Below are 72089 nucleotides of genomic sequence, written 5' to 3'. Positions count from 1 at the left end.
CAGAAGTGGATCTCCTACTATCCACATGCCCTGCATAGTCTGAATCTGTGTACCCAAGTACATGCATGTCTCCTTTACCAAAGCAGATGCACATCTCCTTGGTACCCTTCATGTACCTCATGATGCATTTAACTACCTCCCAATGTCTCTTTCCTGGATTTGCCATATACCGGTTAACAACTCCCACTGCAAATGCAATGTCTAGTCTAGTAACTATCATAGCATCCATAAGACTCCTAACTGCTGATGCATAAGGAACCTTGGCCATCATGGCCCTTTCCTCATCTGATTTGGGACTATTTGTATGACTCAGTTTCACATATGGAGGCAATGGAGTACTCACTGCCTTCCCCCCCTCCATATTGAAATACTACAATACTTTTGTAACATACTCTTTTTGTGAAAGCCAAAGGAGTTTCCTACTCCGATCACGCGTGATGCACATACCAAAAATATGACCTGCAAGTCCCAAATACTTCATATCAAAGGCCTCATGCAACTTGGCCTTTAATGCATCTAGCTCATAAGTATTCTTGCTAGCCAATAGCATATCATCCACATATAGTGCCAGGATTATCAGGCTATTATTATTAGCCCTTTTAGTATAGAGGCAATGATCAATTTCACTCCTTCTAAAACCCTGGGACTAAATAAAAGCATCAAACTTCTGATACCATTCTCTAGGCGCTTGCTTAAGACCATAAGGACTCTTCTTTAACTTGCAAACTAAATGCTCTTTGCCCTTTTCTTTAAAACCTTCTGGCTACACCATGTAAATTTCCTCATGTAGATCCCCATGCAAGAAAGCTGTCTTGACATCCATCTACATAAGCTCCATATCTTCTGCTGCCACTAGTCCAAGCATGCATCTAAGTGTGGTCATCTTCACAACTGGAGAGAATATCTCATCAAAGTCCACACCCTTCTCTTGCTTGAACCCTTTAGTGACCAAACGGGCCTTGTACCTAGGCACATCATCACCTGTGACCTTCATCTTGTAGACCCATTTACATGGCAATGCTTTCGTTCCATGTGGCAAAGAAACCAAGTCCCAAGTCTTATTCTTCATAAGTGAACTCATCTCTAATTGCATAGCATACTCCCACTTGCGTTGATCCTCGCGCATCATAGCCTCTCTGTAGCATGAAGGCTCCCCACAATCAGTAAGCATCACATAGTCTACCCCTCGAACAAACCTATCAAGCGGTCTAGACACTCTAGATGATCTTCTCAAGGGCATTTTAGCTTGCTGTCCCACCTGCATATCAGCCACATTTGGCTCATCATTTCCACCAATAGATGATCCATCATCTACCCTTGATTGTATACCTGTGGGAGTATTTGGTGGTACCATTTCTTGCACATTTGGTGTATGGACAGCTTGCTGTCGATCAACATATGCAGGTGGATTCACGTCCTGGAAAGTGATTCTCCTCATTTCCACATCCCTCATGGGTGCCTTATGCATCTTCTTCTCATTGAAGACTACATCATGGCTGCATATGATCTTCTTTGCTTCTGGATCCCAAAGACGATAGCACATCTCTCCACTTTTACCATAACCCAGAAAGATGCATTTTCTAGACTTAGAATCTAGCTTTTTTCGAAGCTCTTTTGGCACATGTGCATATGCCTCACACCCAAATATACACAAATGAGAGTAAGAGGGCTTCTTGCCACTCCATGCCTCTTCAGGAATACCACCATCCAAACTCTTACTAGGTGATCTATTGATCACATGCATTGTAGTCTTCATTGCCTCAGCCCAAAAACCACCAGAAAGACTTGCATTGGAAAGCATGCATTGCAACCTTTCTTGAATGGTACAGTTCATCTTTTTTGCAACTGGATTTTGCTCTGGAGTACGAGGGGATGTGAGCTCCCTCTTAATCCCACATGTATCACAGAAATGCTAAAAGTCATGAGAGAGATACTCTCCACCATTGTCAGTCCGTAGGCATTTAAGCGTTCTACCTGACTGATTCTCATCCAAGGCTAGTCATTTCTGAAATACCTAGAACACATCACTCTTCCGGGCTATAGCATAAGCCCACACTTTCCTAGGTGCATCATCAATGAATGTCACATAGTATTTAGCCCCACCTAATGACCGTGTAGGCATGGGACCACATACGTCTGAATGCACTAAATCAAGCTTTTCAAACTCTTTCTTTTCCCTTCTTTTATAAGCTAATTTAGTCTGCTTCCCATAGAGATAGTGCTTACAAAATTCAAAATCAGAGAAACTCAAATGCGGTACATAACCCAAATGGCATAAGAGTTTCATTCCATTCTGGCTCATGTGCCCCAACCTGCAATGCCACAAAGAAGTGCTTGGCTGCTTCGTTATTGCAACAACATGATCAAATATCCCTGATACATGTAAGGGATACAAAGTCCCACACTTGGCACCCCTGGCCAAAAGCATAGAGCCCTTCTAGATTTTCCCACTCTGAAAGCCAAAAGTGGTGTGAAAACCAGCATCATCTAGCTAACCCACTGAAATAAGACTCTTGGTCAAATTAGGCACATGTCTCACATGTTTCAAAATAAATGCAGACCCATTTGCAAAAGAAAACTTTATGTCACCTACTCCCACTATGTCACATGCATAGTCATTTCCAAGATGCACACAACCTGTCTTTCCATTATCATAAGTGGAGAACCATTCCCTATGAGGAGTAACATGGAATGAAGCACCAGAATCTAAAATCCAATCCTGGGAATATGCATCATGTGAAGTGGTAAGCAACTCTGCAGATAAACTAGACATGAAGAGAACGTCATTGTCACTATTATGTGTGACTGCATTGATCTCCTTGATCTTCACTTTTCCTTTGTCCTCCCCATGACTCTCTTCCTTCTTATTTGCACCCCAATTTGCATTCTTTTTCTTATCCTTTTGCTCTCTTTTCAGCTTGTAGCAATCCTTTTTCATATGGCCCTTCTTGCCACAGTGGTAACACTCAATGTTCCGTGCCCTAGATTTGCTACGAGACTTCCCTCTTTCTTGGGACTTCCCCCTGAACTGTGATCTGCCCCTTGCACATTTAAGGCTGCATCCTACTTGTTGCCGTCCATAGACTTCCATCTAATCTCCTTGGCCAACAAGCTACCCACAACATCATTAAATTTCAGTACTCCACCAGGTGCAGAGTTACTGATAGCTGTACGGAAGGTATCCCATGAGGATGGCAATGAACATAAGAGGAATATTGCCTTAGTCTTTGCATCAAAATTCATCTTCTGAGCCTCAAGGTGGCTTAAAATAATATCGAATTCATTCAAGTGAGAAGCAATGGAGACCCTTTCCTTCATCTGTAGCTCAAACAACCTCTTCATGAGGTAAACTTTATTAGAGGCAGTTTCCTTTTCATAAGTGGCACAGAGTTTCTTCCACAAATCTTCCGTAGTCTGCTCATTTACTACTATGAAATAAACTGACTCTGCAAGATGAAGTCTAATAGTAGACTTTGCTAATGCATCCAACTCATTCCAATCATCCTCAGACATATTTGCAGGCTTAGCTTCAATCCCTGCCAAGGGTTTAATCTACTTCTTTTGAATAAGCACATCCCTTATCTGTTCTTTCCACAAAGAAAAGTTTGTCCCATCAAACTTTTTAATGTTGAAAAATTCCTTTTCAGACATGGAAGAGGATGCCATGATGCAAATGAAGCGAAAAATCCCAAAAGCTAGTGCCTACAAGAGAGAATCACACCAAATACCAGGTGCACCCAAATGTGTATGCCACAATAGAGTGAAATATCACCAAAACTCAAAGCTCAAAGCATCAAAAGATGCATCTAACTCATGTGCATATACTATGCATCCATATGAGCAAATCTGGCCCAAAAGAAAATGCCAACTGCAATGGCAATCCAAAATGCCAATAAGTGCCCAATGACTTAAGCATAAACACTGTCCACTGGCATATGCATCAATAATATCTCATCCAAGAGAGCATAGCACTATCAGTGCATCACCTGCATTGTGTCAAAGCTATCCCTCAGCATAAAATAGCATGAAAATAGCATCCCACAAGGCAATCTGGGCCTATCAGTGGATCCAATAAGGATCGCAATGCATCCAGATGGCCTATAAATCATCCACTGCAACCCAATGCACACCATGAATGAGCGCACATGGCTCAAATTGCAACCAGAGTGATCTGCATAAGGTATGCTCAAGAAATCATGGTCCCACGAAAAAGACCGCTATTGAAAATAGAAGGTGAGATGCCTCAAAACATGGGTGCCATTGCATAATCAGAATCAGTAAAAAAATTTGCAAATATCTCTCTTAGGTAGGGGTTTTTGGGCATCTGGAATGCAATGGGACAGACGGTTTTGGAAACCGTGGTCTCAATCACTGGGTCCAACACACAGACTGAAAAAAGTTTTTAGAAATAGAGCTGTTTGTAAACTCCACTGGAGTGCAAATGATGAGCAACATAGAAGTTTTAGGACCTCCTGAGTCCACTGGAACTGACAGATCTGCAAATGGTTGCTCCAAACTTGAGTTCCAACACCCGGGAAGAAAAACGCAAAAACTGACACAGTGAGTCAGAAATCTAATGAAATGATCCCAGATTCAAGAATGAAGGTGTTTCCAAGCTCCTGAAGTGAAGTGGATACCAAAAGCAAGCAATAGTTGCCTTTATAAGTCAATACGAAGTCTCTGTCATCGAACGGAACAGGAAAAAGCTCAAAAAACGACTTTTTCTTTGAAAACACTTAACAAGCTCTCAAAACCACTTCGCAAAGCCAAAGTGACTTTCCAAAGGCTCCTTCAAGGTCTCTACATACTCGGATGCAAGTAAAGTCATCCACAAAGCTTTCCACAGAGCTTCTCCTTCCTCCCACAGAGTTGCTGAGCTTCCAGGCATTCACGTACACTCAGCTAGATGATACTAGTTGAGAGTGCTCTCAACGGAAGCAAGAACGGAAGAGGGAGAGAGAGAGACAGAGAGCCACACAAGTTTTAGTGGGTGCAGAACCACCCTAATCTTCAATTTCATTCATTTATATATGCATTTGAGTATTATACATAACCGGGGTAAAGGCACAGTGACCTTTAACCCCCACAAATTTTGGATGTTCCTTAGGGCCTTCTTGTGGGGGTTAAAGGTCACTGTGCCTTTACCCCGGTTATGTACAATACACTCAAACACATATATAAATGAATGAAAAAGAAGATTAGGATGGTTCTGCACCCACCAAAACTTATGTGGCTCTCTATTTCTCTCTCTCCTTCTTCCGTTCTTGCTTCCGTTGAGAGCACTCTCAACTGGTATCAGATCTAGCTGAGTGTGCATGAATGCTTGAAGCTCAGCAGCTCTGTGGGAGGAAGGAGAAGCTTTGTGGGTGACTTTACTTGCATCCGAGTGTGGAGAGACCTTGAAGGAACCTTTGGAAAAGTCACTTTGGTTTTGCGAAGTGGTTTTGAAAGCCTATTAAGTGTTTTCAAAGAAAAAGTCGTTTTTTGAGCTTTTCCCTATTCCGTTCGATGACAGAGACTCCGTATTGACTTGTAGAGGCAACTATTGCTTGCTTTTGGTGTCCACTTCACTTCAAGAGCTTGGAAACACCTTCATTCTTGAATCTTGGATCATTTCATTGGATTTCTAACTCACTGTGTCAGTTTTTGCGTTTTTCTGCCCGAGTGTTGGAACTCAAGTTTGGAGCAACCATTTGCATATCTGTCAGTTCCGATGAGCTCAAGAGGCCCTAAAACTTCTATGTTACTCATCATTCCCACTCCGGTGGAGTTTACAAACAGCTCTGTTTCCATAAACGTTTTACAGTCCGTGTGTTGGACCCAGTGATTGAGACCACGGTTTCCAAAACCGTCTATCCCATTGCGTTTCGGATGCCCAAAAACCCCTAGCTATCAGTTCTTGCGTGACTCGGTGGAGGATTTTCAGAGTTATAGATCTCTGTGTATTCGATTTTGTCTCTTTGTTATGCATTTTTCATTCTAAGGTTTTGAAACCTTAGATTTATGCCACATGGCAGTGGATAAGTGTTGACTCCCATTTCTCACTCATCAGTTGGGATTTTGGAGTTCTGGCAGAAGAGAGATATTTGTAGATTTTCTTGCTGAGTCCGATTATGCAATGGCACCCATGTTTTGAGGCATCTCAGGTTCTATTTTCAGTAGCGGTCATTACCGTGGGACTATGATTTCTTGAGCATATCTTATGCAGATCACTCTGGTTGCAGTTTGAGCAGTGTGCGCTCATTCGTGGTGTGCATTGGGTTGCAATGGATGATTTATAGGCCATTTGGATGCATTGCGGTCCTTATTGGATGCGCTGATAGGCCCAAATTGCCTTGTGGGATGCTATTTTTTATGGACGCTTTGCACATGGATGCTATTTTATGCTGAGGGACAGCTTTGACACATTGCAGGTGATGCACTGATAGTGTTATGCTCTCTTGGATGAGATATTATTAATGCATATGCCAGTGGATGGTGTTTATTCTTGAGTCATTTGGCACTTATTGGCATTTTGGATTGCCATTGTAGTTGGCATTTTCTTTTGGGCCAGATTTGCTCATATGGATGCATAGTATATGCACATGAGGCAGATGCATCTTTTGATGCTTTGAGCTTTGAGTTTTGGTGATATTTCACTCTATTGTGGCATACACATTTGGGTGCACCTAGTATTTGGTGTGATTCTCTCTTGCAGGTACTAGCATTTGGGATTTTGTTTCATTTGCATCATGGCATCCTCTTCCATGTCTGAAAAGGAGTTTTTCAGCATTAAAAAGTTTGATGGGACAAACTTTTCTTTGTGGAAAGAACAAATAAGGGATGTGCTTATTCAAAAGAAGCAGATTAAACCCTTGGCAAGGATTGAAGCTAAGCCTGCAAATATGTCTGAGGATGATTGGAATGAGTTGGATGCATTAGCAAAGTCTACTATTAGACTTCATCTTACAAAGTCAGTTTATTTCACAGTAGTAAATGAGTAGACTATGGAATATTTGTGGAAGAAACTCTGTGCCACTTATGAAAAGGAAACTGCCTCTAATCAAGTTTACCTCATGAAGAGGTTGTTTGTGCTATAGATGAAGGAAGGAGTCTCCATTGCTTCTCACTTGAATGAATTCAATATTATTATCAGCCAGCTTCAAGCTCAGAAGATGAATTTCGATGTGGAGACTAAGGCAATATTTCTCTTAAGTTCATTGCCATCCTCATGGGATACCTTCCGTACAGCTGTTAGTAACTCTATACCTGGTGGAGTACTAAAATTTGATGATGTTGTGGGTAGCTTGTTGGTTGAGGAGATTAGACGGAAGTCTATGGATGGCAACAAGCAAGATGCATTCTTAAATGTGCAAAGGGGCAGATCACAGTTCAGGGGGAAGTCCTAAGAAAGAGGGAAGTCTCGTAGCAAATCTAGGGCACAGAACATTGAGTGTTACCACTGTGGCAAGAAGGGCCATATGAAAAAGGATTGCTACAAGCTGAAAAGAGAGCAAAAGGATAAGAAAAAGAATGCAAATTGGGGTGCAAATCAAAAGAAAGAGAGTCCAAGGGAGGACAAAGGAAAAGTGAAGATCGAGGAGATCAATGTAGTCACACATGATAGTGACAATGACATTCTCTTCATGTCTAGTTTATCTGTAGAGTTGCTTACCACTTCAGATGATGCATATTCCCAGGATTGGATTTTGGATTCTGGTGCTTCATATTCCACTTCATAGTATGAGTCATGACAATCGTGCAACCCATATCCCAATGCATCCACGTTAATTACTTCAACAATTGCACAATAATAATTTGACATAATACCTCGCATGATATAGCCTTACATTATTTAAACATCTATGTTAGTTACTTCAATTTCACATGTTGTGTTAAGTGTGTGATAATGTCATTGCATTATTTACAATTTCACTTCAAAGTATGACAATTTGACATGAACCGGGCCCCTTCCTAGGTCAATCCTAGTACAGCCTCGTATCCAGATGTAAACAAGCAAGTGTGGTCCCAAGTCCTCACGTCTCCACCTTCTTATAAAGGAGCATATCCAGACCCAACCTTAGAGAAACAATGCTTAATAGGCGCTTAGAACTTGGTATAGGAATGCCAAGAGAAATTTGAGCATAGGTTGTTACTCCCCATAGGGAATGGTTCTCCAATTATGACAGTGGACAGACAGGTTGTGTGCATCTTGGAAATGACTATGCATGTGACATAGTGGGAGTAGGTGACATAAAGTTTTCTTTTGCAAATGGTTCTGCATTTGTTTTGAAACATGTGAGACATGTGCCTAAGCTGACCAAGAGTCTTATTTTAGTGGGTCAGCTAGATGATACTAGTTTTCACACCACTTTTGGCTTTCAGAGTTGGAAAATTTAGAAGGGCTCTATGCTTTTGGCCAGGGGTGCCAAGTGTGGGACTTTGTATCCCTTACATGTATCAGGGGTATTTGATCATGTTGTTGCAATAACCGAGCAGCCAAGCACTTCTTTGTGGCATTGCAGGTTGGGCACATAAGCTAGAATGGAATGAAACTCTTATGCCATTTGGGTTATGTACCGCACTTGAGTTTCTCTGATTTTGAATTCTATGAGCACTGTCTCTATGGGAAGCAGACTAAATCAGCCCATAAAAGAAGAGGAAAGAAAGAGTTTGAAAAGCTTGATTTGGTGCATTCAGACGTATGTGGTCCCATGCCTACACGGTCATTAGGCGGGGCTGAATACTATGTGACATTCATTGATGATGCAACTAGAAAGTGTGGGCTTATGCTATAGCTTGGAAGAGTGATGTATTCCAGGTATTTCAAAAATGGCTGGCCTTGGTTGAGAATCAGTCAGGTAGAATGCTTAAATGCCTACAGATTGACAATGGTGGAGAGTATCTCTCTCATGACTTTCACTATTTCTGTGATACACGTGGGATTAAGAGGGAGCTCACATCCCCTCGTACTTCAAAGCAAAATCTAGTTGCAGAAAAGATGAACCGTACCATTCAAGAAAGGTTGCAATGCATGCTTTCCAATGCAAGTCTTCCTGGTGGTTTTTGGGCTGAGGCAATGAAGACTGCAGTGCATGTGATCAATAGATCACCTAGTAAGAGTTTGGATGGTGGTATTCCTAAAGAGGCATGGAGTGGCAAGAAGCCCTCTTACTCTCATTTGCATACATTTAGGTGTGAGGCATATGAACATGTGCCAAAAGGGCTTCGAAAGAAGCTAGATCCTAAGTCTAGGAAATGCATCTTTCTGGGAAATGGTGAAAGTGGAGAGATGGGCTATCGTCTCTAGGATCCAAAAGCAAAGAAGATCATACACAGCCATGATGTAGTCTTCAATGAGAAGAAGATGCATAAGGCACCCAAGAGGGATGTGGAAATGGGGAGAATCACTTTCCAAGATGTGAATCCACCTACATATGTTGATAGATAGCAAGCTGTCCATGCAACATGTTGAGTCAAGGTACTCTGCCTGGATAGTCCTCCAAAATGAATGAAATAAACTATTGTGTTCTTTGTAAACACCTCTGGTCACCATATGATGTAGGCCATGTGTATGTGTTTTGCTCCATGGTACCTCCTGCAGACATTGTGTGCATGTACATGCAGGGGAGATAACCATTGGGGGTCTTATGTATCCCTTTGTTTACTTCACACCCCTTGCTAGCATGAGATCCTAGCCATAGATTTATCCTTGATCACCATGAGATGGCATGAGAAACTATGAGACTAGATGTATCCTTGACATAGCCTGAGGCATTCCCTTGAGGGGGGGTTTGATGGGATATCTCAAGGTGTATGCCCCAGGCACACCCTAGGTTCTATGTGTGTGTGCTAGAGGCACAGCTAGGTGCCCATAAGCACTATTAGGTGGTGATAGATGCCACATAGGATGATTGAGAGATTCTAGGAGCTAATTGAGAAGATGATTGAGGAGATGATTGTGGAGCTTGGTGGCTCATGTAGAGGTGCCTACATAGGGACCTCACCTTTCTTCATTACATAAGCAAGCATTCTCTTATTTTGTGTTTAGCTTCATGCTTTCCTTTCACTTCTTCAACAATATTCTACTGATGGCAGCACAAGTAGTGTCGGAGGTGATGACGGGGCAGGGAGAGAATCTAAGGACATGGGGAGAAAGATGGAAGAGTATTAATAAGTTGTGGAAGGGGGAGCAGAGGGGAGGGGGCAAAGAACTAGGCAAATGGTTTGAGCAGCTTGGTAATCCTCGAGGGTAGGATTAGCAAGGGAAGGGAAGAAGCTAGGTGTGAGGCGCTCATAAGTTTGTGAATGTTGGGTTAGTTGAAAATGGTGAGAGGCATGAGCAAAGAGACGATGAAGGGAATAGATGTTAGGATGGATCTTAGGGAAGGTTAAGAGGGTGGTAGCAGTAAGAGGAAGTGAGGTTGTAAGGTTGGCATAGAGAGTTGTTAGATATGGGAAGTTGGATGTCAGATAGGCCCTATCATCTTTAGACACTTCTTTTTGCTAGTGCGATGGGATCATCAATTAGCAAGGTTGGGATGTTGGTTATGTCATGACTTGCAAATAATAGTGATGGCCTTTGTAGCAATGGCAACAAACCAACAATAACCCTGAGGGGAGGACTACCCATGAGGCATACATATGCGATGAAAGCATCTGTCTTGAGTGCTATAAACCCGGCATGTATAGACAGGTAGAAGATATTTTTCTCATCTTCAGACAAGTCTTAGCAAATTATGCGCAGAGTTTTGGTCCCTATGGAACATTCCCATTTGATTGTTGGATGAGCGGATATGATCCTTATTTGGAGTTGCTTCCATTGGATAAGCACTCATGCATTGAGGTGATCTTCCACTTGTAGTGGAGCCACAAGCTCTTGGTACACCACTATTGTGCATTGTAGTGGGACTTCGTTAATGTTGTCTTCCATTGCCTCATTGATGTGCACTAGCAATTGGAGTTCAAGCTTGGAGATGATTATCTTTAAGGATCGCATCTCATCCATTTTTTCTTTATATTTATGGTAGATGGATGTATATGCCTCCTTAATCTTTCTCATTTGCAAGGTGACCTTCGCCTATTGAGGAATGTCTTCTAGGCTATTGGACCATTGGTTCAAGACTTATGCTTGTGAAGTGCTAGCCTCTTAAGAGTAGTAGCAAGTTGGTCCTTTAAGATTCTGCATTCCCTTGTAAGCTCTTCAATGCTGAACGTGTGTATTGCCAAAGAGTGTTGCATGTCTTCAAGCTTGTCTTGGCAATCCTAGAGCTCTTCTTCTTTGTGTGTTAGAGTGAGTCGAGCTTGTGCCAGTGCCTTCGTTTGCTGAGCATGTGCGGAGGTCAGTAGGTCTATAGGATTGCGGTTGCTTGTACTAGTGTTGTCAACTGTGCTTGGCTTTGATGGAGGTTGGAGGTCACATCCCTCACTACCTTCTCTTTAGCTTGGAGAGCTTGGTTCATGCGCACTTCTTCTACCTCCTTCTCATCTATTTGCGCCCAAAGTGCATTGACCTCTATGGCGATTGTCTGGAATTGGTCTTCGATTTCTCTTGCAATCTGTCTGTCCAATTCTCTTGCATATTCTTCCTTGGCCAAGCTAGTGAATAGTTCAAACATTTGGATCATTTGGCTAGCTTGATGTTGGAGAATGACAGATGGTGATGAGGGCTGGCGATACTACTGATACATATGGTGCCCATGTAGCCATCCTGATGATTCTGTAGTACTTGTGGGAGGTTGTTGCAATGGTATTTCATTCACTTGGGTACAATAGTCATACTATTGATTTGGCACTAGCTCCCCTTGTGGCTCATGGATCGGCATGGCATCGATGGTGGTGCTGGTGCTGATGTAGCCTCAGGCTCTGGTTCTGATCTTGCCTCAGGTTCTAATGCCGATCTTGCCTTAGGATCTAGTGTCAATCTTGCCTCAGACTCTGGTTGCTACTATTGTTGGAGATATATTGATTGCAATTGTGCACCGAGCTGTAGCACCTCGTGGGGCAATTCCTCAAAGTTTTCTGCATTTGCCAATGTGATAGCAGGAGAAGTTCGTGATGGCTCCCATATTGGTGACAAGGGAATGTCCAACTCCTTAATAGGTTTTGGTGACTGGGGCAGAGTCATTTCTCTTAAGTGTAGCTCTTTTTTGATGATTATAGCCAATAAGTTTGGAATTTTACATTTTTGGCCTGATGAACCATCTACTTTTTTTGTGAAGAAGATGACTAAGTGCTGGATCCAATCTTGCTTTAGTTTCCTACTCAGCAAAACAAATGTGTGGAGTGGAAGGGATCGATTCTTGCTGCACTTAACCCCCAAGATTGTGGATAGGAATTGTGCTGCTTCCTTGAGGCGAGGGTTAAGGATGGTGCGAAGTAATATGCCATCCCTATGGAATATTGTGCCCTTGGTGAGGAGAGTCTGTACTTCAATAAATTTAGCATCAATAGGCCATGTATTGTATTTGGCACCTTGTGTTGGGAGTGAGAAGGCCCTTTGAATGATTGTATTGTCGAGGATAATGTTGAATGGGCTTTGATGTACAGTGATGGTACCGTACTTTTGAGAGTGCTCTCAATGGAAGCAAGAACGGAACAAGGAGAGAGAGAGATAGAGAGCCACACAAGTTTTGGTGGGTGTAGAACCACCCTAATCTTCTTTTTCATTCATTTATATATGTGTTTGAGTATTGTACATAACCAGGGTAAAGGCACAATGACCTTCAACCCCCACAACCTCCCACTTAAAGGACAATGTGCCTTTAAGGGAGAACAACCAGTGAGCATACTATCCAATGCCCATCAATACACGACAATACTCAAACCGCTGACTAGGTAGACTCTTCGTCAGCATATCTGCAGGGTTATCATCTGTATGAACCTTGACAAGCTCTATGCGCTTGTCCTCAAGTACCTCCTTGATGAAATGGTACCTGACCTCAATGTGTTTGGTCTTTGCATGAAAGACCAGATTCCGTGCTAGCTAAATAGCACTCATGGAATCACTATGCAATGTCGGTACACCTGTATGAATCCCCAAATCTCCCACTAGCCGATCAAGCCATATAGCCTCCTTGCAACCCTCTGTGGCCGCAACATACTCAGCCTCTGTGGTAGACAAAGCAACGCACTTCTGTGCGCGAGATCCATGACACTGCACCACCTGCAAAGACGAACACATAACCAGAAGTGGATCTCCTACTATCCACATGCCCTGCATAGTCTGAATTTGTGTACCCAAGTACCCGCATGTCTCCTTTACCAAAGCAAATGCACATCTCCTTGGTACCCTTCATGTATCTCATGATGCACTTAACTGCCTCCCAATGCCTCTTTCCTGGATTAGCCATATACCGGCTAACAACTCCCACTGCAAATGCAATGTCTGGCCTAGTAGCTATCATAGCATACATAAGACTCCCAACTACTGATGCATAAGGAACCTTGGCCATCATGGCCCTCTCCTCATCTGATTTGAGACTATCTGTATGACTCAGTTTCACATATGGAGGCAATGAAGTACTCACTGCCTTCCCCCCCTCCATATTGAAACGCTGCAATACTTTTGTAACATACTCTCTTTATGAAAGCCAAAGGAGTTTCCTACTCCGATTACGCATGATGCGCATACCAAGAATATGACCTGCAAGTCCCAAATCCTTCATATCAAAGGCCTCATGCAACTTGGCCTTTAATGCATCTAGCTCATAAGTATTCTTGCTAGCCAATAGCATATCATCCACATATAGTGCCAAGATTATCAGGCTATTATCCTTAGCCCTTTTAGTGTAGAGGCAGTGATCAATTTCACTCCTCCTAAAATCCTAGGACCGAATGAAAGCATCAAACTTCTGATACCATTCTCTAGGTGCTTGCTTAAGACCATACAGACTCTTCTTTAGCTTGCAAACTAAATGCTCTTTGCCCTTTTCTTCAAAGCCTTCTGGCTGCACCATGTAAATTTCCTCATGCAAATCCCCATGTAAGAAAGCTATCTTGACATCCATTTGCATAAGCTCCATATCCTCTACTGCCACTAGTCCAAGCATGCATCTAAGTGTGGTCATCTTCACAACCGGAGAGAATATCTCATCAAAGTCCACACCCTTCTCTTGCTTGAACCCTTTAGCGACCAAACGGGCCTTGTACCTGATTGGAGCAAGGTGTTTGAATCGCCTCTTGCTTTACAGGCACCTATTAAAGCATATCATCACGTGTGACCTTCATTTTGTAGACCCATTTACATGGCAATGCTTTCTTTCCATGTGGCAAAGAAACCAAGTCCCAAGTCTTACTCTTCATAAGTGAACTCATCTCTGATTGCATAAGCATACTCCCACTTGCGTTGATCCTCACGCATCATAGCCTCTCTGTAGCAAGAAGGCTCCCCGCAATCAGTAAGCATCACATAGTCTACCCCTAGAACAAACCTATCAGGTGGTCTAGACACTCTAGATGATCTTCTCAAGGGCATTTCAGCTTGCTGTCCCATTTGCATATCAGCCACATTTGGCTCATTATTTCCACCAATAGATGATTCATCATCTACCCTTGATTGTATACCTGTGGGAGTACTTGGTGGTACCATTTCTTGTATATTTGGTGCATGGACAGCTTGCTGTCTATCAACATATGCAGGTGGATTCACATCCTGAAAGTGATTCTCCTCATTTCCACATCCCTCATGGGTGCCTTATGCATCTTCTTCTCATTGAAGACCACATCATGGCTGCGTATGATCTTCTTTACTTCTGGATCCCAGAGACAATAGCCCATCTCTCCACTTTCACCATAACCCAGAAAGATGCATTTCCTAGACTTAGGATCTAGCTTCTTTCGAAGCTCTTTTGGCACATGTGCATATGCCTCACACCCAAATATACGCAAATGAGAGTAAGAGGGCTTCTTGCCACTCCATGCCTCTTCAAGAATACCACCATCCAAACTCTTACTAGGTGATCTATTGATCACATGTAGTGCAGTCTTCATTGCCTCAGCCCAGAAACCACCAGAAAGACTTGCATTGGAAAGCATGCATTGCAACCTTGATTGAATGGTACGGTTCATCTTTTCTGCACCTGGATTTTGCTCTGGAGTATGAGGGGATGTGAGCTCCCTCTTAATCCCACGTGTATCATAGAAATGCTGAAAGTCATGAGAGAGATACTCTCCACCATTGTCAGTCCATAGGCATTTAAGTGTTCTACCGACTGATTCTCAACCAAGGCCAGCCATTTCTAAAATACGTGGAACACATCATTCTTCCGAGCTATAGCATAAGCCCACACTTTCCTAGTTGCATCATCAATGAATGTCACATAGTATTCAGCCCCGCCTAATGACCGTGTAGGCATGGGACCACATACGTCTGAATGCACCAAATCAAGCATTTCAAACTCTTTCTTTCCCCTTCTTTTATGGGCTGATTTAGTCTGCTTCCCATAGAGACAATGCTCACAAAATTCAAAATCAAAGAAACTCAAATGCGGTACATAACCCAAACGGCATAAGAGTTTCATTCCATTCTGGCTCATGTGCCCCAACCTGCAATGCCACAAAGAACTGCTTGGCTGCTCTGTGGAGAACCATTCCCTATGGGGAGTAACATGGAATGAAGCACCAGAATCCAAAATCCAATCCTGGGAATATGCATCATCTGAAGTGGTAAGCAATTCTGCAGATAAAGTAGACATGAAGAGAACATCATTGTCACTATCATGTGTGACTGCATTGATCTCCTCGATCTTTACTTTTCCTTTGTCCTCCCTTGGACTCTCTTCCTTTTGATTTGCACCCCAATTTGCATTCTTTTTCTTATCCTTTTGCTCTCTTTTCAGCTTGTAGCAATCCTTTTTCATATGGCCCTTCTTGCCACAATGGTAACACTCAATGTTTCGTGCCGTGGATTTGCTACGAGACTTCCCTCTTTCTTGGGACTTCCCCCTGAACTGTGATCTACACCTTTGCACATTTAAGGCTGCATCCTGCTTGTTGCCATCCATAGACTTCCGTCTAATCTCCTCGGCCAACAAGCTACCCACAACATCATCAAATTTCAGTACTCCACCAAGTGCAAAGTTATTGACAGCTGTACGGAAGGTATCCCATGAGGATGGCAATGAACATAAGAGAAATATTGCCTTAGTCTCTGCATCAAAATTCATTTTCTGAGCCTGAAGCTGGCTGAAAATAATATTGAATTCATTCAAGTGAGAGGCAATGGAGACCCCTTCCTTCATCTGCAACTCAAACAACCTCTTCATGAGGTAAACTTTATTAGACGTAGTTTCCTTCTCATAAGTGGCACATAGTTTCTTCCACAAATCTTCTGTAGTCTGCTCATTTACTACTGTGAAATAAACTGACTCTGCAAGATAAAGTCTAATAGTAGACTTTCCTAATGCATCCAACTCATTCCAATCATCCTCAGACATATTTGCAGGCTTAGCTTCAATCCCTGCCAAGGGTTTAATCTGCTTCTTTTGAATAAGCACATCCCTTATTTGTTCTTTCCACAAAGAAAAGTTTGTCCCATCAAACTTTTTAATGTTGAAAAACTCCTTTTCAGACATGGAAGAGGATGCCATGATGCAAATAAAGCAAAATCCCAAATGCTAGTGCCTCAAGAGGGAATCACACCAAATACCAGGTGCACCCAAATGTGTATGCCACAATAGAGTGAAATATCACCAAAATTCAAAGCTCAAAGCATCAAAAGATGCATCTGACTCATGTGCATATACTATGCATCCATATGAGCAAATTTGGCCCAAAAGAAAATGCCAATAAGTGCCAAATGACTCAAGCATAAACACTGTCCACTGGCATATGCATCAATAATATCTCATCCAAGAGAGCATAGCACTATCAGTGCATCACCTACAATGTGTCAAAGCTGTCCCTCAGCATAAAATAGCATCCATGTGCAAAGCGTCCATAAAAAATAGCATCCCACAAGGCAATTTGGGCCTATCAGCGCATCCAATAAGGACCGCAATGCATCCACCCAAAAACCCCTACCTGTCAGTTCTTGCGCAATTTGGTGGAGGATTTTCAGAGTTAAAGATCTCTGTGTATTTGATTTCGTCTCTCTGTTATGCATTTTTCATTCTAAGGTTTTGAAACCTTAGATTTATGCCACATGGCAGTGGATAAGTGACTACCATTTCTCACTCATCGGTTGGGATTTTGGAGTTCTGGCAGAAGAGAGATATTTGCAGATTTTCTTGCTGAGCCCGATTATGCAATGGTGCCCATGTTTTGAGGCATCTCAGGTTCTATTTTCAGTAGCAGTCATTACCGTGGGACTATGATTTCTTGAGCATACATTATGCAGATCACTCTGGTTGCAGTTTGTGCAGTGTGCGCTCGTTCGTGGTATGCATTGGGTTGCAATGGATGATTTATAGGCCAAAAACGCAGGAACTGATACAGTGAGTCAGAAATCCAATGAAATGATCCCAGATTCAAGAATGAAGGTGTTTCCAAGCTCCTGAAGTGAAGTGGACACCAAAAGCAAGCAATAGTTGTCTCTACAAGTCAATATGGAGTCTCTGTCATCGAACGGAACAGGGAAAAGCTCAAAAAACGACTTTTTCTTTGAAACCACTTAACAGGCTCTCAAAACCACTTCGGAAAGCCAAAGTGACTTTTCCAAAGGTTCCGCCAAGGTCTCTGCACACTCGGATGCAAGTAAAGTCACCCACAAAGCTTCCCACAAAGCTTCTCCTTTCTCCCACAGAGCTACTGAGCTTCCAAGCATTCACGCACGCTCAACTAGATCACCCGGGCTCTGATACCAGTCGAGAGTGCTCTCAACGGAAGCAAGAACAGAAGAAGGAGAGAGAAAGACAGAGAGCCACACAAGTTTTGGTGGGTGCAGAACCACCCTAATCTTCTTTTTCATTCATTTATATATGTGTTTGAGTATTGTACATAACCGGGGTAAAGGCACAATGACCTTTAACCCCCACAACTTTTGCCAATATGTGCATTGCTAGAGTGGTAAGAATAGAGAAAGTCCCTGATGTATGTGGTCATTGTAGGACTATCCTCTAAGGATTTTAGGCTCTCATACAAACTACCCAGACCCCTTTGCTCTAAGTAAGATGTTGTTGCCTTGGAAAGAGCATAAGTCGATGGTAGGTGACCACACAAGTTCCAATGACTGGGCCAATGACTGGGCCCCGTCAATGGTTGTGTAGGCCGCTGGTGATTGGGGTGGCATTTATTCTTCTTGGTCATGCACTAAATCCTCCTCAGAGCTATCACTCTGGACCACAAATGCATGTGGTCACTGTCGCTGAGAGGAGGTAGATGGCTTCAAAATCTGGAGGGATCTTGTGGTTGAGGCGGTGGGCTCTTTTTGCGAATCCTCTTTAGTGGCGGCATTGTTGCTGAACCTGCATCCATGTGCATATGGTGTACCATTGATAATTAGATTAGTTGGCACGCAGGTCTGACAATTGTGTGTTTGTGAGAGATCTTATTTTTTCACATGCTACCTATATGTGTGAAGATGTACATATGCAAGTGAGTGCTCGTGATACAATCTAATCCTAACTAAGGAAGACTTGGGTTTCCCAAATCTTCATTTGTGTCGAGGATGGCTTGCGTATTGAAGTAGTATGCTTCAGTCAGCTCCCATTGATGGTTGTGTTGAATTGGACTCCATCCAATGTTTCTAGTAGCACAACTCTGATGGGATTCATCTTTCTGACTAGATAGGGTCCTTGACCTACATACTTGAGTTTGCCCTTGTGTACTTTGGCATTGTATAACAAGACCAAGTCTCCTTCCTTGATGTCTTCAGCTTTAAGATTTCTGTCAAACCATGCCTTTCTTCTACATTTTTCTGTTGTCATGGCATGGTAGGCGACTAGTCTTGTCTCTGTATGCTTCTCCAATTGCTAGAGTCTTTCTTTCAAGGATTCATGATCTCCCATGCATTCTTGTACTGCTATGCGTAGGCTTAGTATTACAAATTCTAGTGGGACCACAGCTTCAAGGCCATATACCAATTGAAAAGGTGTGTTCCCTGTACTGACCTTGAGTGTGGTTTGGTATGCCCATAAGGTTGCATTTAGTTTTTCTTCCCAATCATAATGTTGTGGTTCTACTACCTTGGTGAGGACAATGCATAATATTTTGTTGGTGGATTCGGCATGTCCATTCCCTTGGGGGTAGTACCCTGTACTATCCTTGAGTGTGGTTCGGTATGCCCATAAGGTTGCATTTAGTTTTTCTTCGCAATCATAATGTTGTGGTTCTACTACCTTGGTGAGGATAATGCATAGTATTTTGTTGGTGGATTCGGCATGTCCATTCCCTTAGGGGTAGTAGGGTGTGCTTTTTCTATGAATTACCATAAAGCCAGACAAGAGTTCTTGGATTAACTCATTGACAAAATGTGTGCCTCTATCCGACACAACTTCAATGGGGCATCCAAATCAGGTAATCACATTCTCGTATAAGAATCTTGCTGTGCTTCTGGCATCTTCCTTTCTGGCTGCTTTAGCTTCAGCCCATTTTGTAAAGTAATCAGTGGCCACAATGATGTAGCGTGCCTGTGTTCCCTTTATTGCTAGATGGATAGGACCCACATAGTCAATCCCCCATTTTTTAAATGGTTTTTGTGCAATAACTGTTGTTAGGGGATTGAAGTCCTTGTGTTGTGATTTAGTGGCCCATTGGCATACATCACAACCTTTGACATATTCATAGGCATCTGCCCAAAGTGTTGGCCACTAGTAGCCTGCGAGGATGACTTTTCTTGCTATGGTTTCCCCTTGGAAGTGTTCTCCTGCAATTCCTTCATGGACTTCACTAAGGATTGGCATGATCTCATGAGGCATTACACATATTCTTAATACTTAGTCCTTGCCCATCTTGTATAGTTGTCCTGCAATGAGTTGATAGGGTGCAGCTTTTAAAATTAGTTTTCTGGCATCCACTGCTTTCATTTTCGGGGGTGGTTGTCCTGCCATTAAGTAGCCAATGATATCTCCACACTAATCTAGAACAACATCTATCTGAAATAGTGTGGCGTCTAGCAAGTCATCTTCTACTCCAGTGGCTGCCTCTTCTGACTTGACACGAGACATGGGATCAGCAATGTAGTGTTGGAAACCTTTGCAGACCACTATTTTGAAGTTGAATTCTTGAAGCAAGAGGAGCCACAGTGGTTATTCTTCCTGTTGTACACAGATGGTTCACAAGATAAAGCAATGCTTGATCGGTGTTGTAGAAGACAAAATCATTTGCCAGTAGATAGTGCCAAAATTTCTTAACACTATACACCATTGTTAGGGCTTCTCTTTTTGTGGTGGTATAGTTGATCTCTACATCATTGAGTTGTCGATTGGTGGCGAAGTAGAATGGGTAGTATTTCTTATGTTCACAAGGTTGACAAAGCACACTCCCAATTGCATACTTGGATCCATCAGTATGAACATCAAAATCAATATCCCAATTGGGAGATATAAGGATGGGTGATGTGATTAGGCGCCACTTTAAAAGCTCAAATGCTTGGTCACACTCTTCTGTCCATAAGAATTTCACTAATAATTTGTAAAGTGATCTGGCTATCATGGCATACCGCAATATAAATCTTCTATAATAGTCGGCATGTCTCATAAAGACCTGTACACCTTTGCAATTTGTAGGAGGAGGCAATTCCATGATGACTTTGATTTTTTCCATGTCAGTTGCAATCCCATGTTGAGAAACGATGTCTCCCAAAACAACTCTGTAACTGGCATTTTGTTGGATTTAGGGAGATTCCATACTCCCTGCATTTGATTAGTACTGCTTCAAGACATTGGAAGTGGCTTTTTTGTTCGAGTGGATGCATAAATCATCCAAAAACACCTGTAAAACCTTATTCAGAAATGACTTGAAGCTGTGAACATGACTCGTTGGAATGTGGCCAGGGCATTACAATGGCATGACTCTATATACAAAAATACCCCATTCTATAGCAAACATTGTTTTTGATTGGTCTTTAGGAGCAATTTGCTCTTGGTTATAGCCACTGAAGCCATCCAAGAAGCTATATATTTTGGAACTTGCAATTTTTTCCAACATTGTTTCTATTAAGGGTAGGGGATAATGATCCCTAATTGTGGCGGCATTCACATTCTTTAAGTTTGCACATATTCTGAGCTTCTTGTTGCATTTAGGCACGATGATGATGGGTGAAACCCAATTAGTGTGCTCAATCTCATAGATGAATCCGGTCCCTCATAGATTGGAGTTTCTCCAATGCCATCAGATTCTTGAACTTCAGATTCTCTTAGTGGTCTTGGCATTGCTATGGGGACACTGCCACTTGTGTAATTCTTGAAGTACTCGGCACTTCTTGAAGATCAATCTCTAATGGTGTTGAACTGGCCTGACAATGTGCCATGTGTATTGGGTGTCATAGTTTCATTAACCAATTTGTTAGGCTCTTTTTTACTTTCTTTTTCTGAGGTCTCTTGATCGATCTTCATCCGCATATGTGGTTTATACTTCCGAAACTTCTTACATTGGGAACTGTGGGGTAACTTTTCCATTGGTAAGGTGTTCCCAAGTAAAGGTTCATTTGCTATGCATACTCCTTCTAGTCCCTCAAGAGACCATTCAAGAGGCGGTGGTTCTGATTTTAAGGGAGTTGTCTTTGCAAGATACAATTCGATGACCCTTGTTTGGACTCGTTCGAATTTATTGAAGTGTTCGGCCTTGGCTTTTCTATGATTTCCTCCAGCTTTCTTGCGGGATCTTTTGTTGTTATTCAACTTTAGAGGTTCAACTTTTGGGAGCTCGACTACCATTAGGGCATGCAAAATGACTAAGTTATTATCAAAGACTTGATTTTCAATTTTAGCATTCTCAACCTCAGTTTCAAGGTCCCAAGTGAAATAGGAGTCATCATTGGTATGGGTACCTTCTTCAGGTTAATTATTCCACTCGAGGTCAGCCATAAAGAATGGCACCTCTAGATCGATTGGTTCTTCATGTGTGAGTGGAGGATCTACCTGTAGCACCTTAGCATCTATCTGTGAGAAGATAGGGTCTTATGAATGGTAGTTGTCGATTGTTGCCAATGTTGTATCCAGCTATTTACATTACTTTGTGAATCGCCCGCTATGGCATGTTGTTGCAGGGGAGCTAATTTGCTTGAGATCGTTGTTGAAGATGTGTCATTCAACGCTCTTGGCACAATTGGTTTTATAGCTCCTGTCCCCACATTCACCCTTACTACACTATCACGATTTCGGATTGTCAGTCTATCAGTTCCCCAATCATGGAGGACTGATGCTTCCCGTAACCAAGGATGTCCCAGTAAGATTTGATAGGATTCTTTGGGGAGATCCAAGGTTGTGAATTAAAGGGAAAAGCGGACTCGTGCGACCTTTGTTGACACGCCATTCACTATTCGCAAGGGTTTAGCACGTGAATCATTGGCAAGGCGTGTGTTGAAATTAGCCTTTTGCATTGGTGGGAGACCCCATTCATCGTCGTAGAGCTCCTTTGATAGGACATTTAAACATGTTCCACCATCCACTATGGCTTGGACTTCATTATATGCCTTGTGGATCAAAGGCACAGTAATGTTGTGTATATCATCTCTCTCACCCATCCGCACAGGGATATCTTCGATGTCTTCCATAGGTGGAGGGGGATTTGTGAATTCAATCTAGCCTTTGAAACTCTCCCAGATATTGGGACAATTCCGTAGGAGGATTCTGATGGGAATCGACACAGGGCAACTCCGGATGCTAGAGAGTGCGGCTCCTTCAAGTTGACGTGGTGGTACATTATGTTGTGGAGTCTGTTGTTGGAAGAGGCTCAAGTACAATATCAATACTCTGTGGGGCCAAGTCATGGATTGGATCTGGTGCTTACTTCTCAACCTCAAGTTGAGCTTATTTCTCAACCTCAAATTGAGCTTGTCCCTTTTGTACCCATTGTTGAAGTGCTTGAAAATAAGCCTTCTCAATCTCTGCATTTGGGTATGGAACTTCTTTTAGTTGAGGCTCGGGAGCAAATGTGGATGAGCTTGGCAGCGCATTGCTTGGCGAAGGTAGAGGCACTTGTGCAATCTTTTTAAGAAGTCATCTTGGTTGGATTGGAATGCTGGGGTCCTTGGTGACCTCTTTCTGCTCACATGTAATTACATTCATAAATTGTGATATTATGCTTGCTGGGGCCCCAGACTTTGATGGTCCACCCCAATAATACCGATTGGGATGTCAGGCTTAACCTTTGTTTGTTGTGGGACCTTATTTTTCATGGGACAATCCATACAGGCATGTCCTATGCCACAATCTCTGTAGAGTGGTTGGAAAGTAGCAGGGCTACCACGATGAGGGCACTCTGCGATCCGGTGATTTTCTCCACAACCGTAGCACTTGACTGGCGCTCGATATGTGTTGGGACGTACTTGATTTGCATAGACTGGTATTAGACCCTCTGTGCCTTCTACATAGTACACTAGGTACTATGCTTCATACTTGAATAGTGAGTCTACTTCCTCAGCTTGCAGTTGTATTGGAACTGCCTGAGGAGCCGGATTTGGCACTCTTGGATATGGTCATGGATTCGGATTCCTGATTAATTGTGGGACTTATGTCCAAGCAGGAACATGATTTAGCCTCAGAGTTGGGGGTGCTTGTGCAAGTGTTGCGCCCACATTATTAACATGACGGTCCCTACAACACTAACACATCGCTAACCCTCCTAACACAACTACATCCAACACCCGCACTTGTAGCAGCAAAGACACCCTATGCAACTCTCACCCGATTTGCATGCAGCCATACTCCGGCCAACGCCTCCGACTCCAATGCTCACCAAATCCACATACAACTCCACTGCAACCACCGCCTCTAGCAATCCTCTACCCCGATTCCCCCCCTAAAATTCAAGAAATCCCTTTGACGACTCCACGCCACAACATGGTCGGACACTTGCACAAGCTATTGGGGCGCTTGTGCTAGTTGAACTAACTAACCTAACAAGTTCCACCTAACCTAACAACAGCTAACCTATCCTGACAACAGTTAATCTATTTGACACTGGTTAGGCTAGACTTAACCTAACCTATATCTATGTCTAACTAACAGTACTTAGTATACTAACCTGATTAGAGTTAATGCAAACTTAAGGTACTAACCTAACCTAGGTTAATTTAGGATTAGTTAGGTCTAGGATTAGTTATAATTTATTTTTATTTTTATTTTTTAAAAAAACAGGGGGGGCATCGGGTAGCAGCGTGAGAGAGGGGGGGCCGTTTCATGAATGGAGGCGGGGGGGCTGGGAGGTGTGGTAGAGGAAGGAGTAGGGAGGGTGGAGCGGAGGTAGTGTGGAGGAAGCGGGGGGAAGAGGCCGCGAGCGGAGGGCGGCCCTGAGGCACTGCGAGGCGGAGTACGTGGGCAAGGGGAGGATGCCGTTAAGCAAAAGGCGTGCCGTCGTGGGCGCTCTGTCGTTGGTGGGCGTCCTGCTGGTTGCATCGCCAATTAAGGCACTCCATCGTCGACGGGCGCTGCACGAGCAACCGCAGGCGATGCTGTGGGCTGCCTTGCACGAAGCAAGGGCTAAAGCCCTTTCTTATTAGCTAGGGGTGAAAGCCCCTTACGAGTAGACTAGGGAGAGGAGTGGACAGCTAGGGAGAGAAGGGGGGGGGGGGGGAAGAGGAGGAGAGAGAGAGAGAGAGAGAGAGAGAGAGAGAGAGAGGGGGGGGGGGGGGGAGGGAGAGAGAAAGAGAGAGAGAGAGAGAGAGAGAGGGGGTGGGGGTGGGGGGGGGGTTATAGAATGGAGGGGGGGGATAGAGGGGGGTGGGGGTTGGAGAGGGGGGGGGGGGGGTGGGAGAGGGTGGTGGTGGGCGGGGGGGGCGGGAGTTAGGGATGGAGGGGGAGGTGGAGGTGGAGGGGGGTGAGGGTGAGGGTGAGGGTGGAGGGGGAGGGGTGGAGGGGGTGAGAGAGTGGTGGAGGGGGTGGTGGAGAGGGGGTGGGCAGGTGGAGGGGGGTGGGGGATGGGGGGGTGGTGGAGAGGATGGTGGTGGGCGAGGGGGGTTGGGGGTAGAGATAGGGATGGAGGGGGGTGGGGGATAGGGGGGTGGTGGGCAAGGGGGGGAAGGGGGAGTGGGGGTAGGGGTAGGGATAGAATTGGTGGTGGAGGGGGGTCGGGGCGGAGAGGGAGGGGTGGTGGGGTGGTGGAGGGGGTGGTGGAGAGGGGATTGGGGGGTGGAGGGGGAGGGGGAGGGGGGGTGAAGGAAACTGGACGAACAGAAAACTTTGATGGAAATCCAAAGGGAGGAAAAGATGTTCACATGAACGCTCTCCAAGTCTTTCTCGATGTAACAGGATTGTTGAGGGCAAATGGACGGTGGGTGGATGGCTAGGTTATCGTTGCGAGACGGACTCGAAATAACTCACCGTGTGAGGATGGGAGTAGGATGGTGGTCGATGGAGAGGGAGGAGTGTTTGCGTAGGGCTCCGAATGGAGAAGAGGATGAAGGTAAGATGTGAAAGAAGACAAATGAGGAGATGGAGTGGGTTTTTATAGGACATGGGTATAGTTTTAGGGTTAAACCCTAAACTCTTTCCGAGTCATAACGTGTCATGGTTAGCTTGGATCGCTCTTCTATAATAGGTGAAATGATCGAAATTGCAAGCTCTACACATTTGTCCACTAACTAGCCTGATTTGTTTATCAAGTGGCTTCTTTTTAAGAAATAAAGAAAATTTTTTAAGGTAGTAACCCAAGGTTGATGCTTGGGGGTGATATGTTTGGCCAGAGTTGGAAAAAATTTTACTCTCCTTACCCTTGAGTGTTATGTTCGTGAAAGTTCGGAGTAGTTCATTTTTTACACATACCTGTGTATGTTTACTTGTTACTTGAGATGCTAGTCTCTCCAGCAACGATGCCAAATGTTGGCTCTTTCCCACAGCTTCCGTAGGAAGAGCAAGGTATTCTCTGTATATAGGGTTCCGAGGCTTTTTGTCACCTACAGATATATCAAGGTTGTCATTTGTAGTATATGTGTAGCTTAGGTCCTCGAGTCATATTCCAGTGAGAGATCTACGCTTAAGTGTGGTAAGCAAACATAATGCATGCATGTGTGAAAGGAAAGTCCATCGTCATGGTTGAGGTAATGAAGGCTTTCGCCTTCATTGAGGGTTGCAAGGTTTAGGAGGAGTTTAAGGGTTAGAAGGAGGTTCAACATTTAAAAGGAGGTTCCAAGGTTTAAAAGGAGGTTCGAGAGTTTAGAAGGGGTTCCAGAGTTTAGAAGAGGTTCAAGGGTTAGAAGGAGGATCAAGGTTCAAGATAGAGTACATGGTGGAGAGCTTGTCTCCCTTGTAGTTCATGGAGATTAAGGGTTGAGGAACTAAGGGTTTATGGGAAGCATAGGAGAGGGAGAGAAAGAAGGTGTAAGAGCATGGGGGGAAAGGAAAGAGAGAAGAGGGAGAAAGGGAAGGGAGGAGGAGGAGGAGGAGGAGAGGGGAGGACGACAAAGAGGAGGAGAGGGAGAGGATGGGTTGTATATATATCACAAATTTTCTATTATAAATTTCATACTTTTGGAGAAATCAAGAGAACCTCCTGGTAACTTAGCCTCCCTTGCTTGGTATAGAATAGGATACCAATGGTGAATTCTTTTCACGACATCATGTTGGATATATTCATGGTAGAAAATAGGACATATCATAAATTTAAGACATTTTCTTTCAAATGGACCCAAACTAAACAAGAGATAACAATGGATCTTTTTATTCAATTGTGTATGTATACTAGAGGGGAATTTCAAAAAGGATGATATAATTTTTAGGGCAAAAGGTCGGTTTAGGTCAAACCTCATTTGCTTGCACGGGTGCCAAAAAAGTCCCAAAAGAACAAGGTGGCAAGAACACTTTTTTTTAAATAATAAAAATAAACTGGCTAGCTTTTATTAATATTAAAAAGGGGCGGTCAGACCCAAACAGACCCTATACAAAAGGTGACCAATGCATGAGTCTATGACTCAAAGGCCTATGCTATATAGCAGACCAACAAGTTCAACGGAAACGAGAACAGAGATCCCGAAGCGAACTCTCAACTAAACTATCAATCTTATCGACTAGACACACCAGATCTGAAAGACAGACCTTAACACAGTTGGACAACCATTTGTCATACAATCCAATAGCCAAACTGTCCCTAAATATTAGCTGATTCCTGATCAACCAAATGCTATAGCAGATGGCACTAGGGCCAGCAGGCTTTTAGAGTAGAGGGCAATCCTGTAGAATCACCCAACAAAGACAGACTCCATTAGATCCCAAGGAGAATCTGGGCGTCAAACCAGAGGCACATACTGCTTTCTCTACACAAAGACATAGCCCCTTAGTGGTCGGGCTTATCCAAAAATGATGAAGAACAGTTTCCAGTGACCTCCCGCAGAAAGAGCAGAATGGGGAGACTTGAAATCTCTTGCCCTAACTGGTAACCATTGGTGCAAAATTTTCCATAGGAGAAACCCAATCTTCCTGACCCTACACCCTTTCCAGATATCACTAAACCTCCTTCTCCACCAGCCCAGTGATCTGCGCAACCCCCAGAGCTTGTTCAAATCATAGCCAACTTGCAATCTTCCACAAGGCACCTGTAAATACATTTAACAGGAATTTTAGCCAGATGCGTATTTCCCACATACCATTGCTTAATCTTGCTGCCCTTAGAAAAACATGTATTGGTCGGCCATTGCTCTAAAAATTTTGAATAGAAGCGCAGTCTTCCTTACACAAGGAGAGAAATTACAGCTGATATCTCCCAATGGCATCCATGCCCCCTTATGACAGTCCCAAATTTTCTCCCAACACCTTAGTCCCTTTTTATACATCCCACCTACGCAAGGAAGATCCATCAGGGCAACCGAGTGTTTGTCCAACATCATGGCTTTACTCCACCATACAGATTCAGCTAGATCACAGTCACCTCTCAAACCACCAGCACCTTTCTCAGAACAAATGACTTTCCAAGCAGTAACCAAACCAGAAATCAAAGCCGACCCCTTAACCTGTGCTGGAAAATCAGAAAACATCCTCGTATCACTAGATGCCATCCCAAACACCGACTTTCAAACTTTTTTAGTTCTCCACAAACCACCGATTCCCGAACCATTTCAACCCAAGGTAAATCTGCATTGAACAACTTGGGGATTCATTTCCCAATGACAAATTCTTGAGGTAGCTATCAGGGATGCCCAACCCTCCGAGCTGTTTAGGGATCTGCAGAGGCTCCCAAGGTGGATAATTCATGTGATGCTTGCCCCCCTCTTCTGCCCAGAGGAAACGTTTGAACAATCTTTCAATCTCCGTCCATTGAATCCGACTGAAATGTCAAACTGTCGCAACATAAGTAGTGGTTGCTAAAAGGACATGTCTCACCATAAGGGCCCTTGTATTCCATCCCAAAATCAACCCCCACTAGAACTTCAACTTGCCCTTTATGTTTTCCTTGAACCAACTAAATCGTTTAGTCGCTGACACCCCTAAATCTACGGGGGCTTCGAGGTACCCAAAGACTTCCCCATGAGGAATCCATCAGACCGGCATCATGCTTGCCTATTTAGAGGGAGGACCATTTGAAGACCTTAGTCCATATGACTTAATCCAGCTGCAAATTGATCTTGATGCTTGACAAAAGCATGAAATAATATTTTTGAGAGACTCAACACAATGCCGATTCTCCTTGTACAAAACCATTAAGTCATCAGGAAACAGTTGGGAAATCTGCTGCTTTCCAGAGGGCAGAAGCACTACAACAAATTCCTCCCTATCCTTGGGCTGTTTCAAACCATGAATAAGGAGGATTGAGCACATGGCAAACATAAGGGGAGCTAGAGGGCACCCCTGGAAAATTGATCTGGTAAGAGAAAAACAACCTACCACCCTGCCATTGAGGCACAAAGTAGTCGAGGCATTTCAAACAAGCCAGAGACCTTTTCTATGAAAGAAAAATCAAATCCCAATCTATCTACAACCTCCAAAATGAAATCCCACCTAACTCTATCATAGGCTTTATCCGGATCCATCCCAAATAAAATACAGTTCTGCCAAGAGGCCAATGCATAATCTAGAGTTGCATTCACATTGAGGATCTTTTCAAATATGTCTCTGTTTTTACAAACCCGCACTATTCGTTGCCGTGTCTTTATAGGGTTTCATTCACGTTTCTCTAGAGCCATGGTATTCACTATATACACATATAAACAATTCAATAATGTGAATAAGGTTCATATTCATTATGTCGCCCAATAAGTTACTTATCTATGTTGTGACATGTACCTCTTGAGTTATGACTCATCAAACCACTCGCTTTATTGTTTGAATTTCTCTCATCAATAAGTTTCATATCAAAAAGATGATTTCAAAATTGCTCTAGCAACATCATGTAAGTGAGAGCCTAGACCTCAAGAAAGAGCAACCGTCCTGTCATCTTGCCCCCTCCCAACATAATTGAATGATTATAGACATGTTAATAGATACCTATGGAAAGAGGTATGGGATGGCATGTTGTCTTTTCCCATGTCCCACTCTTTCTCGAGAATAAGTATCTGTTTGCACTATGATCATTTTCAACATCATGCTCTTTATGTGAATGTCAGTATTTCACAGCAACATAGGCCGAAGGCAAATGTGCCACTCATGGAAAAAAAGTAAACAAATAAAATAGATAAATTGTGATTGTCTAGGCTTAGGATATTTTAATGAGAAGTCTCAATGAATTTGTAGCCTCCACACGAAATAGGGAATAGGAAGCATTTATTAAACAAGTTTAGTAGTTGAAGCTAGCAAATAAACAGACTTTCAAGAGAGATTCTAAGAGACAGCACACTCAACACGTGATTCCTCACCCATAGCTTCCGAGTGAGAAGGAAGCTCACTAGGTGATTCCTGACCCATAGCTTCCGAGTAAGAAGGAAGCTCAGTACACAATACTTCAAGTTCCCGTAGCTTTTTCAGCTGCCTAAAGGAAAAAGGAAGCATGGTGATTCCTGAATTGGATATATTCAACACTTCTAGACTTTCAAGAGACCCAAAATCATCCGGTAGCTCTTTCAGCAATGCGCACTTAATCAGCAAAAGCACCCGTAGCTTTTTCAGTTGCACGAAGGAAGTAGGAAGCTTAGTGATTGCTGAACACGATACATCCAACTCTTCTAGACTTTCAAGAGACCCGAAGTCTTCCGGTAGCTCTTTCAACGAAGCGCACTTAAGCAAGACAAGCACCCGTAGCTTTTTCAGTTGCACGAAGGAACTAGGAAGCTTAGTGATTGGTGAAAGCGATACATTCAACTCTTCTAGACTTTCAAGAGACCCAAAGTCCTTTGGTAGCTCCTCCAGCTTTTTGCACAAACTCAAGTCAAGCTTCCGTATCTTTTTCAGTTGCCCAAGGGAAGAAGGAAGCTTCCTTATCATTGAAGTCGATGCATCCAACTCTTCGAGACTTTCAAGAGACCCCAGATCTTCGGGTAACTCCTCCAAGAATTTGCAACATTTCATTTTAAGCTTCCGTAGCTTATTCAGCTGCCCGAAGGAAGAAGGGAGCTTGGTGATTGTTGACATGGATACTTGGAACTCTTCTAGACTTTCAAGAGACCCAAAGTCTTCCGAAAGCTCCCTCGCTTGCTGCCAGATGGAAGAACTAATCGAGACCAGGCTACGCACCAAAATGGCACCCAAATTTCCTCCTTCTATAGATTCAAAACAAGAAACAAAGAGCGCCGGCAGCGAATCCCACCCGAATATCTCAAGCTTCCGTAGCTTTTTCAGCTGTCCCAACGAAAAAGGGAATTTTCATCAGTACAGTACACTCTACGAACTACCAAATTTTCTGAACTTTCACGAGATTCACAGTCTTTCGACAGCAAGTTTTCAGATTGGGAGCTTCATCATCCGTGGGCAATCAAGGACTTCTTACACAATTACCTCTTTAGATTCAGGTCTCCTCGTGAAATTAACAAAGCCTGACGATCTAACATTACAAGAAAAGAAAAGAAATAACTACATTACCGTGTTCCAATTCCATGCAATTGAAGAGCATTGGCTCAATGCCAGCACAGTAAGAAATTCCCCGTCTAATTCCTCAAGTTGAACTTTTTGACATTTCAACCATCTGATTTCCAACCGTTTGAGCCCCTCACGATCACCATCCAGACGTGTTTCATTTAAAAAAAGCAATCGTAAAGATCGCATTTGTGAAAGTAAACCTGCGTCCAAGCTAGGCAGGGAAGTGGCAAGCCCATGGATATGATCAAGACCCTGCAAACAAACCAGACCATCATCTCATGGATCACTCTTTCATTTCATCACTCCTATACAATAGTAGCAGCATCATAGTAATATATCTGATCAAATCTTTAGACACTACCTAGCAGAAACAAAACTAGATGCAAGTGCAAAGGATGAAAAAGAACCCGAGCACATAGTTTCTCGAAACCAATCAGACAGTTTCTCAGCTAATTTAAACCCCCGTGTTCTTTCTATTGTATTTGTATTACCTTCACGTTCATCGCCCATGCATTGTAGTTCGTAGAGATGACGAATTACCTGCTTGCTTTTCAGCACTCCCGACAGGTCGGTATCATCCCACAGCCGACTCCATTTGCCTGAATTCTGGGATTGCTTCCGACTAATACCTCTCCCCAAGTCCCTCAGGTGATCGTGCATTGTGAGGCACTCGTCTTGGTCCACCTTCACCAGAGAGAGATCTATTAACTTTTCTAGACCACTTATCCACCCGATTACCAAACCATCCCAATAGAATTCGGCACTCTGCTTGTGTTCACCGATCAAGAAGCAGGCTATGTCCAGAAACATTTCCTGCTCATCCTCATTAAGAGCTTCGTAGCTAATCATCAGTCTTCCCTCTATCTCTTTGTACTTGTTGTTCTTTAACTTAATGATTGCTTCTTCCCACATTTTCTTGTTCTGTGCCCTGCTAAGAAGACGACCGAGCACCTCCAGAGAAAGGGGAAGTCCTCCACAAGCTTGACTAACAGTGTTTGCTAGCCTCTCAAAACCTGGATCTGGAACAGGTCTCTTGAAAGCGTGAAGGCACAAAAGTCGTAAGGATTCATCAATGCCCATGCATTCTACTTGGTGGCGTTTACCCCTGAAGACGTCAGAGAAGTCGTTCTCGTGAGGAAATGCTATTTGGTTCCTAGACGTGACAAGAATTCGACTTCCAGGATTAAGAGACTTTGGATCTAGAACTTCCTCGATGGAGTCAAAGTCCTTCACGTCATCCAATATGATCAAAACCTCCTTCTCGCTTAAGCCACGCTTTAAACGCTCTTTGCGTTTTGCAACATCGCCTCCTTGGAAATCCTTTTCGAGCAGCAAATCATCGAGGAGGCAATTCAGTACTCGACTTGCAGATTTCTCATCCCCACAATTTTCCACAAGGCTTGCTGCTTGAAACTCCTTTCCAAGTCTCCTGTAAATAGCTCGAGCAAGAGTGGTCTTTCCAATGCCGCCCATACCCCAAACTAGAACGAAGTCTACATTTCTCTTCTCTTTCAAATCAAGCAGCTCCACCAGCTCATGAACCCTCTCTTCCAACCCAACTGCATTACAATCTTCCTCCACCACAATCCTGTCTTGCATCTCCTGCACTATCTTTGCTACAAGATATTGGACCAACTCCCCTTCACATCTACACATTTGCAGAGAGTGTTGCGTCGATTAGTGAATCGTTTACTCGAGAAAAACGTTTGCTTCACAACTACAAAAACAGCTGTGAAAGGTAGGACTGGCTAAAAGCCAACGAGAAATTTTGGAGATGCAAAAACAAAGCTCAATTCAAGTTCTTACTTGTTATAGGCCTCCAGCCGGAAGCCCTCCAGCCACGAGGCATCGTGCAGAGCTTCTTCCCAGCCTTTGATCGTGTCTTTGTCGTACTTGCCTCCTTTTCGATGGGCCTTGATAGCCTTTGCAAACGGGCCATTCTTGTTCCGCAGCTGCTCTGGCTGAACGTCATAGAAGACTGGAAATACCTTGGCCTTATTAGAGCTTTTGGAGCTCTTCATCATTTCTACAAGTTCATCCAGACACCATGTAGACTCCGCGTAAATACTAGTAAAGATAGGAACTTGAATGATTGCTCGCTTGGCAGCTTCCAGCATGAAAGGGCGAACATCGCCTCCTTTAGGGAACTCCTTCATGTCCAAAAAAGCTTTGATCCCACGTTGCTCCAGGCAATGGTAAAGATGATTTGCAAATCCACGCTTCATGTCTATTCCACGATGGCTTATAAAGACCTCATGCTTGCCAATAGCCCGATCCAAAGGCACACCAGCGTCCCTTTCTCGCTTTGGCATGGCCCTAAACAACAGCTTTGATATAGCAGCAATGGACAGCGTGGCTATAGATACCACTACTGTGAACATGCAGGCTGTAGACAACGCTTTCGTCATGGCTGTAAGATACAAAACCTTCGCAAAAGTGTAGCACACAGAACTGTTCTCAGCGTTGGAAACTGAAGAAGTCGCTTAGGCGGAGTCGCTCGAGCCTTCTGAAGAGACTAGAAATCCTTGGGTCTATGACTTAATGTTGTTGCTGCAAAATCAACATCTCCGACCCTATCTAATCTGCCTTGGCTCCCTTCGTATCTTATCTGCCTCTTCCTTTGCGGGGACCTTGCCTGATGGATCCGTGGTAGAGCCTCTTCAATGCACCCTCATTAGACAATGTTTCTCTCTCTGTGTCTCTCTCTCGCTCCTTCTCTACTCTTGTGCACCCCTCATCATCTCTCTCTCTCTCTCTCTCTCTCTCTCTCTCCCCGTCTCTCTCTTCTGTTCTACTCTTCTTTCTCTCTCTCTCCTCCTCTTCTCCTTGGCTGTTGAACCAGTTCTTGGAACCTCTCTCTAGCTTTCTTCGTCGTGGTGTTGAAGACCCTTACGTCCCAAGCAAGCTCGAACTCCAGCTGTTCGAGCGTGTACATTGTCGAAGTTTTGTCCCTTATGAAAAAGATGCAGCGGTGCAGTGAAGAACGAGTCAACACATTTATTTGGTCCATTTTGGTGTACGGGAGGGACACGGGAGAGGTGATGAGATTCGCAACCAAGCTTCAAAATGCACAGACCCAAATTGCGCCAAATCGCGGGAAGCAAGATACACCAATGCCAATCAAAATATGCGAATGAATAATTCCGAAAATCGAAAGTTTTCCGTGGTGAAGAGAACATGACTCGTAGTAGACGGGTTAGAGAAGTATCACAAAAATTTAAGCTTAGTATCTATCACATGGGTGTTTTGCTCTCTAGTTCGGTCGCACCCATATTCCATGCCCATCTAGGTCCTAGCACCTTGCACCTTCCTACCACTTTGGACACCCAATACTTGGCAGAAATTTGTTGTGCTTCAGTTGTTCACTAGAGGCAAGTTGGTCGCCATTCCACCTCCTACATCGCATCCATTCACTGGAATGTTAGTAATTGCACTCAATCTCTAGCTTCGCCAAAGACATTTAGCAAAAATTTAGAGAACTCTGTGACCCATCAGTAATTGTGTAAGGAAATGCGAGGTGTAAGGAAAATTCCTCAAAATCTTAGTAAGAAAAACTTTTAAAAACCAAAGGAAAAAAACTTATTAATGGATTGCGATGTAGGAACGATGGAATTACAATGGCAAATCTACAAATTGCTCATAGTTTTTCCCTAATGGCAACCGATGCTCATGTTGATCTCTATCATCATGCTTGTCACCTTCATGCTACACCTAATATGTATTTCCAATGTTTGTCTCACTATTTGCTTGTATTGTTGCCATACCCGTTCCTCATGATCCACCAACAAAAGATGCACTTGTGTTTCCCATCAATTAGCTGCCATTTAGCTTGTCATTTGGTTGACTTTGCTGCCACAAAAATTGTGCCATGCCTTGCTCATGAAACCACCATAGTCGAGATAAAAATAGTGCACTCCTACTGTTCAAAAAACATTGTCGCTTAGCATGCTTGTCAAAATCAACTACTATACCAATCTTGTTATTCCCTGCTTATTGGACAGGGAGGTGCCTAAGCTAAAGATGGTTGGGATTACCTTGTTCCTCCTCTTCCTCCATAAGAGAATCCTACATTCCATGTTATAGTACCATGTGGATCCTTCAGGATCTGAAACTTGGATAAAACAATTAGATGTAATTTATAGTAGAATATCCTCACCTATGTTTGATATTCCAAGATATTCTTCTCGAGAAGCCTAAGGGACTTTGACTAAAGGCCTCCTTTCACCAATGTGTAGCTCCACTTGTGGACTCGTATAGAGCCCTCTCTTAATGCCCATTGATAGTCGACTTAGAGGGATGTTGTGTTGCATAAGTGGTGGGATCAATAGGAGGCTCTTGTTTGCCATTTGCGATGGGATTGGGTTCCCCACGGCTAGCTCATCAAGTATAAATATGTCGTGAGTCTTGTGCACTATAGCAACTAGATAGGGTTGTTAAGATAAGGCAGAGTGAACATCAGCCTACTTCTTGAATCTTGGGGGGGTCAAGGGGTCAAAAATGGGCAAATACTCTTAGGAGTGTATATGCTTTTGCATCCACACCATAGGCTTTTCATCACTGATTTAGCAACAACATCAGCTCATGATTCTAGCCCTCATTCAAGGAGAATGAGAGGAAAAAGAAGTAGCAACAAAGAGAAATATCCTGATGCTGGGTGAAGATGGGACCATGGCATTAAGGGAGGCATACATTCTCTCTCCTGCAAGGAAAGACATGCTTCTTTCTCTTGACTACCAATAGAGACCTCTTTATATAAATAGTTGTAACCCCTTAGGTCTAGATGCTGCATTCCCCTAAGAACCTTTACCGGCATTCTATCTTTACTACCTTATTAAACTTCATGATGGCTATCATTGGTCCAAAGATCTCTCAGTTGTGAAATATTCATACGATGATGCAATGCCCATTATGCACCAACCCAACAACAAAAACCCCTCAGTGAAACTCATTTTCTATGCAGATGAGAAGAAGTTCCATCCCTTCAACCCTTATAATATTAATGAAATTTAAAAATAAATAAAACAAAATTTAAAGAGATGATCTAAAGTCAACACACCAGCCAATCACATAATTGCAAATGAAAATTTTTATAAAAACATATTTTATTCTTCCAAAGTGGAACCATCAACAAGTCCTTCCCTAAGGGGCAAGCCAAAAACCTTTAGTCTTTACTTTTTCCGGTGCAATACCATTTTGGCATGCCCTCTAGGGAAGGCCTTAGTAACGGCACCCCCCTTGCGAGAGGAAAATTTCGGTTTCCCTTAAATGTTTTGTGTTTGGTTGCGACCATGTGAGCTCCACCATTTCCTCCGTGTTTTTCTCTTCTTTCAATTTCGGGCGGGCCCAATGAATGCAATTCACATTATTGTTAGCACTGGCTCGTTGGAGTCAATAGTTTAGGAACGAATTTGGGGGCATTTTTGGCAAAGTAGTATTATCGCTACTCTACACCATACGAGAGCAAAATATACCACACTCCTCATCTCCCATTGAAATTTGGGGGCTCTTTTGCATGTCTTTGCTCCCTATTCAAATCTGTAAGGACTGAACTGGTGGTCACGATGATTGCATATTGAGCAAATACAGATTGACTAGATTGAGTAATTAATTGATTAATTAAATTAATCTAATTAATTAATTAGACTACTTGGATTAATTAAGTAGATTAAATTATGTAATCAATTACATTAATTACTCTAATTAGATTAATTAATCTACTCAATCACTTTCTAATTAGCTAGATTAATTAGATGAAAATTACTTATATTAACCTAATTAATTGTTTAATTAGGTTAGTTAGATTAATTGATCTTCTATTTCTATTCTATTCTTTAAGGAGACTAATCCTAGACCAGCAATGTGGCAAAGATTAGGAGGTTTGGGGAAGAATTCTAGAGGTTCGGGGGAGGAGGGGGAGGCTCGGGAAGAGGAGAGGAGCTTTGGAGGTTCAAAAAAAGGAAGAGAGGAGAAAAATGCCACGTGGCACAATTTGCAAGGACCATAGTCCATGGTGGCTTCGTAGGGGGGGAGCTGAGGGACTAGAAGGAGTATGCACCTCAAATGAACCCTTACTTGGAAACACCTTACCAGTGGAAAAGTTACCCCACAGTTCCCAACGTAAGAAGTTTCGAAAGTATCCTTATCGAACAAATCCTAAGTATGGCACCATGGTTTATGACGAGCTGGAAAAACTCTTAGACGTCGGATTCACTATCCCCTACTCTTAACGGAAACAATGTTGGAAAAGGTGGTAGGTTCCCATATATATAGCTTCTTGGATGGCTTCAGTGGCTATAACCAAGTGCAAATTGCTCCTAAAGACCAATCAAAAACAGCATTTGCTACAAAATCGGTTATTTTTGCCTATAGAGTCATGCCATTCGGCCTTTGTAATGCCCCAGCCACATTCCAACGAGTCATGTTCACAGCTTTCAAGTCATTTCTAAATAAGTTTTCACAAGTGTTCTTAGATGATTTGTGCATGCACTCGAACAAAAAAGACAACTTCAAATGTCTTGAAGCAGTACTAATCAAATGTTCTACACCCCGCACACAAGGGTGTGGGGTTGGACGTGGTTGGAGCGGCAGGGGTACGATCCTTGTATGGACAGTCCTTCAAGAAGTGTGGACCCTGGCATTTGAAACAAGACACTGGAGGGTTTGAAGTACCTCGATAGGGGCATTCACCGACTCTATGGAGACCCTTGCAGGTGTAACATTTGAGTGGGGGTCTCCGAGCAATTGAGTTTAGGTCTCTCTCCCTTGCGTTCACAGGGGTGGTCTGGAATACGGAAACATGTTGATCCTCTGGCGGGAGGTAGTAAATCACGGTCCCACTTCCCTCCTCGTAGGGGTAGTAATCGTGAGGTACGTGATCAAGATCCGTCTCCTCCCAATCGTTGGGCACTTCTTCTACCAACACTTGATTGATTGGGGTTATACGAGGTAGCGGGGGCTGCGGACCCAATATCGATGGTGGTAACGGAGCGAGCTGAGTTCTGTACTGGTTAGAACTAGCCACGGGACCACCTTGAGTGATCAGAGGGTTGGGTGGGGCGGTTAGGACTAATGGGGGTCTCATTTGATACATGGGTTGGGGAAGGGACCTTGGAAATCGACATTGGGAGGTATCATGGTTTCCACACCTATGGCAGTGTGCGTAGTAGAGTGCCGGCCTTGCCCTTAGGCGTGGACACTCATTGGAGGGGTGGTTGCCATTGCATACCCCACACCAAACATTGTCTCTCCATGGAAACAAGTGGGGGTTGCTCGGCGTCTCCTTGGAGGATCCTGTCCTCCACTACTGGCCTAGCTAAATCTAACAGATTGGAGGCCAGCTCACTCATGTCCAAGCCCTTGGGCTTGTTAGTCTCCTTCTTGATCGATTCTACACTCGAAGACCTAAACGATGGAGCTATTTCTGAGGGGTCCAGGGCTTTATCCGAATTCGCATTGTCCATGATGTTGTCACATATGCGGATGGCCACCTTGCTGCATAAATCAAAGGAGGTAGGATTCATCACCATGAGGTGGTTGTGCAACTTTGAGTTTGCCAATCCGATAAGGAAGCGAGGCAACAATTGTTTGTTGCTCATCCACTCGCACGATTCACAGCGAGCATTGAGGTGCTTGATCCTGGCAATGTAATCCCTTAGGGATTCCTTATCGTTCTGCTTTACACCATACAATTGGTTGGTTGGGCTCCATTTATGGCCACTAGGGGCGCCCCACAATAAAGGCCTTTCTCAATGTCTCATGGTTGATCTTCTCTTCTAGGGATGAGAGCCCTATACCATTGGCCTGCTTTGCCATCCAGGCTGAGACCAAACGCATTGGCCATCTCTAGGTCTCCAGGAGCACCAAAAGCTTCGAAAATCTATTCAAACCGCTCCACGTGGGAGATTGGGTCTCCTTCTCCAAGGAACTTAGTCATTAGCTTGGAGATGGCTATGGGCCAGCTCCTCGAGGGATTCGCAATCCGTGCGGGAAACGCTGGGGCGGGTGGAGGTGGTGCGGGCCCCCTTCCTAAGGCATTCACCAAAATCCGCAATCGCTCATCATTTAACACTGTTTGGCCTGCTAGAAGAGGCGGCGTTGTTGGGCTTGACGGGGTGCAGGGCTGCCTGGCCTAGGTGGTGGTACCCACGTAGTTGCTGGTACCGACATCGGTGCCAAGGCCTGAATTCATTGGTGCAACCGGTATGGACATGAAGGGACGTACTCCCGGAGGAGGTGGGTCCTGGGGCATGGGAACGTTAGTTCCATGCAACGGGCGGTAGGGTGGAAACTGTGGTGCCCCATAGTTAACGAAGGTTGGTGGCACTGGTACTGTTGGGGGTTCATAAGGCACTCTGCCTTAGAAGTTCCTAGCATCCCCTCGGTTGGGGTCTTGCCTTCGAAATTCCCTCATCCATGGATCTTCATCATCCATGTGCTCCCACTGGGAAGGTCTTGCATAGGCGGAGGGTCTTGGATTTGTGAAGGAGGTTTTCGTCCTGATTTGTGGTTGAGGAGCTGGATGTTGCTGACCTTCCCTCCGTGCAAACATGCCGAGGAAGGGGTTCTCCATGTCTGCTGACTCTGTTCGGCCTAAGCGTCTAAACATGTTGGAGAATGTACCCTAAGCCTAGATGCAACCGAAGGTGCAGGCGAGTTAGGGGAGGCTACACTTGTGAATGGGGCTTCAGATGCCCTTGGACCCGAGGGGTCTTGCATTACTTCGTCCAAGCTCTCTGTTTCGTTAGAGCTAGATAGAGTTTATGGTCGGGGGCCTACTAATGAGTGGAGGCTAGGGATCGGAGCTCCCAGATCCCCAGCTAGGGCGGAGGGTGGGCTGAGCGTAGCTCGAAGCACTCTCTTCCGGCACGAGATCCTTTTGCAAAATTCTTTCGGACCTCACGTGCATGTGAGAGGCCTCTAGCTAAGCACACTCAGGCTGAACTAAGGTTCTGGAATTTTTTTAATTCTTTGGCTACCCCAGAGGTATCGCAACGGTCAGTGGGATAGCTTTATAGTGACGGTCAGAGGGATATGGTATCACACCGGGCAACGAGAAACTGGTATAGCGACAGGCGGCGACGTAAGCATATCATGCCAATCGGTGGGATAGATCTTGGCACGTGTTCGACAGGATCAAACACAAGTGGTATCCCTACGGGCATAGGGATAAGGTTCAGACAACGGGCGACGGGATAGGGAATGGGCAGAATACGTACCAACGCATCGATCGACGGTAACACGATAGGCATGGGGATCAAAATGGCGATGGGCGGCGTGATAGGCGTAATGCGACGATCGGCAAAGTAAGCGTATTGCGACAGGCGGAGTGATAGACGTATCGCGACGAGTGACGGAATAGAAACAGCGACAGACGATGACGTAAGCGTATTACGACAATCAATGGATACATATATGACTATGGGCGTGGAGGTGGATTCACCGTGCTGGCGGCAGAGTAGCAGGATAGCAATGGTCAGTGGGATAGCTCCAAAGCCACGGGTCAACGGCTGTCAGGTCAGTGGGATAGTAACTCTTACACCTATTTAATCGGGGCAGCGGGTCAGGCCGTGGTCAGAAGTTAGGTCAACAGGATAGCTCTATGGCACCGTGTAAACGTGGTTTGACCGACAGGATACAACCAACGCACCGGTCAATGGGATAGCTCTATGGCACCGACTCGACGGGATAGGAAAACACAGTGTTGTCGACTGATTTTTGTGGATTTTTTGAAGATTTTGAGTTTTTGTTCTGGATTTGTTATGCTAGAGGGATGCTACACTACTTAGTTCACCTAAACAATGAAAAAAACTTGAAGAAAAAACACTTTTTGACCGAAAAAATGCAAAATTTCATGAAGGGTGAGTTCTAGAACACAAAACAACTTCAAAATTTGGCAAGTGTTCGGACCTCACACACTCCTTAGCAATCACACACACTAAGTTCCTATCAACTTAAAACACTTAAAAGCATCAAAGAGAAGCTTCAAATGCACCCAAATGACTTTCCAACAAGAAAAAATAAGTTTCCTACATTTTCGTCCACACTCTCACTTCCTCTCTCTCTTTTCTCCTACAACTCCATTAACAAGCTCCAAGTTAGGCTCAAAGACTTGTGCAATGGGTAGATATCAAAGGGAAACAAGTGCAAATGCAAAAGCATATCTTTTCTCCCCGACAATAGCAACGCCAAAAATGTTGTGGGCCTCAGTGGGGTGACTCACGTGTTGTAGGGATGTTGAAGATATGCCGATGGAGCCTCTACTCTGTGCTACTCCTTGTGGGAGCAATGCAAGGCACAAGTCATCTGCAAGTGTCACTCGAGCAGCCTTCAGACTGTTGCGATGTGGTTCCACGCGAGAAAGAGGGAAGGGGAAGAGGGGAGAAGAGATGGGAGAAGGGAGGCGAGAAGGGGAAGGAGAAGGAAAGAGGGAAGTGAAGGGGGATGGAGTGGCAACCACAAAGGCACTACGATGGAAAGAAGAGAACACCCAAAACACTCTCTCGGAAGAGAAGAGGGAGCTTGTATTTAAACTTGTGCAAACAACAATGAAGACCAAAGTCAACCATTTGGCCTTTTATACAAGTCACCTTTTGAAGGGAGGGCCAACCCTTTTCCTTTTTAAGACTGTCCTTCTCTTTACAACCAAAGGCTCTTGGGCCCGTAGGGTGCCAAGGCATATTACTATTCTTTCCATCTCTCCAGACTGGCAAGAATAGCACTTGTGTTAACCATATTAAAGCGCTTCGGACAAACCTGGTATTAGGTTGTGTTCCTAACCGACTCTCAAATAGCGCTTGTGTTAGCCTCACGCCTCCTAGGCTTAGGTGATTTAGGGCTCAAACTCCCTGAGCGCCCTCACACCTTAAGCCATTTGCGGTTGGAACCTGAACCCCGTGAACGCGGCTCAAAACCTGGAGTGGCGAGGCTTCACTTCCGCGAGACACTTAACGATAACCCTGTACGTTGCGTGCAATCTTTTGCCTCGCGATATTTGGGGATCAAACTCCCTGAGTTTGAGCTGTACTCCTTTCATGGCTATTTTTGTTGGCGTGGTTATTTTCATGGACATAGACTTGAAATGTGCACGTTGCCTGCAATCTTTGGTCTTGGGTGTTAGCTGGAACATACAACCTATGCCTGGAATCCTTGGACTTTGGAGTTTGAGCTATACTCCTTCCATGTGCACATTGCTTGCAATCACTGGCCTTGGGGTATTTGGCAGTCAAACTCCCTGAGCCTGTCCGTTGAAGTAGCTCATGCGGCCTGATCACCTCTACTCACTGATTATCCTTCACTGATTATCCTGCATTCGGCCTTTGGTCTTGGGTGTTAGCTGGAACATACAACCTATGCCTAGAATCCTTGGACTTTGTAGTTTGAGCTATACTCCTTCCATGTGCACATTGCTTGCAATCACTGGCCTTGGGGTATTTGGCGGTCAAACTCCCTGAGCTTGTCCGTTGAAGTAGCTCATGCGGCCTAATCACCTCTGCTCACTGATTACCCTGCATTCGACAACTATACTCTGTGGATGTTAACAGGGAGGGAGGAGGCTATGGCGATGGAGATTGTCTATGGCAATGGAGGAGCAACAATGGCTAGCTATACTATTTTGGTTTTCGTGTAGAGTGGGCAAGGGCATGGTAGTGATCAGCAATTTGGGGAAATAGTGTAGTCATTAAGGTATGGCGAGTACAGTGATCTTCATATCACTAAGGAGCATATGAGTGAGGAGGGAGGCGTTGGAGAGAGAGAGCTAGAGAGGTGACAGGCAGCCAAGCTGAGATAAGAGATGCGAGAGGAAGAAGGGTGATAGGAGACCATGAGCTAGAAGCAAAGAGAGGCAGAAGAGGAGGTGGTGTTCCAAGAGAAGCAGACATGCCTCCTAAAAGGAAGTCAATGTCTTGCCTCTCTCTGTGAAGGAGACCATAGCCCTCAGAAGCCATGATTCGCTTCTCAATGTTTGAAACATTTTCGTGAAGTGACAAGAAACCATTCATCTCTTGACTCAACAACAAGCCTGTTCTCCCTTTTGTGGAACCCTCCTTGCATGATTGCAAACATCATGAGCTCCACTACTTTTCACCTTGGATATCGCCTTCTTGAAAGCATCCAAAATGGGCTCCATGAGCTGAGGTTCGACCACATACCCAACTTTTACTCTACCAAAGGCATTCTGCAAACATCCATTTTGGCGTTCCTAGGGGCACTTGCCCAGCAAGGTAGTGATGCTCTCGATAATGTGGTAGACAGGGCTACCATCAATGCCATGGATCTAGGTAGCACGAAGCTCAACAGGAGAGAGAGAGAGAGAGAGAGAGAGAGAGAGAGATGTGGATTCTATGCTCCATGTGCTTTGGGGTATTTCTACAAGTACTTGCTCAAATAGCACTTGGAATACGTTTCATTTAAATTGATATGTGAGCAACTGAAGTTCAAATTCAAGTTCTAAGATTTTTTACGTGTGCACTTCATGTGCTTTAGAAAGAGAGAGAGGGGTGGGAGGAGAAAGAGGAAATGATATTTTATTTGACATGGGGTTGCGTCTACGTTGTGAAGCATTACGACCATGTTTAGGTGAGGAATATTATCTTTTTCCATCAATGAAATGTATATGGACAAACGGGTTTATCTAAGTGCAAAAGGGTGGGTAGAAGAGAGAACAGGCCTTCACCTCTTATATCTACTCCTTTTACACCATTTCCCTACTTGTGATCCTTTCAAAAAAAACCTTGCTCCAATTGTGTCGCAACATCTTGTTACATTTATAGAGTTCACTTTCCTTCTTGCGACCAATAGGGAGAGCCATCGACCATTATAGGGCCTTCCCATTGTTACCTACCTCTTCTTCCTCCTTTTCTGAGCACTAGCCCATCTCATGCTAGTGCAACCTTGCGCTTATCAATAGCAATTTTAAGCAATGTGAATTATTTATGGATTCTTGAATGACCGTATAAAGCAAGAATCTGGCTTTCCCTCTCCCTCAAGAGTTTTGGGTTATTCCTCTCAAACATATTGTTCTCTCTCTCTCTCTCTCTCTCTCTCATATTTAGATTCTATTAGACAAACATGTTCTCTATCATGCATTATTTACTAATCTTGTAATAATTGAAGATATCGTCACAGTATGCACTTTAGCTTTGAAAGTGACAATCAATAAACTCATGATAACACCAAGAGGGGATCTGTAACACTTTGAGGCTTGTCTTTATCTCCAAGAAAACCTTAAACATTCCTTTTAAAATCTTAAAATTTGGTATTCAAGGGTTTAAAATAAGAGACTAGACGAGGTTTTCTTATTTCCATGCAAAACCAACACTCATGCACAACCTAAGCATGCACGCTAGCTCCAAGGAAAACATGGAAGTCCTATAGAAAATGCTACAACAGGACCCAACAACCCAATCATGACAACTTGTCAAAAGAATCAAGCCCCGCTTCTCGACAACATTGCTGATAGATAAGCAAATTCGAGACATGCTTTGCAAAATGCGACGAGAATGGAGGCCAATAGCATTGATGACACCTTTGAACACTATAGAGGGCTCAAGCCCATCATAACATTGCCAACGAATTCTAAATACCATAGGACCATCGCTGACATGCCCTCAAATCCTTACATTTCTTGTGAAAACTTGTTCTTCAAACACCAATTGCGAAAGCTTAGTCAACCTGAGCTTGCCATAGTCGCTACCACATGGCAGCAGAGCATTCAAGAACTTAGTGTCAGAAGAACGTATGCATGCAAGAGTTGCATGAAGACACTAAGTCTTAGTGCATGAAGACACTAAGTCTTGGTGTATTGCCAAAAGTTGTTTGCAAATCCACTGAAGCTAAATACAATATTGCCCAATTGAGGCACAGCTGGTGTCGCTAAGAAGACTATTTGTGCAAATTCTTGAGTTAAACTACGAAGGTACGGACCATGTGGAAGGGTGATAAATGTCATGGCCTGCACCGACAAAGCAAAACAACTGTTGCCACGATTCCTTAGCGACACTGTTAGTAGGGATTACGCAGAAGTTAGAATACAAACACTGCTACATAAGTGGGGTTGTTCGACCTTTGCTGAAAATGAAGGTGTTCCGTAGGTTATAGAGACTCCATTATATCGTGAAGCAAATGTCATCCTCAATAGCGAGTGGATCACACACAGGCCGCCACATGTAACCACCGTAGACGATACCATGGCCAAAACAGACACATGGGCTATATGCTGTACAGCAAGTGTTTGATTAGAATGACTCCATTATACATGTTGCATCATGCGAAGGCCATTCGCCAACTTAGCCCATTCAAAGTTTTGCGAAGAGACATCATTCCGACATTGTTCTTCGGACAACAAAGAGCTTACCATGAACCAGCTGCACTAAACTATCTGGGAGTTGTAGAACCAAGGCAAGAGATTTGCAAGGAACATAGAGAATCTATTCTTCAACCAATGAAGATAATGATCTTGAAAATATTGTCGTCGACTTGGGTTTGACTACAAAATGGCCAATTCCACGAAAGAAGATCGAGTGCTCGCGATGTTTGCCAAGACACGAATATCGATAGGCTACAAAGACTTCAAAGCCTTGCACACGTCAGCAAACTTATAAGGCAAAACAAAGAAAAACGTGTTCGCAATGATCCTTCATGACCTTGTAATCCAGTGAAAAACGCTGGCCCAAGCTCCTGGAATATATGTGGAAAATCAATCCAGGCCTGCATCAAGCAGATATTGAAACCGAGTCAACGTCCATCCGTCACCTCTTTCAATCAGAGCCAATCACGACAACAACGTACTACATGGACCGCTTCCAAGCAATAAAACAAGAATTGAAGAGTGACATCAAAATCCTCAGCGAGGTTATTGACTTCGTTGTCGTCATTGAGTTTCAACATATAGGCATAGACTCCTATGGATGTTCTTTCCTTCGCCGACAAATAAATAACCGTGGATAGCAATCAACTAGAAGAAACACTACGAAGTGCACAAATCTACCACCACCAAAAAGGCTGCAAAAAAAACAACAGACCGTGCCAATATGAGTTCCTGAAGCCTCCTTCACGTACTACTTGTATCGTACAACCATTTGACGAACAAGTAGAAACACGCCAAGAAGACCTCCCAAAGCTCGAAAACGTCACAAAAGCCTTGCTCGAGCTCAAGCATGGCACAACAATGTCATCTGATGACTGGCTGCAGCTTTTAGACACAACAAAAACTAAATACATCACATTGAACCACTCTATAACCAAAGCAACCATCTCATGAAAAGGCAACCGAGACAACTACACAAATAAGCATTGTCTTTTTTATGGGATGAGAACACAGGCATACAATTCATACTGAATGCACACGGCGCAATAGCATACTGCACATCATACATGACAAAGACGGACAACACAACAACAAGAGCATTGAAGGAAGCTTTCAAATAGAGCATGAAGAATACCTTAAGAACAATTGAACGATTGCGGTGGATCGGCAACACAATGATAAACACTCAAGAACTCAGCTCGCAACAAGATGGTTACATTGCTTTGTGGCTCCCACTAACAAGCTCGTCAAGGTAATTCACATTCATCAACACCAACTTTCAAGAAGATAGAACATTATTGCTAAAACGGAAAGCAAATTTGCAACATTAGCAAACCATGACACAAACATATTCTACGAAGGTAGTATACAACGCGTTACCCATAGTTGCAAAACATTCGCTTGGCTGAATATGCAAGCAACTACGAAACAATCAAAGGCCAAGAAAAGAAATTGAAAAAGCCACGCATAATACGTTTTGTGCACTTCAACAAGCACAAAGACCGAGCACATTTCTACCACGAAAGCTGCTTGCTATACATCAGAAACACCCATCTTCACCGAAGGGCAAACATGGGCTGATGCATATCAAGCAAATTTCGATATCATCAAAGAAAATAGAGCAAAGTTCACACAGATTACAATTCCAAACGTCACACAAATAGCTCGACACAAAGTTCCACAGCGTTAGAAGTCATAGTCACGAAGAGTATGATCTTGCACTAGATCTACGAAACCAAAGATCACGTCCACCCAATACATATAACCTACAAGCTCATCCCAAACATAGAGTACCAAGAAACAATTAGGAAACCAAACCACCAGCACCGACTATTGCACAATGACATAATGTTGCGGAAAAGAATGGAGCCCAACAACGCTATCCAACTCTTTCTAATCGATGGTGCTAATACAAGCAAGACAATCACTCGACTAGCCCGAGTATAAGGATTTATCCATCATTATGCGCACTCGATCGACAACAATGCTGACCCACGAACAGGCTTACTAATGGCCTACACAGGCAGAGCGACTTTCATCATGGGGTGGAACAGAAATACATTCAGCTTTGCACCTCCCACTAGTGACAAACACCGCAACAAACCTAGGAGGAGAGAAGCTTGACAGCCTCAGTGCTCAATACAAAACCCTAAGACCAGTTGTTTTCAACAAAGCCTCCGTTATTGGCCAAAGCATGCTAAGCCTAATTGACACACACCTTCGTTCCATCAAGAACGCACATACACTCCAGAGAATTCGGAGGAGTAGATGTTAAGTTTTGCGCCAAGCGGGCCCAATCAGGGATGCATGGATCTTCAAGGAGCCAAAGCACTCAACTAGCCTAACTGAGCAAGCATATTGGCAAGACAAAATCTGATGCTACAAGCTAAAAATAATAATGTGACAAAGAGACAACACCTTCATCAGTACATTGAATATAATCAGAGTTGGCCAACACACAGTTGACGACCTGGCATACTTGAACACAACCTTCCATAGGCGACCAGACTTAGACATAGACATCACACACCTCTTCTTCACGAACGCGCAGAAAGAAAAGCACTACCAACACATATATGACAAACTGCCAGGTGCAACACACGTCATCCTTGCCGTCAACAAAAACAAGACGACCCACAAGCAACAGCTGGATTGCACGCAGAGCTAGCGTTGAAGCAAAGAATGATAGTCGAGATTTGCGCAAGTAGCCATGGTCTAGTGAATGGTGCCAGCACATTCTAACATTTGACAAACACATAGAACAGTCCAATAGCTTGGGTCGACTTCCACAATAGAAACATAGGCTTAAGAACGCGTTATGAGAATCTACCAACTATAAGGCAACACAATACCTCAACATTGGACGCCAATAAGACAAATCACAAAAGAATTCCAAGTGGGGAATAACTACCTAAACACAATCTCACGAAAGCAACTACCATTACAACCCGCCAATACAACAACAATACACAAGTCACAAGGCCTCACAATGACAAGTGTCGCATTTGACCGAGAAGACATTCGAAGCCATGGGCTGGCCTACACCGCGCTGTCCCGCATCTCAAGCACTGACAACTTGTTCCTACTCACCAAGCTGGAAGCAAAACACATTAGAGTCGACAAAGTTGCCCTCGTAGAGATTTCACGACTGCATTCGGAAGTAACTCGCAGTGCCTATAGAGAGACTTGCCAGCATACAATGCCTCACACCCAATCATGGAATCCTTAAACACAGTCTCGCTTGGGGTGTATACTCAGGACATACTGGTAGACAACCACCTCATGGCCTGCAAGAGACGAAGTCTAAAAGAGCAGCCGGGCCACTCACAAGAACTTCCCATGAAATCTCATGCTTCGCAGGCCATGGTCTATCTCTTCTTTACAAACTGACACAAGGCCTGCTTAGACAGCGAATGGCATCGAGATATAAGCACTACATTTAGAAACAACACATACACCAAAATGCAAGTCATTGGTAATACAAGCCCCTGAAGACGCCCATCGGCGATTTCCCTGCTGCTGCACAGCCACCCTATCAGCGCTAGAAGACCAAATCCTCAGCGACTTCAACAGTAATGGGGCACATCCCTCACATGCCCTGGACGCACTATCCACCAGGCTACGATGACTCTCATGCCGACAGACAATTGCACAACCGACAACGATTTATCGCTCAACATCGGACCACGTATGGACAAACATCAACAGCTGCTCCAAATCTACCTGATTCATGGGATAACTAGAAAGTATAGATGGGGGTTACTTGCTGTGAATGCCAACAAGCAAACAGCTTTTAGCCTCCAGGATGGCCAAGTGAGAGGCACATATTGGCCTGCACACTTTCTGCACAGAGCCTTTCAGTCTGCCAACCTGTCCTATGCACTCTGCAACCTGCGCAGTCATTTGGCAGGCTCCTTCTGGCCCGCCTTCTGCTCCAGCCAACTGGTGCACATCCTGCAGCCTTGTACCTGCTCCAGCTGCATGTTCCTGCTACTGCTGACCAGGTAAAGGTCCCATAATGGCCCCATACAGCCTGCCTTGAGCCGTACTGGTCTGCTGTCCTGTGCAGGACATGCAACATGGCAGACTGCCTGCCCTCTTTGATTTGCCCTCCCGGCTTCCCTCAGAACCAAAACCATGCTGCTGGTACACCTCCCCCATGTCCTCCTCATTTTGACACTCACAGGTGGGAAGGTGACCCCAATAATCCCAACAGAGTCGTGGCTCGGTTTGCATAGTGACAAAATCAGGTCACACTTGCATACATGCAGAGAAACTTCTTTGAAGGGTTGTGACCTCCAACTCTCAAGCTTTGGCACTTTGCCAAGACATGCAAAATCAAGTTCTCCAGAAGAATGGTCTGTTCTCACCTTGCCTACTTAAGTCTCTGTTCCATGACCATTTGCAATAAGCCGTCTATTCTATATTTCACATCTGTTCAGCAGAGCTCTGTGCTCTTCCTTCCAGGATACTCGCTCTGCTGCATCCCCACAGCCAATAGCACCATAAATATTTGACAACATTACATAAGGAGCAGAATATTCTGAATCTAGTTCGACCATTTGACGTACAGCATGCTCTCCTCGTCTTACGTCAAGATGGTCCCTGCAGGCACCAAGCAAGGTCATCCAAGTTATCAAAGTAGGTTGAAATGGCATTCTACTGATTAAGTCCTCAGCCTCATTTAGCAATCCAGCACGCCCGAGCATGTCGATCATGCAATGATAGTGCTCTGGAGTGGGTGTGATGTCATGTTCTTCTATCAAGGAGAGAAAAAAACCTTGACCATCAGCCACAAGGCCAGCATGGCTACATGCAGAAAGGACACTAACAAAGGTGACTTTGTCTGGTAAGAATCCTTCTTCCTGCATCTGGTTTAAAAGTCTGAGAGCTTTTTTTGCATGGCCATGCTGCGCAAATGCTGCAATCATGGTATTCCATGAAATAACATCCAGCTCCAGCATTTTATCAAACACCTTCTGTGCATCATCTAGCCTGCCACACTTGCCATACAGGTTGATGACAGCATTCCCTACATTAACATCAAGCTCAAACCCACTATGAATAACAAGTGTGTGCATACCCTGTCCTCGTATTAAGGCTACCTGGCTGGCACATGCATCGAGGATGCTAACAAATGTGGCCTTATTGGGGACCACTCCTTTCCGTTGCATTTGATCATAAATTTGGAGGGCTTCCTTGCCATTACCAGCATGAGCATAAGCTGCAATCATGGTGTTCCATGAGACCACATTTCGCTCTGTCATTCCATCAAAAATCCTCCTTGCATCATCCTGGCTGCCACACTTGCCGTACATGTTGACCAATGCAGTTATGACGACAACATCTTGATGAACTTCACTGTTTGTGATGCAGATGTGGATCCTCTTCCCTTCTGTTAAAGCAGGTTCACTAGAGCAGGCAGAAAGAATGCTGACAAACGTGACTCTGTTAGGGGTCACTCCTTCCAGTTGCATTTGGGCAAATAACATTACAGCCTCCTCGACATGCCCATGCTGAGCGTATGCTGCAATCATTGCAGTCCAGGAGACCAAATTCCTTTCAGGCATTTTCCCAAACAGCGTTCGTGCATCCTTCAGGCTGCCACACTTTCCATACATGTTGACAAGGGCAGTTGCCAGAACTACATGTGACTCCAATCCACTGTCCATGATCAAACCGTGCACCCATTTACCCTCGGTCAGTGCCACCAGACCAGAACATGCATTGACAATGCTAAGTAGGGTGACCTCATCCGGGACTACATTTTCCCTCTGCATCTCAACAAACAGTTCAAGAGCCTCCTTGTTATTGCCACGCTGGACATATGCTGCAATCATAGCAGTCCACGAAAGCACATTCCGTCCCTGCATAGTATTGAAAATCCTCCAAGCATCCTCCATGCTACTGCACTTTGCGTACATGTCGACCAATGCAGTCGCCACCACAATGTCAGACTCGAGATTGTTGCACATAATGGTGGCATGCACCTGCCTTCCTGTGTGTAACTCTGTCTGACTAGCACAAGCATCAAGAATGCAAATAAGAGTAACTTTGTCAGGAATAACTCCTTCCCAAAGCATTCTGTTGAAGAGTTGAAGGGACTCATTAGCATCCCCGTGGTGTGTATACCCTGCAATCATGGCAGTCCATAAGACTGTGTTCCTTTTTGACATCCTTTCAAACAACGTGCGTGCAACCTCCAAGCTGCCACACTTTCCATACATATTGACAAGACCAGTAACCAAGATAATCTCAGACTCAAGTCCACTACCCACTATACAGGCATGCACACGTTTCCCTTCAAGTTCTGTTTCTTGACTGGCACATGCGTCAAGAATGCTTATGAAGGTGACCTTGTTTGGGATCACTGCTTCATGTTGCATTTGCACATACAGTAGGAGGGCCTCCTTGTCATGTCCATGATGCATACATGCTGCAATCATGGCAGTCCATGAGATAACATTCCGCTCGACTGTTTTCTCAAACATACTTCGTGCATCCTGCACACTGCCCCCTTTGCCATACATATTGACAAGGGTGTTTTGCACAATTACAGTTGATTCAAATCCACTGCCAATCATACGGGCATGCACACGCTTGCCCTCAGCCATAACAATTTCGCTAGCGCATGAAGAAAGTACACTGGCAAAAACGAACTCATCTGGCAACAGGCCTTCCCACTGCATTTGATCGAGAAGTTGCCAGACCTGCTCATAATGGCCATGCCGGGCATATGCTGTCATCATAAAGTTCCATGAGAATCTGTTTTTCTTTTGCATTTGGGTAAAAGATGTACGTGCATCTCGCAAAGATCCACAGTTGACATACATCTGTAAGAGAAGATTTCCCAAGGGCACCTTTCGCTCAAGTGCACTTGTAATAAGGTGGAGGTGAACGCGCTTGCCCTCCGCCAAGGCTACTTCAAGCCCACACCTTCGTAAGAGGCAGGCAAGGGTAGGGAAGTCCACGCCGGTACGATCCAAGTCATCAATGGCTTGCTTCAGAGGTTTCTGGGAGACCTCGTCTATGAAATTTCCTAATAGACCGGCTACTTGTAATCGACAGTCTGGCACCCCATTTTGCGAAAAGGAGGCACCATGCTCGTTTGGAATCTCAGCGCGCAGTGTCAATGGCTCTCCCGGCACGAGATAGCTAGCACCCACAAAACCCATAAGCTTGTCTTGCGAGTGTGGAGCAGTAGTATCACTGCCAAGATAAACCCTGCATGAAAACTTGAGCACCAAGCTAGACCAGCCGACCATCTTATTCATGTAGGAAGCGCAGAGTCTGAGCTCCATGAAAGTGAAGTCGCAGATATAGAAATCAGAAGCCATGGGAGCTGTTATGGGGCATCCAAGAGCAAGCTAGGGGAGGATGCCTACCAAGAATCGTTGTTCCATTCGGTTCATGTAACAATAGAAACAGAAGTATACCATCTATTGAAGGCTTTGAAAAGAAGGCGGCACAAACGAGTATGATGGAACGCTTTGAAAACAAGCTAGCTTTAATGGAAATAAGAGTACACTCCCTAGGGACTCTCCCATTGGTGAGGCACCACATGGTTGTACTCAAGTTCTTCGAAGCTCCCGAGTGGGAAGTAGCAACAAACGCATGTGCATTGCGCGGAGTGATGAGTAGTGTGGGTGCCATGTGGTAAGTCCTTAGCGTCACTTCTTGCGTTGTTTCTTTGTTAGCACTACCTTGCAAGAGTGCTCTCCTGACACTTTTCGGCTTGGCCAGTGTGGGTAGCCTAAGTGACGATTCAATTCGAGGGAAACAGAAAATTCAATTTTTCTTTATTTGTTTGTGTAATTTCAGTGATTGTGACATGTGTCAACGGTCGAACTACTTCTTGTTGCTGTTGCTCTGCAAGGAGTCTTCTTTCTTCTTGTTATTTCTCCCTTCACAAAGCGTTATAAAATTGTCTTTTGTTTTCGTTTCGATACCATGCCGTTTCTTTCCTCGACTCACAATCTGTTCCTTGTGCCCTATCCAAGCTTTTCAGCTTTCCTATCTCGCAGCCTCTGTCTGCTTCTCTTGCAAGCCATGGTGAGTTGCATGTTGCCATGGCGACGATCAATGAAAGATGACGATGCCAAACCAAAATAGAGAGAAGCTAGCTTGTGAGGCAAGCAAAGAATAGAAGGCAACTTATCGAAAGATGACAATGCCAAATCAAATACGGCACAAGGTCACATTGAGTACGTGCGGGTTGCAAGGCAGGGGCAAGTTGCAGGTACTTAATCTTCCAAGATTTGATGGGCGGGAGTGAAAATTATCCAATTAAGAAAAATCCATGTCGTTCCCTAAAGCATACATTTCAGGAGGTAGCCCAAGAAGCTTATGCACAAGGTAATATGCTTACTTCTTATTTTCCCTAGAATATATTGCATTGTCTTTATTTTGATTATTTGATTTTTTGTCCTTGTGTGTCAGTGAAGAAGCGAAACCACGAAAACTCGGAGTACATTAGCTTTAAATCCACGATAACCTCAGAAGTGAAACGTAAAAGTACTTTTAAACAAGCAAAGAATGAAGCCCAAAATTTTGCCACACCCAAGAGAGGAGTACATGATGTTATTGTCATAGATTGAGTGCTTCTTATGTCATACTTTGTTCGCTTCTAAGTAATGAAATAATATTGTGCAATAATTATTATTTCTTATAATGTGGGTTTGTTCTCCATTGTGGTATCAAACTTTTATAATGCTTCTTTGCTTCTAAGTAATGAAATAATATTGTGCAATAATTATTATTGCTTATAATGTGGGTTTGTTCTCCATTGTGGTATCAAACTTTTATAATGCTTCTTTTTAATAGGCATACATGATTCATAAACATTTCATGTTAGTATAGCATTCACACATTGAAATTATGTTGGAGATAATTTTCATGTGCAATTAATGTGCTATTTACAAATATTATATTGCTTAGCATTTTGTTATTGTAATAATAATTACTTAACATTGTAATATTTGCTCCAACAATAACTATGAAGTAATTAATTTTGTCTTTCCCATGTTTTAATTTATTTGCAGCAAAGCAAACAAATCATTTTCAAGGAAGAAAACGACGAAGTCAATTCTCACAATGTCTCTAAGCTTGATAGGAGATATTGTTCAACACAATGGCGAGCAAGTTCTAGTGCGCATTAGGGATCCATACGTTGACATAGTTCTTTCTTTTGGAATCCCTTTCCTTCAAATGTATGAAGATGACCTCATGTTAGCTCGTGGCAAGCTAAAAGCTTGCAAACCCAGTGGAAGCTTTGCCATTAATAGTTTTGGATTTGTAATTGCATTCGAACCAAATGTGTAATAACATTTTGCATCCAACGGTTGAATAAAGATAGTCATTCCACTTTTCATGTGATCCACTTGTGTTCATTTTAATCATCTAGTTGTTCTTCTACATTTTCTTAGAAACAATGGATGTAGAACAACTTCTTCTAAAGAAACATTTGACAAGCAATTTAAGTTTTACCAATGATAATCCTCATAACACAAATTGTCTTTTGTGTCTTCTACAATTTTTCCCAACACTAAGTTATGACCAATTGTTAACTACATTGTGTGAGAACATTGTTTCTACGTGGAAGACTTATCCAAACCCATGGCACATATTCACAGCAATATCAAATGTTCGAATGATAATAATTGAATATATACAAAACTTGCTTGAAAATTCTTCTACATCCACTACATTGATTGTCGACATTTTAAACAGATTCAATGTAATATTTGGAACGTCCTTTGCTTTGTTAACGTACGATGGGATTAAACTTGAGAAAAGAGCAAAAATGAGCTTGAGTAAAGACAAAAAGGTAACACTCTATTATTAGACCAATCAAATTCTATATCTACAATAGTTCCCTTACTTCATTTGGATGGAAAGCGCACGTACACATTTTGGACTACCGAAGATCAAACTCATCATCGTGAAGAAATAGTTTTGCAATACCCATCTTCATATGCAAAAGAATTAGCCACTACATTTCTACAACATTCTCTTGACAATAATTGTACAATGCAAGCTATTCTCAACAAGATATACAAAATTAGAAGACTACTTCTTACACCCATTTCTAATTTAGACATACCAAACAAAATAATAACAACATCACTTGTGCAAGTCAAGGTACAAACAAAAGAAAAAGATATAATACTTTACATCAACAAGAATATGCAAAAAAGATTTTGGATACTTCGTCTTTTCCATGCATTTGTTGTGGTTCACTAAAATTCTTGAGGAAGTTGAAGAAAGCTAAAGAACATATGGCCATATTCTTGCAAAGCCAAGCAATAAATAATTCAACAAGTCAATGTGAGAACAATTACTTATGTTCTCTTTGCCACAAAGAAATAAAAAAACACAAACTACCTTTGCTATGCAATAGAAACCTTAAAATGGCTACAAAAATTCTGAACACAAGCAAACGGAACGACATTGAAGCACACCTAGTCTCTATTAGAATAGCATTTGCTCAAATTCATGAACTTACTTATGAAGGGCAATTTGGTTTACATGGTAGTGTGGCGAATGTTTTTGCAAATGTTAATAGAGCTCAAAGAGTCCTTCCAAGATTCATGAGTGAAAATGACACCGTTGCAGTTGCAATGAAAGCTATCGTATAAAAGCAACTACATGAGTGGTGTTGTGTGTCCAACTCTCACTATCGCTACTTTGAAATAATTACTTGAAACTCCTCTATACCAAGAAAATAATGTCAGCTTAAACCCACTTTGGGGTGTTCACACATGCAACACAAAACATGAAGAGGAGCAACATCAAGAAAGTTTACAAAACTGCAATGAAATTGAGGAAGAAGATTTTGCAACGGACACTTTAGTACATGGAATATAGACAACCCAACAAATTGTGGACTTGGACTTTGAAAATCAAACAATTGTTGTTGCCCCTTCAGAAGGATTTTTGCCTCTAAGCATTTTCAAGGACAAGTTTTGTGAAGAATTAGCATATCCCAAACTTTTTTTTGGACAAAAAAGAAACCATGACATTCCAGATCGTGCGTCTTACCAAAGACATTGCAACTTGGGAACTTACAAATGTCGACCACCGTTTTGCATTCTCCATAGACAACCTTTTCTTCAAAACAATGAAAATTTTGGTACGACAAGTGCTTTCATCTTCTTGGGTTCACATGCGCAAAGCACAAACAAAAGGTAGAACTTTGCAAGTAAAGGATGCTCTCTTGGATACCAACATAGAAAAGCTTTTGCAATCAAACATAGGTTTTTGAGACTTCACCAACCTTAGAGCATCCATTGACTATAAGTACCATCTCAAGAAGAATGTCTTTGCAATGTTAAGACAACTAGGCCCACCAAGCTTCTTTATAACATGATCTACAACAGAAAAACTATGGCTGCCGCTCATGGATTGCCTCAAAAAACTAAATCCACTTCAATCTTTTGATGGTCTTAATGCAAATTTTGAAACAAGAAATTTGATAAGGTCAGATCTAGTGACTACTGAACAATATTACGTACACAAATTTCAAGCATTGAAGACTTTGCTAAAGAAGGATGACACTATTCTTGGAACACTCTGCAATTTTTCTGTCACTGAATTCCAAAATTGAGGAAGCCAACATGACCACGGATTGTTGTGGATTGAAAATGCTCCAATATTTGGAATATCAACAAACGAAGAAATTCATAGTTTTGTAGACACATACATCTGTTGAGATACCGAGCTCCACTCGTGATGCCAGGGTGACCGTTGTGCATTTATGTCACCGACTTGTTAGTTGCAGATGTGGTTGGTACACCACCCATGAGTAATAGCTAGATGATAGCTCTCTTTATGTACTCTAGTTAGTGGCTCAGTTAGTATGCCACCTAGGTTAGTTGAGTTTGGTTTGAGACCCACATATAGGGTTCATCTATTCCTTTTTGTAAGAGAGAGTTTTTTGGCTTTCACAACTTAGAAGAGGAAAACTGTTTTCAACCTCCACCTTTGTGTGTATTCCCCCATTGTGTATGTGAGAAAGCTGCAACTGAGACTCCTTACATCTCTCCCACTCTCTTCACATGGTATCAGATCTCGGTTCATGGTAAGGAGCTCAAGCGACCATTGTTCTGCAAGTCGGTGAAAAGTTGCCACTGAAATTGCATCGTATGCCCATGCGCAGAGATATTGGGAGTGATAGTATCATTCTTATTACCTATTGATACAAAATCATCACTCAGAAGTGATTGTGTGGTCAAATACAACTTTCATTAGTTTTGTAGATTTGCCTTGTGAGGCAGAAGTTGTGTTTTTTGCAGTGACAATATTTTGCAGTGTTCTATAATGGCGTCTGACTCTCTTTCATAGATTGTCACTGAAAAGCTTGACAAGAAAAACTTCCAAGCATGGAAGTTTAGAATGACGAATTTCCTTATGGGAAAAGGCTATTGGGAGTTTATTACAGGAAATGAAGAACCAATTCTTCCTAATGTTCCCAATCAACAGGAAATGCAAGCATTTAAAGGCTGGCATGAGAGAGCCAGAAAAGTTATGTACTGGCTGTCTATCAGTATTTCAGATTCTATGATTGTGCATATTCAAGATGCAAGCACGCCAAAGGACGCATGGGATACTTTGGCAAGCAGCACAAATACGCAAGCCAGGAAAATGCAGCTCAAGCAGGAGTTGCACAATGTGCAGAGAGAAAATATGAGCATCAATGACTACCACATGAAGGTGAAGAAGATTGCAGATGCACTTGCTTCAATTGGGTCGCCAGTGGAAGATGATGATTTAGTTTCTGTGACCTTGAATGGTCTAGGAAAGGATAATGCACAGTTTTGGACATCCATTGCCATCCGCAAAAAATTTCCTGATTTTGAGGAGTTGATTGCTCTTCTAATTTCTGAAGAGCAAAGAAATGGTGGTGCATCTTCTTCAGGAGGAACTTCAAAAGAAACTATCTTCTACTCAAATAGTGGAAGAGGTAGAGGCAGAGGTAGAGCAGGCCGATCTGGAGGCCGTGGCATAAATCAGAATATGTAGCAAATTCAAGAAAACCAGTCCTATGGAGGAGGACATGGTAACCTTAGAGGCAGGGGGAGCCAAAGAGGTCGTGGTGGATGGCAGCGAATGAGAATTTGTTTATGGTACAGCACATGACCAATTCTATGACAAGTGCAAAAGAAAAAAATGATGTGTGGTGTGTTGACTCAAGTGCATCAAACCACATGACAGGTCATGCAAAATGGATGCAGGATGCAAGGAAAATGGAAAAACCAGGATTTGTGGAGACTAGTGATGATACTAGACATCCTATTGTGGAGATTGGTAAAATTCCTTTGTCTATGCAGGATGGGAAAAAGAAATACCTATTTGATGCATTTTCAAGAACCTGGTTTCTGTTGGTCAAATGGTTGAGCAGGGCTTGCAGGTTAGATTTAATCCTCATGGATGCTTTGTTGAGGATACGAAAAATAAAGGTCGCTTGATAGCAAAAGGAAAGAAGAAGGGCAGGATGTTTACGTTGGATGCGGACATGCTTGAATTGAGTGCAGCAATGTTTGCACATGGGACTGGTGTAGTTGCAGATATTGATATCTGGCATAAACGCATTGGTCATGTTAATGTACAGCGACTTAAATTAATGCAGGCCCAAAATATTGTTGCAGAATTGCCCAAGTTCAAGGTTGCATAAATGCATAAGATATGTGAAGCCTGTCGATTTGGAAAATAGGCAAGGAAACCATTTCCTAGACATGTTCAAGAGAGTAAGAGGCCATTGGAATTAATCCACTCTGATGTGTGGACTACTAAAGCTGCATCTATTGGAGGCTATCATTATTTTGTTACTTTTATTGATGACTATAGCAAAAAAGTTTGGGTGTATTTTATGAAAAAGAAAAGTGAAGTGCTTGGGCATTTCAAAGTCTTTAAAGCTATAGTTGAAAACGAAACAGGCTTGCAAATAAAATGCCTAAGGTCAGATGGAGGGGGAGAGTATCTCTCAAATGAGTTTGCAAGGTTCCTGTACGAGCATGGCATAAAGTAGCAATATTCATTCAGTCATACCCCACAGCAAAATGGACTTGCAAAAAGGAAAAACAGGCATATTGGAGAGGTATCTCGTGCCATGCTCAACGAAAAAGACCTGCCAGATTTTTATTGGGCTGAAGCAGTTGCTACAATAGTCTACATAATGAACAGGACTCCCACTGCAGCAATACATGGCATGACACCAGAGGAGAGGTATACTGGTAGGAAACCAGATATTTCTCATTTGAAAGTTTTTGGTTGCATTGCCTATGTTCATGTGCCAGATGAGTTGAGATCCAAGTTGGATCCAAAAGCTAAGAAGTGCATCTTTATTGGTTATTCTCTGCAGCAAAAAGGGTATAGATGCTATAACCCTTCTACTCGTAAGTTTACAGTAAGCAGAGATGTTTTTGATGAGATGAGCAACTGGTATAGACCAGTAAATGTGGTTGATGATGTAGATGCACAAAATGGTAATGCTACACAGAATTTACAGTAGTAATCACAAAATATTAGTAGACCTGCAGTGTCCTCTAGTAGTGGTTCACATACTTTACCATGGATAGGCAGATTGAGATCAGGAGAATCTCCTCAAAGCAATGCAGATAGTGGTATGCAGGTATCACGAAAAGGAAAGGAGAAAGTAGATCAGCCCATGGTTGATGTGAATGCAGGTCACTCTTATGTGGATGGTGAATCTAGTGGCTCAGAACATAGCATTGATGATGAGTTGGGCATTCCTTCTGTTGTTACACCTGGAGTAAGGAAGACCAGGGATGTTTTGAAAGCACCTGGTAGTGAGCCTATTTTGCATAGGTCTACAAGAGTCAAGTATCCTGTGGATAGGCTGAAATATGATAGATTTATAGCCATTCACTATGCCTATATGGTTAAAGTGATACAGGAACCAGAACCCACTTCTTTTGAGCAAGCCATGGGAAAATAAAAATGGGAGAAAGCCATGGATGAAGAAATGGATGCCTTGGAAGCAAATGCTACATGGGAATTGGTGCCTTTGCCTAAAGACAAGAATGCAATTGGCTGCAAGTGGGTCTATAAGGTGAAGCACAATGTAGATGGTTCTATGAGCAGATACAAGGCAAGATTAGTTGTCAAGGGGTATGCACAGACATATGGCATTGATTATGAAGAAACATTCAGCCCGATTGCAAGGATGGCAACTGTAAGAGCAGTCATTGCTATGGCTGCATCGAAGGGATGGTCTTTACATCAAATGGATGTAAAGAATGCCTTCTTGCATGGTGATTTGCAAGAAGAGGTCTATATGGAGCAGCCACCAAGTTATGTGCATACTGTTCATCCTGAGTTTTTTTACAGGTTGAAGAAAGCCTTGTATGGCTTGAAGCAAGCACCTAGAGCATGGTCTGACAAGAGAGGATAGTATCTTGTCACTATTGGCTTTCAGATTTCCACAGCAGATTTCTCACTTTATGTGAGAAAAATAGAGAAAGGTATTATGCTGCTTGTCATTTATGTTAATGATTTAATCATCACAGGTGACAGTGATGAAGATACCCTTCATGTGAAAATGCTATTGAAGTAGAAGTTTGAGATGAAGGATTTGGGAGAGCTGCGTTACTTCTTGGGCATTGAGGTGATTAGATCCACAAGTGGGATATGGCTCTTACAGAGGCAGTATGGATTGGACATGTTGTCCAAATATGGGATGACAGGCTGTAAGCCTATTTCAATTCCTTTGGAGCAGAATGTGAAGCTGAGTGCATATGTAGGTGAGCTTCTAGAAGACCCTACTATGTACAGATGCATAGTAGGAAGTTTGATTTATATGACTATTACCAGGCCAGAATTGAGCTATGCTGTTGGGTTGGTAAGTTAGTTTATGCAAGCTCTAAGGAAACCAAGAGGCTACTTCCACAGGAGTCGATGGAGTTTTGACTCAACATACTAGAGAAGTTGTAGGAAGATAGGATGGAAAGTTACTACTTGACTCATGTAGTTCAAGCACAAAGAAAGAGAAGAGTGGACTTGGCATCAAAGAAGAAGTCCTTTAAGAAGGGGCAACTAGTCCTACTCTTCAACAGCCACATGGAATGCATGCCAGGAAAGCTAAAGATGTGGTGGTCATGGCCCTTTTGGATCTTTGAATATTGCGGATTGACTTCTTTCTACTTGGTAGATTTGTAGGGATGAGTGCTACCACTGCCGATGATGACTGGGTTTTGATTGCAGAGACATCACCATGAAGGCTGCCTTAAATGCTAACTCCCAGTCACGTGTGAGGTACTCATTCCTTAGTAGGACTAGGCACATAGAAATGGTGGGATCGTGCACTCCTTATTGTGATGGTCACTTAATTGCTACTGGGATCTTGAGTTCAACATCAGCTACCATGTAGTCTCTGACCATTGATCCTTGGAATCAGCTAAGGCCGGTTATACTCCTTGTTCACTCCCAGTACCTCACACTTGTGCTTGTCCATCTTCTTCCTAGTACCATCAGTTTTCTCTTTCTTCCTCCATCACCTTCCACTCCCCATCTCCTGCATATCCCTCGTTCCACTCCTAGCCTCATGGGTGTTGCACTAATTTAGACCAATATTGTGACACCACTTTGAGGTCACAACAAGGCAATTATCGATTGATGGTTGAGCCAGATGAGGCTGCGAAGTTTTTCAAGCATCGGCTGGGCTCGGATTGTAGTCCATCTAGACATAGTGCAACTTTGCCACAATTTTGCAAGACAACAAGGTTCAAACATTGGATGGGCCACACACATTGATAGTGGACTTCATATATGAGCAGTTGTGCCTGCCTATGGACGGTCAACAAACTTCCCAATGCCTAGCTCGTCAGAAATGAAGGGTTCAAAGCACCAATTTAAGGGGAGTACCGTCTTAGTAACCACAACAGTGTATAGCTTCATGAAGGCTACCGGTGGTTGTTGGAAGCTTTGTTCCTTCAAATTCCATGATAGTAGAAAGAATTCAGCACTAGTTTCTACACAGCTAGTGTCCTTGCTTTCGATAATATCAGCATTGTTTGTCATGGTAGGGACCTCCCCATTGACAGTATCCCCAATGCCATCGCAACGAGTGTCACTACCTACCTAGTTGGAGGCATGTGATTGCTATTTGCTACAATTATCAAGGCAGTGGCGGACAGCGCAACAAGCCAAGGTAGTGTAGCTAGAGGAGCTACGAAGAGAGAATGATGCATTGCAGATGTAAAACATTGAGTTGCAAAGTCAGCTAGCACGGATGTAGTAGAATGAGTCTTGACTCTGCACGCTTGAAGAGCAGGTATGGAATGTGGAGGAGTCTATGGATCAAGTCCACACCCTGCATGAAGAGAGCCTTCACAGTACCTTTGTAGAGCTACACCGCCGACGGATGTTGGATGCACTGGCCCATTTCCTTTCAATGGTTCCAAGGTCAGCTTGCCCTAGGGTCCACTAAGGTTTCCACAAAGCAAATAGTTTCCCTAGAAAATTGGAAATCAGCCCACACTCTAGCTTGTTCAATGGTTAGATCATCCATGGGGTCTCTAACCCTTCCACAAATGCCTTGTAAATTGTCACTAGGCCTAAGTGTTTTGCCTTGGCTTGTCAGGCTCTAGCTTCCTCTATTGCTTGTCGCTATGACTCCTTTCTTCAGCACCTTTTCCCAATGGATGGCCTATGGCATTGGAAGTGTTAGGGGACCATAATAGCATTTGAGCTTACTACCATTGATGTAACCATCCATCTCAACTCCATCAAGGGTTGCTATACGGCATGGCCCTTGTGGGGTGATTTCTACAACTTATAAGGACCCATACCATGATACTACAACTTGTGTTTATTTTCCCTTGCACTATATAATAGTGCAATATCACCTTCCTTCAGTTCCTTATTTGAGGTTGCAGTTGAACCACTTATTGCGGTAGAGTTTTTCAACCTTGATGCCGTATGTTGCACTTAGTCATGTCTTGTCAATCTTTTCAACCTCTACTAGTCTTTTTGGAATTGCCTCATTTGATAATCTGTCTCTAACTACCACTTTGAGGCTTGGAACTATGAATTCCATAGGCATAACTACTTCGACCCCAAACAAGTGGCTAAAGGGTGTGCAGTTGGTAGCAACCTTGTCTGCCATTCAATATGCCCAAAATGCCATGGTGAGTTTATGTTCCAAGTCATTACAACTGGCTCCCACCATGCACGTCATTGTGCAGCACAAGCTCTTATTTGACCATTTATCTTGACCATTTTTTTTAAATGATGTGAAACTTGCTTACAAGAACTTAGCGATTGTCCTCATATCCGATTTCCTGGTGGCCTTGGCTGCTTCTCAATTTGTAAAATAATCTATGGCCACAATAATATATCAAGCCTGCATTCCTTTCACTGCTCTTGGATTGATTCATTCTAGAAAATTGATACCCCATTTCTCAAAGGGTTGCTCTATAAGGAATCTTGTTTAAGTCATATAATCTTGAATATGGGGTATGAAGGCTCGCTAGTAGGGGTCATAGCATTTAACAAATTCAACAACATCTATAAAGAGAGTTGGCCACCATAGTCCTACTTGCATACCTTACGGGCTGTAATCTCTCTTGAAAAATGACCTCCTACAATGCTCAAATGGGATTCATCCAACTACACAAACTTATGTTCCTTTATGTTTGCACTCTTGAATATGTTAGTGCATCAACAATGCCGTCAATAGGCACAATGATAGATTGGGGATTATTTCATGCACTCGCAGCTTGGTGTGGAGAAGAGTTGAGTCTTTGGGTGGTTTTTGACTATAACAGTGGAGTAGTGATTTTCAATGCTTTCAACTTCTTTTGCTATGCAAATGATGAAGAGTACAATATCTTGAAGCTGTTATGTGCACTTCCAATTGTGAGAAGGGTGATGAGTGTGAGGAAGAAGATAATGACGTGGCTCAAGGAGGCTCAAGGAGGGAAGTATGGCTCTGATACCACATGTTGGAGAAGCATGGTGACAAGATAGAGGCAACAAGATGAACAATGAAGCTTGTTTATTCATTGAGAGTGTGTCATTATATAGACACTGGGTACATCCATTGAGAATGTGTCATTATATAGACACTGGGTACATCCATAGATTACATCATACGTGAGCTCAACAGTGAGCATCTAGATCCACAATCATCTCCATGAATCTCTCAATCACACACCACACTCCTAGATTCACTCATTCACACCTACTAATAACTGACACATCATCAATCACACCTAACTCAGGCACACCTACACACACATGGAGCACACACTCAATCACATGATCACTCACAACCATAGACCTTGGTATGATGTGGAAGTCACACAAGAACCTTCCAATGTAAATGATGACTTATTTTCATGTCAACTTTCTTAGAAGCACCTTGAGCTCACGAGGAATAGAAGATCTTCGAGACATTGTGGTCCTACTCACATTTTCTACAAAGAACATATATCGCTTTATTATGGTAATGCAATTGAAATAGAACATTAGAGAGAATATACTTGACAAAGGCATAAGAAAGTTGGGATCAAGTAAAAATATTGCAAGCTCAAGGCTATTACAATGGCAACACTCAAATGTGGATTCCTAATTGCCTCATCAACATAGTAGCCCACCTTCTCTTGTTTGTCTCATAGACAACTTCATCCCTCTATAGCCACAAGAGTCAAAGTGGAGACCCTAAAAGTTTGAGCCTACAATACCACCAACAAGGAATACACTAGCAATAGATACACAAGAACCTACTCCTAAAAATGGAGTGATGCCATAGGAACCTATTACAAGGTTTAGCTGTAGAGGCAGAAAATACAAAGCCACTCCTTCAATGCAACAACCAGTCCACGTCTATAGTAATAGACCCACAAGAAACTGATTCTTAAAATGGAGTAGGTCCACAAGAACCTATTGCAATGACATAAGGTACATTGCTTCATGCACGGAAAGAAACACCTCACCAAAAAGGGTATGCACCCCAAGAACTTGTTACAATGACAGAAGGTACATTGCTACGTCCATGGAAAGAAACTCCTCACTAAAAAAGGGTATGCATCCCTAATTACTTCATCAAGGTATAGGGCCATCAAAGACATATCAACCCCAAGTGTCCCAAGGGAGTCCTCCACATATGGGACAACAAGTGGTCCTACACCACTAGCTCCAAGGGATGAGTCTGATTGTAGGGTGAATTTAATGATATCAAAATGGGTCTGGATATCCTAAAGGATTTTTTCCACCTCCATTTACTAACCTTATCAATCCTTAGCTAACTCTATATCTTCCACCTCTTTTTATGTTTTCTTATTTGTATTCTTTTTCCTTTTGCTGCTTAGCACTAGTATCCAATCAATCATTTGAGCTTCCCAATGTAATACTTTTAACTTAGAAAGCTTTCCTGAATTCATGATTCTATAAACCTCAATTAGCTGTAGTACACATTTTAGGAGTTTGTATGGTGTATTATCAAACTCCTTTGATATGATGACTCATATAAATAAAGCTCCTGATGGTGCCACAATCTTATTGGGATAAAAAAACTTCCAAGCAAAGCCCTCAATGAAATGTTATCCATAAATTGGATTTCAAAAGAAACTTCTATGCAGAGAAGCAAGACAAAATGCCATGCATAACTCCGGATGTCCAAACATGGCATGTCAAAGACATAGCCTAATGAGAATCCTATTATTGTCCCACTCAGCACAAATATGGGACTTAAGGAGAAACATAATAACACAATGTACTTACTCTGCTACACTTACACCATTATGATCTTAAGGAGAAACATAATAATACCACTAGGATCTTAAGGAGAAACATAATAATACATTGTACAATGGAAGAGTTTCTCTTGATGACATTGGTTTCAATGAGGGATGCAGACATGTTCGTATATGATGCACAACCCTCTCATGCAGAAGCTTCCACCTCCAACAAAGGTCAGGAGAAGGCATCCACCTCCCAAATGGAACATCACACAGCACCTGGTTCCATCAACATTGCAAATGAAGAAGGAATAGAAGCCGACAACACTGTAGTAGTAAGTTTGAACAATATTTTTTATTTTGATGTTCTTTCGGTATAATTTGTTTTGTCGGTCTTCTAATGTTTGTTGAATTGTTACAGGATGTGTTTGAGCTTGATGAATTCTCATCTCGACGGGGAAATGTTTGCAGCGCATTTGGGAGAGATCATTCTTTGGCCCATTATCTTGGCAAAGTTGCAGAGCACCTCATGGTCTTCCACAACAAATTTTCTCCTCGAGATCCTTCGGAGCTACTGAAGTGCAAGGCATTGTTGCGCGCTATTGAATATTCCAACATTACTCGAAATGTCGACAAAGTGATTTTGATACAGCGCCTAGCTGCTATCAATGCTTTTAGATCGAACATTCATGGCAAGGCATTGACGACAACAGCTATGTCTTTGGCAACAAGAGAGGAGAATGTTAGTGATGTTGCGGCTAGGTTTATATCTAGGAATCCACTAGGGCATTCAAAGACCCCTATTCTCAATGTACTCGAACTAGACAAGAAGGAAGATAGCCTGTGAGGCCTTTTGTATATATAAACATATATTTCAATCGATGCATGACTACATGTCCTTATTATTTGTTTTAAGTCATTGTTGCTTGTCATGATTTCATAATATTTATTCCATTGTATTTTGTTTAAGTCGATGATATATTTTCCCCCTCCTTTTAATTGTATTAATTTAATGCATTTTTAGCCAATTTAGTATGATTTTCACCAATTCTAGGTATCAAAAGTTCATTTCTATCAAATCCTGGAGGAATTTCACCGTGGTGCAGAAGGAAAAAGTATCCGAGACGCCGCCAGGAGCCTAGAATGCCTAAAACCCACTAGAATGCCCAAATTCATGCCGTGGTGGATTTTAGGCATTCTAGGCTTTTGGCGACATCCCGGACACTTTTCCCTTCTGCGCCACGGTGAAATTTCTCCAAGATTTGACAGAATCCAAAGGTTACATTAAAATGAACAGTAATTTCAGTCATAAACATGGATAATTCACAACAATGCGATAGAATGCCCAAATTCATGCCGTGGTGGATTTTAGGCATTCTAGGCTTCTAGCGACATCTCGGACACTTTTCCCTTTTACGCCACGATGAAATTCCTCCAAGATTTGACATAATTCAAAAGTTACATTAAAATGAATAGTAATTTCAATCATAAACATGGATAATTCATAACAATGCGATAGTGTAGAGAATAAGAATATATTTTATTAAAAAAGATCAACCCTTGGGCCTCAGATACAAGATAGTGCCTTCAAGGGTGGGCTCCAATAGAATCTAGGGCTTCAAGCTTGGATCACTCTGTAGAGCTGCTTCGCTAGAGCCATGTCCTTGTCTATGACTGTGACGCGCTTTGTGTGGATGGAACACAAGTTAGCATTCTCAAATAGAGAGGGGGTCACTTGGTCCGCAGCCTCCTGGAGTGCCCCCATAGCTCCTATGCTGAATCGCACATCGTCCTTGTACCCCTGTGCTATCTCTGATACCACATCATCCTTGTCTATGATCGTGACACGCTTTGTATGAATGGAACATAAGTTAGTGTTCTCGAATAGAGAGGTGGTCACTTGCTCCGCAGCCTCCTGGAGTGCCCCCATAGCTCCTATGCTGAATCACACATCGTCCTTGTACCCCTGTGCTATCTCTAGTACCACACGTTGAAAGTGAGAGTGCTCTCAACGGAAGCAAGAATGGAAGAAGGAGAGAGAGAGACAGAGAGCCACACAAGTTTTGGTGGGTGCAGGACCACCCTAATCTTCTTTTTCATTCATTTATATATGTGTTTGACTATTGTACATAACTGGGGTTAAGGCACAGTGACCTTTAACCCCCACAATCTCCCACTTAAAGGACAATGTGCCTTTAAGGGAGAACAACCAGTGAGCATACTATCCAATGCCCATCAATACACGACAATACTCAAACCGCTGACTAGGTAGACTCTTCGTCACCATATCTGCAGGGTTATCATCTGTATGAACCTTGACAAGCTCTATGCGCTTGTCCTCAAGTACCTCCCTGATGAAATGGTACCTGACCTCAATGTGTTTGGTCTTTGCATGAAAGACCGGATTCCGTGCTAGCTGAATAGCACTCATGGAATCACTATGCAATGTCGGTACACCTGTATGAATCCCCAAATCTCCCACTAGCCGATCAAGCCATATAGCCTTCTTGCAACCCTCTGTGGCTGCAACATACTCAGCCTCTGTGGTAGACAAAGCCACGCACTTCTGTGCACGAGACATCCACGACACTGTACCACCTGCAAAGGTGAACACATAACCAGAAGTGGATCTCCTACTATCCACATGCCCTGCATAGTTTGAATCTGTGTACCCAAGTACACGCATGTCTCCTTTACCAAAGCAAATGCACATCTCCTTGGTACCCTTCATGTACCTCATGATGCACTTAACTGCCTCCCAATGCCTCTTTTCCTGGATTAGCCATATACCGGCTAACAACTCCCACTGCAAATGCAATATCTGGTCTAGTAGCTATCATACCATACATAAGACTCCCAACTGCTGATGCATAAGGAACCTTGGCCATCATGGCCCTCTCCTCATCTGATTTGGGACTATCTGTATGACTCAGTTTCACATATGGAGGCAATGGAGTACTCACTGCCTTGCCCCCCTCCATATTGAAACACTGCAATACTTTTGTAACATACTCTTTTTGTGAAAGCCAAAGAAGTTTCCTACTCCGATCACGCGTGATGCACATACCAAGAATATGACCTGCAAATCCCAAATCCTTCATATCAAAGGCCTTATGCAACTTGGCCTTTAATGCATCTAGCTCATAAGTATTCTTGCTAGCCAATAGCATATCATCCACATATAGTACCAGGATTATCAGGCTACTATCCTTAGCCCTTTTACTAGTGTAGAGGCAGTGATCAATTTCACTCCTTCTAAAACCCTGGGACCGAATGAAAGCATCAAACTTCTGATACCATTCTCTAGGTGCTTGCTTAAGACGATAGAGACTCTTCTTCAGCTTGCAAACTAAATGCTCTTTGCCCTTTTCTTCAAAGCCTTCCGGCTACACCATGTAAATTTCCTCATGCAAATCCCCATGCAAGAAAGCTGTCTTGACATCCATTTGCATAAGCTCCATATCCTCTGCTGCCACTAGTCCAAGCATGCATCTAAGTGTGGTCATCTTCACAACTGGAGAGAATATCTCATCAAAGTCCACACCCTTCTCTTGCTTGAACCCTTTAGCAACCAAACGGGCCTTGTACCTAGGCACATCATCACCTGTGACCTTCATTTTGTAGACCCATTTACATGGCAATGCTTTCTTTCCATGTGGCAAAGAAACCAAGTCCCAAGTCTTATTCTTCATAAGTGAACTCATCTCTGATTGCATAGCATACTCCCACTTGCGTTGATCCTCATGCATCATAGCCTCTTTGTAGCAAGAAGGCTCCCCGCAATCAGTAAGCATCACATAGTCTACCCCTAGAACAAACCTATCAGGCGGTCTAGACACTCTAGATGATCTTCTCAAGGGCATTTCAGCTTGCTGTCCCACTTCCATATCAGCCACATTTGGCTCATCATTTCCACAAATAGATGATCCATCATCTACCCTTGATTGTATACCTGTGGGAGTACTTGGTGGTACCATTTCTTGCACATTTGGTGCATGGACAGCTTGCTGTCTATCAACATATGCAGGTGGATTCACATCCTGAAAAGTGATTCTCCTCATTTCCACATCCCTCATGGGTGCCTTATGCATCTTCTTCTCATTGAAGACCACATCATGGCTGCGTATGATCTTCTTTGCTTCTGGATCCCAGAGACGATAGCCCATCTCTCCACTTTCACCATAACCCAGAAAGATGTATTTCCTAGACTTAGGATCTAGCTTCTTTCGAAGCTCTTTTGGCACATGTGCATATGCCTCACACCCAAATATACGCAAATATGAGAGTAAGAGGGCTTCTTGCCACTCCATGCCTCTTCAGGAATACCACCATCCAAACTCTTACTGAGTGATCTATTGATCACATGCACTGCAGTCTTCATTGCCTCAGCCCAAAAACCACCAGAAAGACTTGCATTGAAAAGCATGCATTGCAACCTTTCTTGAATGGTACGGTTCATCTTTTCTGCAACAACTGGATTTTGCTCTGGAGTACGAGGGGATGTGAGCTCCCTCTTAATCCCACGTGTATCATAGAAATGCTGAAAGTCATGAGAGAGATACTTTCCACCATTGTCAGTCCGTATGCATTTAAGCGTTCTACCTAACTGATTTTCAACCAAGGCCAACCATTTCTGAAATACCCGGAATACATCACTCTTCCGAGCTATAGCATAAGCCCACACTTTCCTAGTTGCATCATCAATGAATGTCACATAGTATTCAGCCCCGCCTAATGACCGTGTAGGCATGGGACCACATACGTCTGAATGCACCAAATCAAACTTTTCAAACTCTTTCTTTCCCTTTCTTTTATGGGCTGATTTAGTCTGCTTCCCATAGAGACAATGCTCACAAAATTCAAAATCTGAGAAACTCAAATGCGGTACATAACCCAAATGACATAAGAGTTTCATTCCATTCTGGATCATGTACCCCAACCTGCAATGCCACAAAGAAGTGCTTGGCTGCTCGGTTATTGCAACAACATGATCAAATACCCCTGATACATGTAAGGGATACAAAGTCCCACACTTGGCACCCCTGGCCAAAAGCATAGAGCCCTTCTGAATTTTCCAACTCTGAAAGCCAAAAGTGGTGTGAAAACCAGCATCATCTAGCTGACCCACTGAAATAAGACTCTTGGTCAACTTAGGCACATGTCTCTCATGTTTCAAAACAAATGCAGACCCATTTGCAAAAGAAAACTTTATGTCACCTGCTCCCACTATGTCACATGCATAGTCATTTCCAGATGCACACAACCTGTCTTTCCACTATCATAAGTGGAGAACCATTCCCTATGGGGAGTAACATGGAATGAAGCACCAGAATCCAAAATCCAATCCTGGGAATATGCATCATCTGAAGTGGTAAGCAACTCTGCAGATAAACTAGACATGAAGAGAACATCATTGTCACTATCATATGTGACTGCATTGATCTCCTCGATCTTCACTTTTCCTTTGTCCTCCCTTGGACTCTCTTCCTTTTGGTTTGCACCCCAATTTGCATTCTTTTTATTATCCTTTTGCTCTCTCTTTTCAGCTTGTAGTAATCCTTTTTCATATGGCCCTTCTTGCCACAGTGGTAACACTCAATGTTCCGTGCCCTGGATTTGCTACGAGACTTCCCTCTTTCTTGGGACTTTCCCCTGAACTGTGATCTACCCCTTTGCACATTTAAGGCTGCATCCTGCTTGTTGCCATCCATAGACTTCCGTCTAATCTCCTCGGCCAACAAGCTACCCACAACATCATCAAATTTCAGCACTCCACCAGGTGCAGAGTTACTGACAGCTGTACGGAAGGTATCCCATGAGGATGGCAATGAACATAAGAGAAATATTGCCTTAGTCTCTGCATCAAAATTCATCTTCTGAGCCTAAAGCTGGCTGAAAATAATATTGAATTCATTCAAATGAGAAGCAATGGAGACCCCTTCCTTCATCTGCAGCTCAAACAACCTCTTCATGAGGTAAACTTTATTAGAGGCAGTTTCCTTCTCATAAGTGGCACATAGTTTCTTCCACAAATCTTCCGTAGTCTGCTCATTTACTACTGTGAAATAA

General features: G+C 43.2%; 2 protein-coding genes across 3 annotated transcripts; both read right to left on the bottom strand.

Annotated features, from left to right (window-relative positions):
• Positions 1 to 29767: 29767 nt before the first annotated feature.
• LOC147886516 (disease resistance protein L6-like) lies at positions 29768 to 34102 on the bottom strand. The gene is made up of 4 exons (XM_087395178.1): positions 32823 to 34102; positions 31557 to 32664; positions 31020 to 31268; positions 29768 to 30779 (listed from the first exon to the last, which is right to left on the bottom strand). The coding sequence occupies exons 1-4, from the start codon at positions 33422 to 33424 to the stop codon at positions 29826 to 29828; spliced, it is 2913 nt and encodes a 970-aa protein (XP_087251304.1). The 5' UTR covers positions 33425 to 34102; the 3' UTR covers positions 29768 to 29825.
• Positions 34103 to 45960: 11858 nt separating this feature from the next.
• LOC147886515 (pentatricopeptide repeat-containing protein At5g27110-like) lies at positions 45961 to 52777 on the bottom strand. Of its 2 annotated transcripts, XM_087395573.1 has the most exons (3): positions 50531 to 52777; positions 46457 to 46556; positions 45961 to 46016 (listed from the first exon to the last, which is right to left on the bottom strand). In XM_087395573.1, exons 1-2 carry the CDS (start codon positions 52656 to 52658, stop codon positions 46516 to 46518), a joined length of 2169 nt encoding a protein of 722 aa, XP_087251699.1. In that variant the 5' UTR covers positions 52659 to 52777; the 3' UTR covers positions 45961 to 46016; positions 46457 to 46515. The 2 variants fall into 2 exon arrangements, with proteins under 2 accessions (XP_087251699.1, XP_087251698.1); XM_087395572.1 differs by lacking the exons at positions 45961 to 46016; positions 46457 to 46556 and adding an exon at positions 47983 to 49354 and having other exon boundaries at positions 49394 to 52777.
• Between the last annotated feature and the right edge of the window lie 19312 nt (positions 52778 to 72089).

The sequence above is a fragment of the Dipteris shenzhenensis genome, chromosome 24 (genome assembly GCF_047967505.1).
Source record: "Dipteris shenzhenensis isolate YYH24624 ecotype China chromosome 24, Dip_SZ_1.0, whole genome shotgun sequence".
NCBI lineage: Eukaryota > Viridiplantae > Streptophyta > Polypodiopsida > Gleicheniales > Dipteridaceae > Dipteris > Dipteris shenzhenensis.
The sequence above is the reverse complement of the archived record's forward strand: the minus strand, read 5'-3'. Positions and strand labels throughout refer to the sequence as shown.

What these genes read in the sequence shown, in the direction of transcription:
- LOC147886516 (XM_087395178.1), bottom strand. Translation starts at nt 33,424, where the DNA reads ATGACGAAAGCGTTGTCTACAGCCTGCATGTTCACAGTAGTGGTATCT. An exon ending in CGGCTGGAGGCCTATAACAA is followed by an intron (nt 32,665 to 32,822) that starts GTAAGAACTTGA and finishes GCAAATGTGTAG; the next exon opens with ATGTGAAGGGGAGTTGGTCC. An exon ending in GAGTGCTGAAAAGCAAGCAG is followed by an intron (nt 31,269 to 31,556) that starts GTAATTCGTCAT and finishes GTTTGTTTGCAG; the next exon opens with GGTCTTGATCATATCCATGG.
- LOC147886515 (XM_087395572.1), bottom strand. Translation starts at nt 52,658, where the DNA reads ATGGCTTCTGATTTCTATATCTGCGACTTCACTTTCATGGAGCTCAGA.